The 59,280-nt window shown below is 38.0% G+C and overlaps 1 protein-coding gene across 4 annotated transcripts; it reads right to left on the bottom strand.

Annotated features, from left to right (window-relative positions):
* Nucleotides 1-18,104: 18,104 nt before the first annotated feature.
* Nucleotides 18,105-54,425, bottom strand: LOC133085034 (zinc finger protein 33B-like). 4 transcript variants are annotated; one of them, XM_061181911.1, is made up of 6 exons: nt 54,359-54,425; nt 53,161-53,313; nt 51,818-51,876; nt 39,352-39,478; nt 38,996-39,091; nt 18,105-20,389 (listed from the first exon to the last, which is right to left on the bottom strand). In XM_061181911.1, exons 3-6 carry the CDS (start codon nt 51,830-51,832, stop codon nt 18,177-18,179), a joined length of 2,451 nt encoding a protein of 816 aa, XP_061037894.1. In that variant the 5' UTR covers nt 51,833-51,876; nt 53,161-53,313; nt 54,359-54,425; the 3' UTR covers nt 18,105-18,176. The 4 variants fall into 4 exon arrangements, with proteins under 4 accessions (XP_061037894.1, XP_061037876.1, XP_061037885.1 ...); XM_061181893.1 differs by lacking the exon at nt 53,161-53,313 and having other exon boundaries at nt 54,323-54,413; XM_061181902.1 differs by lacking the exon at nt 53,161-53,313 and having other exon boundaries at nt 54,359-54,413.
* Between the last annotated feature and the right edge of the window lie 4,855 nt (nt 54,426-59,280).

Genomic DNA, 59,280 nt, shown 5'->3' with positions numbered 1-59,280 from the left:
GGGACTGAGAACTGGCTCATAAATAAAAACTGGATGAGGATAATACTTCTTCATCAGGGTCTGACATCAGCCTTTTCAACTCTTGACTTTTTTTCTGGTTATACATGTCAAGTAATATTCTAGTTCACTATCAATCTATCTCACCCCTAGAAACACCAATACCATGTTCTATTAGCCATTGCTATGTATCTGAAGGTCAAAGCACCATGGCATCACTCCTGTCTTACTACCCATTACAGTAATTACATCCATCTTGCCTAGGTGATACAGTCTGAACTCTCATATATAGAATTTTATCTCTCATTGATATTATGAAGCCAGATTCTTAGCTAGATATTCTATTGCTAACCTCTGACTACAAAAAACAGGTACCACTGAGATTTTCAGCAATGTTTGTGTTTCCATCACTACTGTATTTATTACCTTAGTAAATATAGCTCTCTTGGGTAACATGTTCAAAGGATTGGCTCTTCAGTCTCTTAATAAATCTATTCTACCATGTCCAGATTCCTGAGCCTCATGCCCTCTTCATCTAAGGCAGCTAGCTCTACAGTTTCTACCTCACTGTAGACTACTATTAAATCCAAGTTTCAAGAAGCCAACCCAGCAGTATATAAAGACCATTTTCAGATGTCCAGGTTAAAAAAAAAATTAAATTCTAAGTTAAAGGAGAGAATGCCCATATAAATATAATCCCTCATATCCAGTATTAGCTCTTACGCCCTTATTTTACACTCTTGTCCAAATACACTCAAGATACCCTCCTACTCAGATTTCCCTGGCGCTAATTAGTACTTATTGGCCATATCTAAAAACTCTTCTGGTAAGTAAGTTACGTTTATAGCAGACTGTATTTCCTCACTTTAGGCTATGCTGAGAACTAACCTTAGTTACCGGTCTGAAGGTAATTAAAAGAAGTCTGCTTGGAGTTCAGAGAAGTACACTCTTAACAATTTGACCCTGCACAGATAACTATAAACTCAGCAAAACAAAACAAAAACAAAAAAACCCCAGCAACAACAACAATGAAAACCATCTCCCACAAAAAACTCAGCATGGGGTGAGGTTCCCATTTTTGTGTTTTGGTCCACAGGGAAGCCACATTCACAGCCTGGCGTGGGCAGATAAAATTCCAATAGAAAATTCACCATCTGTCTGGCTGTATGAACCAGGTTGGAGCCCAGAGCAACAAGAACTGCTGGAGAATGAGAGGAGGATCCTAAAAAAGGGAAAGTCAGAGAAGAGAAACACCAAATTCTGTGTATAAACTCTTCCCAAGACTCTAAATCAGGGGTCCCCAACCCCCGGGCCGGTACTGGTCCATGGCCTGTTAGGAGCAGGGCCACACAGCAGGAGGTGAGCAGCGGATGAGCAAGTGAAGCTTCATCTGCTGCTCCCCATCGCTCCACATCGTTCGCATTACTGCCTGAACCATCGCTTGCATTACAGCCTGAACCATCCCCGCTCCATCCATGGAAAAATTGTCTTCCACGAAACCAGTCGCTGGTGCCAAAAAGGTTGGGGACCGCTGCTCTAAATGACCCCCGATCCACACATGCACAGGACAGACTGCAAACCGTCTGAACTTAGATTTGAGCTACTACATTTGCAAATGAGACAAGTTTTCAGTTTCAGTCTAAGTTAATCGCCTGCTAAAACAAAATCATCTAGAGGAGTATTACAGAATCCAGAGTCTCCACAAAGTAACATTTTAAATGTGCAGGATACAACATAAAATTACTCAACATATGAAGAACCAAGAAAATGTAACTCATTCTCAAGGAAAGAGATGACCAACACAGGCCAACACCAAGGTCACTCAGTGTTGGAACTGTCTGATAAGAACTTTAAAGCATCCATTATAACTACACTCAATGACATAAAGGAAAATACACTCATGATGAGTGAAAAAACAAGAAATCCTAGCATATAAATAGAAATTATGAAAAAGCACAAATTGGAAATTTTAGAACATTAAAATACAAAATCTGAAATTAAAAATTCACTGGATGGACTTAATAGCAGAAAAAAATGGAAAAGGAAAGCATCAGTAACGTTGGAGAAAAATCAATGAAAATGTGGTATTTAAAGAAAAGACAGAAAAAATACTGAAAAAAATCAATACCATACTAGACCTGTATGACATCAAGAGGTCTAACATATGTGGAACTGGAATCTAGAAGCAGAGTAGAGAGAGAACTGTACAAAAACAATATTTAATTCCATATGGGATAAATATGAAGAAAACCAAGTCTAGACATATGAGAGCCAAACTTCTAAAAAATGAATAAAAAGAAAATATTTAAAATATCCAAAGACATATTACACTCAGGGGAACAATAATTTGAAGAACCAAAGAACTCTCATCAGAAACCACAGGCAGAAAACGGAAGCAACATCTTTTTAAGTGTTAAAAAAAAAGGTCAATCCAGCAGAAGTATCCTTAAAGAACGAAGGCTAAAACCAGACATTTTCAGATAAAGGAAAACAAAGAGAATTCATATCTACCAGGCTTAAACTATAAGAAATGCTAAAGGAAGTTCTTATAGATGAAAGAAAATGGTACCAGAAATAAACTCAGATTTTTAAAAACAAATAGAGAACTAGAAACATAAATATTTGGATAAATATTAAAGGACATTTTTTTCTCTTAATTTCTTGAAGATACACATACTGTTTAAAGCAAAAAATATGACATCATATTGGGTTTATCCCACAAATTTTGATAGGTTATATTTTCATTTAGTTCAAAATATTTTAAAATTTCTCATGAGACTTAATCCATGTAATACTTAGAAGTATGTTGTTTAATCACAAACTGTTTTAGAATTTTATAGCTATCTTTCTGTTAATGATTTCTAGTTTAATTCCATGTTCTGGGAGCATACTTTGACATCTATTCCTTTAAATTTGTTAAAGTATATTTTATGGCCCAGAGTGTGATCTATCTTGGTGAATGTTCCATACAAGCTTGAGAAAAATGTATATTCTGCTGCTGTTAGACGAAGTATTCTACAAATGTCAATTAGATAGATAGATCAACAATAGCTCTACTGATTTTCTGCCTACTGAAACTGTTAATTACTGATAGAGGGGTGTTGAAGTCTACAACAATTAATATAGCTACTCCAGCTTACTTATGGTTAGTGTTAGCATGGTGTATTTTTCTCCACCCCTTGAAAATGGGCTGTCTGTAGAAAACATATAGCTGGGTCTTGTTTTCATTATCTACTCTGATAGTCTCTTTTAACTGGTGTATTTAGACCACTCACATTTAAACTTATTATTAATATAACTGAAGTAATATCCACCACATTTTTAACTGTTTTTTATTCTTTACCCTTTTTCTTTCATTTTTTGTCTTCCACTCTTTTCATGTCTTCTCTGGTCCTAATTGACCACTTTATATTATTCCATTTTCTCCCCTCTCTTCGTATATTGATTACACTTCTATTTTTTATTGATTTCCTAATTTTTTAAAATGTATTGACTTTTTAAGGGCAATTTTAGGTAAACAGCACAAATAAATAGAAAGTAGGGATTTCCTATATATGCCTGCCCCCACATATATACAGCCTCCCTCACCATCAACATTCCCAGCCCCCATCTGCACAGAGTGCTGTATTTGTTACAATTCTTACAACTGATGAACATACACTGACACATCATTATCACCCAAAGTCCAGTTTACATTATGGTTCACTCCTGGTGTTGCACCTTCTGTGGGTTTTGACAAATGTATAATGACATGTATCCACCAATACATTATATAGAATAGTTGAACTGCCCTAAAGGTCCTCTGTATAGTATTCTGTCCTTAGTAGTTGTGACACGTGGGCTCAGTAGTTGCAGCTCATGGGCTAAGAGTGCAGGCTCAGTAGTTGTGGCTCGCGGGCTTAGTTGCTCAGCAGTATGTAGGATCTTCCCAGACTAGGGCTCGAACCTGTGTCCCCTGCATTGGCAGGTAGATTCTTAACCACTGCGCCACCAGGGAAGTCCCAAGAGTAATTTTAAATGTGATATTACAGCATAACAAGGATCATCCTTATACCACATACCATTGGCAATGTGGTCTTGTTATCTGATTCATAAGTGATCTAGTTCTAGATTCCAAAACTGAAGCTCTCATTTCTGGGGTCAATTTTGGAACCAACAGTACTACTTTGGGTTCCCGTAAAAGCAGAGGCTGAGGCAAGGAATTAGGTGTGGTTTATTTTGGAGGTCATCTTGGGAAAGTAGAGGGAATGAAGAGAATTTGATGGGAAAAGAGGGAAAGTTAATAAAGTGCCACTGGGGACAAGAATCTAACACCTCTAAGGATCTCAGAGTAACTCTAAAGGTTGCACCTCAGAATAGATCGTGTTGAAAGCTGACCTTGGAAAAATTAACACTGAGTATATTTTTTGTACCATTTTCTTAGTGTTTGCTCATAGTCTATTGGCAGTGGTTTTTTCACTTCAAATCAAGTGTAGAAAATTATAGTTGGTCCTCTGTATCCATGTGTTTCACATTCGCAGATTCAACCAACATTCGGGGCTCCTGGAACCAACAACCCGTGGATACCAATGGACAATGTATTGTGTATGTTCTTTGCAGGCTCCACTTTTGAAATACAATTGCTCTTAGAATTTTCTCTATATATATTAGATGTATTTTTTTTTTTTTGCTTCCAATATGAAATATGATTTAAGAAACTTAGGAGGATACTGTTATATTTACTCATACTTTTATCCATTTCCTTCTTTCTTCTCTGAATTTCCAAGACTCCTTCTGTTATCATTTCCTTGAAGAACCTACTTTAGCCACTGTTTGAAGTAGGTCACCTTGTGACAAACTCTCACTTCTCCTTTATCAGAGAAAACATTTCCCTTCATTCCCAAAACATGTTTTCAAGAGATAAAGAATTTGCAGTTGACAATTATGTACTTTAATCACTTGAACAATTTCTTGCTACATACTCCTAGTCTCCAAGGTTTCAGATGAGAAATCTCTTGTCATCTGTATCGGTGTTTCCTATAGATAATAGTTTTCCTCTAACCTCTTTCAATAACTTTTTCTTCATTATTAGTTTTTAGAAGGTTGATTGAGATGTGTCTTTGCATGGATTTCTATTCATTTATCCTCTTATGGTTTACTTCCCTCTGTAGACTTATGTTTTCTGCCAAATTTGAGAAATTTTCAAATATTACTTCTTCAAATATTTTTTCAGGCATAAATTCATCTTCATATGAGACTCCAATTATACAAATGATAGATCTTTTTTGTCCCACAGGCCTCTGCATCATTTTATTTAGTCTATTTTCCCTCTGTTGTTCTGATTGGTTTTTTTTTTATTGTGGTAAAATATATGTAACCTAAAATTTTCCATTTTAACCATTTTTAATTGTACAGTTCAGTGACTTTAAGTACAGTGTTGTGCAACCATCACAAATATCAATTTTCAGAACTTTTCATCATCCCAAAACATAAACTGTGTATCAATTAAACAATAACTCCCAATTCCCCCATGCCCCCAACTCCTAGGAATATTTATTCTACTTTGTCTCTATGAATTTGCCTCTTGTAGGTACTTTGTACAGACAGAATCATAGAGTATTTGTCCTTTTGCGTCTGGTTTATTTCATTTAGCATGTTTTCAAGGTTTATCCGTGTTGTAGCATGTGTCAGATTTTCACTCCCTGAAAGTGTGAACAATATTCCCTTGTATGTATATACCTCATTTTGTTTATCCATTTATCTGTCAATGGATTGTATCCATTTGGCTGTTGTCAATAATGCTGCTATGAACAGTGATGTGCAAGTGTCTGAGTCCCTGCTTTCAGTTCTTTAGGTATATACCTAGAAGTGAGATAGGTGAATAATATGGTACCAATCATTAAATTTTTGAGGAAATAGCATATTGGTGTCCAAAACAGCTGCACCATTTTACATTCCTATCAGCAATGCACCAGCATTCCAATTCTCTACTTCCCCCAACACTTGCTAGTTTCACAGTTTGTTTTTTCCAAACAGTCATTTTTTTTTTTCTCTGAAATGTTTGGTAGAATTTACCAGTGAAGGCATCTGATCTTGGGTTTCATTTGTTGGGAGGCTTTTGATTATTGACTCTTTAGTAGTTATAGATCTACTCAGATTTTCTATTTATTCTTGAGTCAGTTTTGGTTATTGTGTGTGTCCATCAGTTTGTCCATTTGATCTAGGTCATCTAGATTGTTGTCATGCAACTGCTCATACTATTCTTGTATAATCCTTTCATTTCTGTAAAATCATTAGTAATATCCCCTTTCATTTCTGATATTAGTAATATGAATTCTTTTTTAAAAGTCAATCTAAATAAAGGTCTGCCAATTTTGTTAATCTTTTCAAAGAACTAACTTTTTAATTTTGTCTTGTTTTTCTATTTTCTATTTTATTTATCTCAGCTGTAATCTTCATTGTATCCTTCTGATCTATGAATGTGAGATGTTTTTCCCAGGTACTTAAAGGTCATTTCAAAGTTTCTTTCAACAATGTTTTGCATTTTTCAGATTATAAGTTTTGCAGTTCTTTTGTCAAATTTACTCCTAAGTATTTTATTCTTTTTGATGCTATGTAAATACAATGACTTTTAAAATTTCATTTCTGAGTTGTTATTTGCAAATGTGTAAAAATACAACTGAGTTTTCATATACTGATGTATCCTGCAAACTTGCTGAACTGGTTTATTAGTTCTGTTTTTTAGTGAATTAAGATTTTCTATATTAGATCATGTCACCTGTGAATAGAGATAATTTTACTTTAATTTTCTATTGGTGTGCTTGTAGAATGTTTTCCATACTTTTGTTTTCACTTATTCTATATCACTATGTTTTATATCTATTGTAAATAAAATGTAGATACTATTTTTAAATGGGGTCTGTCAAATTCTGTACCCTATTTAGTCAATTTACAATTACTGTAATTAATACTGATATATTTAAAATTCCATCTACTCTATCAGTACCTTCTCTTAATTTTACCTATCCTATCCATTCCCTTCCTTTTTCTCTTCTTTTATGAATTCATTTAGATTATTTTTTTCCAATTTTACATTTAACCCTCAATGTGGTTAGTCCACAATCCTGCTTTGTTGGGTTCTACTGGATCAGTCCATAGTTCCACTTTGAGAACTGCTGGTTTTGTTGGTGTACACCTAAGGCCTTCTCTTGGCCACTCCAAAGGACCATTTCTTTGATTACTGCTGGTGTCCACAGTTCTGTTTCTTCGATTACTGTTGGTTTCTGCTAATGTACACATGACGTAAAGGAATAACAGATCTGTTATTAATGGGAATCTCACTCAGAAACCAAACCTTCAAAATTGGTGAGCATGGGTTGAACGCTTAAATGGTGTGTTCACCACCTAACTCTTAAGACCCCTGTGCTAGAATAAGCTAGTCATAGAATGGGTTAGATTGACACTAGGTCAGCTGTCAACCTCGAGAAAATTTCCTTGCAATGAGGTACACTGTAAAGCACCGCAAAATCCCCAACCCAATGGCACATCCCTCTTAGGTATTAATATGGTTCTGAGAGATCCAAGATTAGTTAAAGAAATGGGATCTTCAAGTTTCAAAGAATTGAGTGTGCCACCTTCCAGCACACCTCAAGAACTGTGGTCCTAAAAGCTGTGGTCCCCAAAATTTTACTAAGATAACCTAGAATTACAATGGCCATTATAGGGAATGTTCCAATTAGATATGATCATTCATTTGAGAAGTACACTTGAAAGCAAGGGCTCCCAAATCAAACAAACAGAATGGGATACTTATTTTATATGCCGAAGCCTCCAAAAGACTTCAAGATTCCAAAATAGCATCACTGAAAGACTCATTACAAAGGCTAATGAAAAATTAAAGACACAAAAGGTACCTAAAACAAAAGACTAAATGACTGATGTGTCTCCAACCACTCCCCTTCTCCCCTCATTTACCTGAGTACTCAGTCTACTAACTCTCTATCTTAATTGCCTTTCCACTCTGAAGACATTGTAAGGCTATAAACAAAAGACTACCAAGTTAGTCGCCTTATAGCTGCAACAGCTCCAAGGCCAGAAACCTAGAAAACCTGACCCTCCCCTGTTGCACCCTCCTAGGGGTCCATCACCAAAACACTGGCCCAGAAACTAGTGTCTCATTTGTAATAAACTGGGATAGTGGAAAAAAGATTGTCCTTTGTCAAATCCTTCCACAAAAACTTGAATGCCCCCATTTTCACCCCCAAAGTAGACCCCATATGGGGCCCTCCCAGGGCTGACAGGACTCCGAGGAATCCTCCAGCAAACTTCTAGCAATTATTCCCTTAAACAGCTAAGAGAAACTGAGACAGGAACGAAGGGGGGCAGGGCACAACCACTAAAAGAATGAGAAGGGGGACACGGCCTTTAAGAAAAACAGAATATGACAGAAACTTATTAGAACCAACTAAGCACAAGATGGCAGAAGATCTGACTTCCAGTAGACCTTATGCCTCATTGTACGCTCACTGTAATACATAAGCATGCTAAATGACACCGACCAGTGCCACGACAGGCACCATGACAGTTCCGAGGCTGACCATAAAAGGCCAAAAAGTGGGCAGTGGCCCAATTCCTGTAAATTTCCATCCTTTCCCCCAAAATAGTTAAAACATTTTTCCCACTCATTATAGTATTAAATTACCCAGCTCATAAAAACTAACAACCCTATACCCCGGGGCCACTCTCTGAGCCCGTCTGCATTCTGCCTATGGAACATGTATCTCTCTAAATAAACTTGCTTTCACTTTACTTTGGCTCGCTCTTGAATTCTTTCCTGCTTGAAGCCAAGGACCCTCACTTGGTGGTCCATCCCAGGGATTCACTCACACGTTCCAGGACATGACATTTCTCTCTCCTGCAACAAAACTAAAAATTAGTGGAAAACTCTGCCAAAGTATGGTAGGTTCTGGGGCAACTCTCTCTCTACCCAACTTGCTCTAGAGCCTGTAGATGGGATCCTAGGAAAACTGGCAGAGCCAGCAAAGGGTGAGAATTCTTACCAGAGTCAACTGTCCTAGATCTATGTAGTGCCTGGTTGAGAAAGGAAGATAAATTTTCATATTGTCCCTTTCTTTCCAAATTCAGGTTCTTGTGAATTTGGTTTTGAGATACCCATTGGTTGTCATCCTTTCTCTCCCAAGGACAACTACTGCCTTCTTGTTTGTTTTGTATTGTGTTCTGAAACTGGCTTGGTTTTCTGCGTGCCTGGGACATGCAAATTGTTGGTTCTTACATATGCAGGCAGCTCAACTGTCAGGCTGGAGGCCAAAATGTGGCCTGACAGAAAAGGTGGGTTGCACCCCATTTGTGGCTAGGATCCTATCAACCATTGCTAGCTCCCAGAGAGACTGTCTTACTTTCTTTTGGCTATCTTTGGGACTGGTTCTGCACCTTGGGAGGGCAGTATCTTTTTGCACCCGCTTTTTGGGAGGCCTCTTGTGTCCAAGAGGTTATTCAATACTGACAGGTATATTTACTGTTTGTCTCAGCTGAAACCTGACAAGATATCGGGGAAAAAAAATTTTTTTTTAAGGGGCACTATGGTCAAAAGTTGGCCAAACTGGAAGCTGATATTCAGAGCCCCATAGGAACTTTTTAAAGGCCTTCTCCCCTAAGCTAAAATGAAACTGTGTACCCAGAGGAAAGAAAAGCATTCCAAAGGGAAACAGCTCTAAATCAAGACCAATGGAATCTTTTGATTTCCATCTTGGTTGAGGATCTCCTCTCTAACATAAAGGAGCAAGCTAAAGATAATACTGTCTGATGAGTGGGTTAGCTGCTTGATGTCATTCAGGTTGCAACCCAACTCTCTAAGGAATTAAGAACAATTGTCCTTGTCTTACAAATTTAGTCTTAGCAAGAACAAAAATGCAGCTGTAGAAGCAATTCAAAGCCCACCTAACCTTTTTACCAATCCCAAAAAATTCCCTATTCATCTCAAAAGTGTTATAGATATTGTAAAAAATCTGAACTCAGGGAACTACAGTCCTTCTTGGTAGAATTTGTATTCTTTTATATATATATACATATATATATATATATATATTTTTTTTTTTGAGAGTTGGCCCTCTTTTTTTTTAATATGTATTTATTTATTATTTATTTGGTTGCACTGGGTCTTAGTTGAAGCAGGTGGGCTCCTTAGTTGTGGCTCGTGGGCTCCTTAGTTGCAGCTCACCAGCTACTTAGTTGCAGCATGTGGGCTTCTTAGTTGCGGCATGCATGTGGGACCTAGTTCCCTGACCAAGGATTGAACGCGGGCCCCCTGCATTGGGAGCGCAGAGTCTTAACCACTGCACCACCAGAGAAGTCCCGGAACTTACACTCTTTCTCTGTGCCTTTAGAGTCATCTCTAGGAACCCAGGTCATTCTTATCAGAATTCAATGGAGAAAGGATAGTCTTGTCAACAAATGGGAGTGAACAACTGGAAATCCATATCCAAAAAAATGAACACAGACACAGACCTACAAGTTTAACAAAAAGTTAACTCAAAATAGATCACAGTGGTGTCAGCAAAAATGGTGGAGTAATAAACTCAAAATTATGCAACTCCATAAAAGCAACAAAAATATGGGCAAAAACTGTCAGAATCAACGTTATGAAATCTGGAATTTAATTGAAGCCTTGCATCCAAGTCAGAGAGTGCAAATTCAAGGAACATGGCTGATTTTTGGTAACAACAGTGAAACTGTGGGACATTCTAACTTGCCCCCATCACAGTCCTCACTCTCCAGCTTAGGAATAAAATGTCAAAATAATAGCCCACATTTCCAATATTAGAATAATCACAACAGACCCCACTCACAACCACTTACAATTTATTTATCTGACCTGTCTGATAGCACAGCTCAAAGGCCTTGTATTTCTTTCAGCTAATTCAAAACTGGCCCAGTGCTAAAGTTGCTTCCTGGGGGGCATCTGTCAAAAATATTTACAGACTGATGTTGCCTAAGGTGATGGATGGCATTAGAGGTGAAGCTACAAATAGAAAATCCCAATAAATTCACACAAAAAGGGATTAAATCCAAAACAATTCATCAAGTGGCACTATACAAGATTAACCCACAAAAATCACTGAGACTACAAAACATCACAGAAAGAATTAAAGACCTAAATAAATGAAATGACATCCCATGTTCCTGGACTGGAAGACTTAATATGGTTCAGATGACAATATTACCCAAGGCAATCTACAGATTTAATGTAATCCCTATCAAAATCCAAACAGCTTTTTTTTGCAGAAATGGAAGAGGTGATCCTCAAATTTACAAGGAATTGCAAGGGACCCCAAAAGCAGAAACAATAATGAAAAAGAAAAACAAAGTTGCAAGATTCACATATTCTGATGTCAAAACTCATTACAAAGCTACAGTAATCAAAACAGTGTGGTACTGGGACTTCCCTGGTGGTCCAGTGGATAAGACCCCGTGCTTCCAATTCATGGGGCATGGGTTCGATCCCTGGTTGGGGAACTAATATCCCACATGCCACGTGATGAGGCCACAAAAACAAAATAAAACAGTGTGGTACTAACAGAAGGACAGACAAAGAGACCAATAAAATAGAATTTAGAGTACAAAAATAAACCCATACATCTATGCTCAATTAATGTTCAGTGGGGGTAGGGGTACCAAATCATTCAATAGAAAAACAACAGTCTCTTCAGCAAATGGTCCTGGGACAACTGGTTATTGACATGCAAAAGAACGCAGTTAGACATTTACTTCAGAATATATACAAAAATTAACTCAAAACAGACAAAGGCCTAAGTGTGAGAGCTAAAAATATGAAACTATTAGAAGGAAACAGGTGAAAATAATAATCTTGAATTAGATAATTTCTTATATATGAAACCAAACACATACTCAAACAACAAAAGATAAATTGGAGTTGACTGAAATTTAAAACATTTCTGCATCAAAGGAAGGACAATATCAAGAGTAAAAAGACAACCATCAGTATGAGAGAAAATATTTGCATATTATATGCCCGATAAAGGTATACAACCCAGAATATATATAGAACACTTATATCTCAAAAACAAACAAAAAATCCAATTAAAAAATGGGAAAATTGGGCTTCCCTGGTGGCGCAGTGGTTGAGAATCTGCCTGCCAATGCAGGGGACACGGGTTCAAGCCCTGGTCTGGGAAGATCCCACATGCCACAGAGCAACTAGGCCCGTGAGCCACAACTACTGAGCCTGCGCATCTGGAGCCTGTGCTCCCAACAAGAGAGGCCGCGATAGTGAGAGGCCCGTGCACCGTGATGAAGAGTGGCCCCCACTTGCCGCAACTAGAGAAAGCCCTTGCACAGAAACGAAGACCCAACACAGCCAAAAATAAACAAATTAATTAAAAAAATAAATAAATAAGTTGAATAGTTTAAAAAAAAAAGGGAAAATAATCTACTGAATAGACATTTCACCAAAGAAGATATGCTAGTGGCCAAGAAGTTCATGAAAAATGCTCAATATCATTAGTTATTAGGGAAATGCAAATCAAAGCCACAATAAGATACCACTCACACCCATTAGGATGCCTAAAATTTTTTAAATACAAAATATCAAGTGCTGGTAAGTATTAGCAAAACTGGAACCGTCATACATTGCTGGTGGGAATGTAAAATGGTGCAGCTGCTGTGGAAAAGTTTGGCAAGTTCCTAGTAATTCCACTCCTAGTTATAAAAAAATTCCCACAAAAACATGTATATATGTGCTCATAGCAGCATTATTTATAGTAGTCAAAAAGCAGAAACAATCCAAATGTCCATGAACTGAGGGATGGATAAACAAAATATGGTAACTCTACAATGTAATATTATCCAGTCATAAAAAGGAATGAAGTATTCTTACATGCTATAACAAGGATGACCCTTGAAAACATCATGCTAAGTGAAAGAAACCAGACAAAAAAAGGCCACATAGTATATGACTCCATTTATATATAAAAAGTTCAGAATAGGCAACTCCATAGAGACAGAAAGAGGATTTAGTGGTTGTTAGGGATGAGGATGAGGGTATAATTGGGACTAAGTGCTGATAGGTATGGGATTCTGGAAAAGAAAAAGGACATTAGGGAAAAGTTAAGGATATCTAAATATTAAAGTACTGATATGAACTTCAGTTAACAATAAGGTGTCAATATTGGTTCACTAATTATAACAAATGTACCATATTAAGATATTAATAATGGAAAATATCTGTGGGGTATACAGCAACAGAAAAAACAAAACAAAATAAAATGAAATAAAATAAAAAGGCTTAGTGTCCATGACACAATACCTACTGGTCTAAAATATATGTAACTAAATATTAGAAGAAAAGAAAAGAGAGACAGGAAAATATTTTTCAAATAAATAGGCAAATGGGTTCCAATACTGACAAAAATTACAACCCTAAGATCAAAGAACCCTAAGCATGATAAATGCAAAAAACAAAAAAAACCCCAACCAAGGCACATCATAATCAATTTCCTGAAAAAGATATGAACAAAAAAGTTTAAAAAAAAAAGTTTAAATGAGTCTGAGGGGGGGAAAAAAAAACGTGTACAGAGGAACAAAGACAAAAATTTCCTCAGACTTCTCATCACAAACTACCTAAGGCAAAAGACAATGAAATGACATCTTTAAAGCCTTAGAAGAAAACAAACTACCAACATACAATTCTATATCCAGCTAAAATAACCTTCACAAAAAGGCAAAATAACTCCCCTCCAAATAAAGAAATGAAAACCTGTAAAAATTCATTACCAGAAGTACTGCATTACAAGAAATGTTAAATGAAGTTCTCTTAGGCAAATGCAAAATGATATCAGATGAAAATGTGAATACACACAAAGTAATAAGAAACATCAAAAATGGTAAAATAAGGAGACAAATATAAAAGTTTTCACTCAAATTTATTTAAAAAGAAATTTTAAAGTAAGCACAATAGTATATCGTGAGATTGATAATGAACAAAGAAATGGAAAATGTGATAAAAACAGTGCATAATAGGAGAAATTTAAGTACAGTCATGTATTTTAAATGTTAAATGACCTATTACTTAAAAATAGACTTGACAAATTAAAGCATACTGTAAATTTAAAAGAAACATCTACATGATAATTTTAAAAAGAGGTATAGTAAATAAGCCAATAGCACTGATAAAATGGAATATGGAAAATATACATTCAAATTCACAAAGGTGAGAGGAAAAGAGGCCAAAAGTATAGATGAGATAAATAAAAAACAAAAGCAAACTATTGGCTTATACAATATGGTGTAGAGCCATTTCTCCCTGCTCCTCTCTGTAAAACTCTTCCTATGAAATAATATGAGACAATCAACAATGAACTGTGTAAAGTGTTAAGAAAAAGGCAAACTGGTTTATGACCCCAGGACTGGAGGAACAACTGTAGCACGTCCCTCCACTCAACAGAAGGCCATCCAGACTCACTGTTTCCCAACCCTCAACCTAGCAACAGAAAGCAGGTAGTCTCATTCTTCTCCCCAGATTAAAAGGGAGTCCTTTTGACAGCTCCAGGCAAGCCAGAACCACTGGCAAAGGGTACTGATCTAGAAGATCCCATCCAACAGCAGGCAGCCTGGGGAGGCACTCCCCTCCCCTACCAAGAAACAGAGGTAGGTGGGCCAAAATGACAAGAGAGACCCAACCAGCACAAGCACCTTGTCAAGGAAGCCTCTTTGCCTCCACAGGCGAAGATTTCTCTTTTCACCGAGACACCAATTGAATGGTGAGATATATCATATTCGTGGATCAGAAGAGTCAATATTAAGAGGCCAATTTTCCCCAAACTGACTTATAGAGTCAGTGAAAGCATAAAACAATATTAAAGCAGTCTTTTTTTTTTTTTTTTAAAGAAATTGACAAGTTCATTCTAAAATGTATGTGAAAATGCAAAGGACTTAGAATAACCAAAACAATTTTGAAACAGGAGAACAAAGTTAGAGAAATTATACTATTTCCAAAAAGATTTACTATAAAGATAAGGGAACACAGACAGTGTAAAGAAGATATAAAGGTCAGAGGAACAAAATAAAGGGTCCATAGATAGACCCCACACACACACAAACAAATAATCAAGTGATTTTTTTAAAAGATGCCAAGTTAATTCGGTGGGGAAAGGGTAGTCTTTTCAACAAATGGAGCTGAAACAGTTGAATATTCAAATGAAGTAATATAAATCTAGACCCTAAACATAAACCACATACAAAATGTACTCAAAATAGATCATACACCTAAACATAGAGTTAAAACATTTAGAAAACATGGGAAAAAAATCTTCGATGCCATTGGATCTGCAAAGATTTCTTAGAAAAGAAAAAACTGATAAGCTGAACTTCATCAAAATGAAAAGCTTTTTGTGAAAAACCACAGACTGGGGAAAATATTCACAATTAACAAAGAACTCTTATAACTCAATAATAAGAAGACAAACAACCCAAACTAAGAAGAGGCAAATGATATGAACAGATGCTTCACAAAATAAGATACACAAATGGCCAGTAAGTAAGTGAAAGATGCCTAACGTCATTATTCATCAGGGATATAAATGAAAACCACAATGAAAAACCTATACACTCCTTAGAATGGCTACATCAAAAAGTGACAATACCAAGCATTGACAAAAACGTGGAACAACTGCAACTCTTGCACACTGCTGACGGAAATGTAAGATGGAACAACCACTTCAAAAAAGTTTGATATTGCACATAATAACACTACCAACCCAGAAATTTTACTCTTAAGTATTTAACCGAGAGATATAAAAACACCTGTCTACACAAAAATGCACATTAAGTTCATTACAGCTATGTTCTTAACAATCAAAAACTGCAAACAACAGGTGAATGGATAAAAAATCTGTAATATATGCATACAGTGGAATACCACTCAGCAATAAAAATGAAGGTATTTACTGATACATGCTAAAACATGGATGAATCTCAAAATCATGCTGAATGAAAGAAGACAAACAAGAGGACATCTTGTATAATTCCATTTATGTGAAATGTAATTTAAAAAATCAATCTAACCTAGTGCTAGAAAGCAGATCATTGGTTTGCCAGGGGCCAGAAGGGAGAGGGACATCCCAGGAGGGACTGGAAAAGGGAATGAGGAACCCTTCTGCATAATGGGTATGCTGTCTTTCTTAATTGCAGGAGTGATTACATATGGTTATACTCTTATTAAAACTCATTAAATCAGCTACTTAAATAGGGTATATTTTACATTTAAATTATACTCCAAAGTTGATTTAAAAAAAACTCAAACCTTATTACTTTATATTGAAACTGAAAAATTTTTGAATCATAAACACAAAAATGGACAATATTGTTAGAGTTACATAGTCATATATTATGCTTTTTTTTAAAGTTTCCTTGATATGGACCATTTTTAAAGTCTTTATTGAATTTGTTACAATATTGCTTCTGCTTTATGTTTTGGTTTTTTGGCCACAAGGCATGTGGGATCTTAGCTCCCCGACCGGGGATCGAACCCACACCCCCTGCATTGGAAAGTGAAGTCTTAACCACTGCACTGCCACGGAAGACCCCATATATTACGTTTTATTAAAATGAATCAACTAAAGCAAAATATATCAACATGTATAAATACCAAAACCATGCATCTGAAGACAAAAGTTGCAGAACACGTTCCCAGTGATACACCTGTAAAACGATGTTATATCACACACATACACGCAATAATATATGTGTATTATTGTAAAAGTAATGAGACATGTGAGATCAGTATTAACCAAATTTAGAATACTGTGGAAGGTGGTAACAGTTATAGGATGTAGAATGGGCTATGAAAAGCTTCCTGTAAATTTAAATGGGAGCACTGAGGTCTTATGTCCTAGAGTATTCTAGCCAGTACTCTAGCTTCATTCACACTCAATGTTTCCGGTTACTGAACCTAAGAAGAGGAAGCAGAAGCAGTCTCAATGCTGCCCCTGGCTGATCCTGGCAATTGTTCTGGGGATCTAGTCCATTCTGAGATCCCCTAGAGGTAGGCCCCTGGATGAACCAGACAATTAGGCAGTACAGTCATCCCTCAGTATCTGCTGGGGACTGGTTCCAGGACACCTCTTCAAATACCAAAATCAGCTGATGCTCAAGTTCTTTACAGTAGGCCTTCCATACTCTCGGGTTCTGCATATGTGGATTCAACCAACCACAGAACCGCAGATAGGAAAACACAGACATGAAGGACCAACTGTATTTGCATGGGTAATAGCATAGTTGGGGTGCAGACTCATCAAAAACATGTGATGGCTCATGATGTGGAAGGCCATGGGCTGATACGTGTTTCTCCAAAAGTAGAATCAGAGACTGAGAAGATTATTCTATTTATCTGTGCTTTTAAAAAAGCTTCATATTCCAGTTAATATTTTTATAAATGTCTTTTTTCAGTTTTATTTCTACTAAAAGATTTGAAATAAGTGCAAAACATAACTTTTAGAATAACATCATATCTAAAGGAAAATTTCTGTCCATATTTCCTAAGTTGACAGACTTCCTTCAATACAATCTTCAGATATAATAAAGTCTGAATTCTGTTAAAGCCTTCACATTCAAAAAACATCTTTAAGACTTCATCTCAACATCGTCTTGTTCAGTAAAATGGCATTTCTTGATATAGGCTCAACTATATTTGCTGTATTCTTCAGGTCTCTTCCCTATTATTTCCCTGACATACAGTAAGTACAACTTGTGTATGAAGTTTTCAAAAAAATACAAGATGTTGACAGCTTTCCCCAGGTGTGGTTTATCTGACTGTTAGAAATGGCCAAGTTCTGGAAGAACATTTTCCTACATACATTTGATTCACAGGATTATCTCCTACGTAAGTTATTTGTTTAACAAGCCCTAACTTATAATATTTCTCCACATTCCCTATATACATTAGTAGGGTTTCTTCTACATGTATTCATTTTTTAGTTGTCTTATTAATAGATATTCATTACATTCATAGTAATTTCCCCTATGGTTACTCTTTCATTTACTTTGGAATATGACTTAGGGTAAAAAATTTGCCACTTTACATTCATAGGGGTCATGTTCTGTGTGAATTCTCCATAGTATTTCAAGGTATGAAATGCTAGATACTAAGATTTCTCTCATTGCTAAATTTAAAAGATTTTTTCCCCTGTATGTAATTTTGAATGTACTGTGAGAACTGATTTCTTAGAGGTTTTCCCACACTCAATACATTCATAGAGTTTCTCCCTTACGTGTCTTCTCTGATGTACTCTGAGACCTGAGTTGCAACTGAAGGTTTTCCCACAATGACTGCATTCATAGGGTTTCTCCCCTGTGTGTGTTCTCTGATGTTTAGTGAGATCTGACTTACGATAGAAGGGCTTCCCGCATTCATTACACTTATAAGGTTTTTCCCCTGTGTGTATTCTCTGATGTACAGTGAGGACTGATTTCTCAGAGAAAGATTTCCCACACTCATTACATTCATAGGGTTTCTCCCCTGTGTGAGTTCTCTGATGTGATCTGAGGACTGAATTGCAAGTGAAGGTTTTCCCACACTGATCACAGTGAGAAGACTTCTCCCCTCTGTGTGTTCTCGTATGTACTGTATAGTCTGACTTATAGTAGAAGGTTTTCCCACATTTTTTACACACATGGGGTTTTTCCCCTGTGTGAGCTCTCTGGTGTACTGTAAGGTATGAATTTCTAGAGAAAAATTTCCCACATTCCTTACATTCATAGGGTTTCTCACCTGTGTGAGTTCTCTGGTGTTTAGTGAGATCTGACTTATTGTAAAAGGTTTTTCCACATTCATTACACTTATAAGGTTTTTCCCCTGTGTGTATTCTCTGATGTACCGTGAGGACTGATTTCTCAGAGAAGGATTTCCCACACTCATTACATTCATAGGGTTTCTCCTTTGTGTGTGTTCTCTGGTGTACTTTTAGGCCTGAATTGCGACTGAAGGTTTTCTCGCACTCATTACATTTATAGGGCTTCTTCCCTATGTGAGTTTTCTGGTGTTTAGTGACATCTGACTTATGACAGAAGGTTTTCCCACATACCTTACATTCATATGGTTTCTCACCTGAGTGAGTTCTCTGATGTACTGTAAGGTATGAATTCCTGGAGAAGAATTTCCCACATTGACTACACTCATAGGGTTTCTCACCTGTGTGTGTTTTCTGATGTACTGTGAGAACTGAGTTGCTTATGAAGGTTTTCCCACATTGATTACATTCATAGGGTTTCTCCCCTGTGTGAATTCTCTGGTGTACTGTGAGATATGACTTATGGTAGAAGCTTTTTCTACATTCCTTACATTCATAGGGTTTCTCTCCTGTGTGAGTTCTCTGATGAATTATGAGGTGTGAATTCCTAGAGAAGGATTTCCCACATTCATTACATTTATAGGGCTTCTCTCCAGTGTGGATTCTCTGATGTAAAGTGAGAAGTGATTTCCTAGAGAAGCATTTCCCACATTCGTTACATTCATAGGGTTTCTCTCCTGTATGTAGTCTCTGATGTTTGGTGAGTTTTGATTTTTCACAGAATGCTTTTTCACATTCATTACATTCATAGACATTGCCTCCTATGCCTGTTCTCTGAGTTACATTAAGAACTGACTTCTCCCAGAAAGGTTCCCCCAGGCTGTTACATTCAAATGTTCTCTCTCCTGTGTCAGGAAAGTTTGACCTGCTGAAATTATCCACTTTTTCCATATGTTCATAATCTTTCACCTTCAAATGAACTCTATGTTTCAAGAGAGATAATTTCTCAGAGGTTTTACCACATTCATTAAACTCATAAAGACTTTCTCTTTTTTGGGGGGTTGAATAATTACAGAATGTTTTATCACATTCCCTATGTTCACAAGGACTCTGTCTCTTGCGAGCTTGTTTATATGTGATGAAAAGTGCCTTCTCACAGAAATCTTTCCCACGTTGTTTGTAGTCAAAAGACTGCTCTACATTTTTAATTTTCTCATATGGAATAAAGTCTTCATTATGACTGAGGTACTTTCCATTTTGAATGAATTCATAAGGTATCTCTCCCACATGAGTTTTTTCATGGTTAATATGAAGGAATAATTTTCCATATGCGCTGAGATCATCAGACTTCTTTCTTAAATAGTTTTTCTCAATAATTAATTCTGAAATATATTTCAAACTCGTACCACTTGTGTCACATTTACAAGGTATTTTTACAGAAGAAACTGGGTATGTGCTGAAATTAAACATTTTTCCTAATACATTACCTCTCTCTATAGTCAGTGTTTTGTTGTTGATAAACGGAGCTTGCCCAAAATGTCTGTCCTGGATTTCCTGACTCTGCTCTAGCTGGTTATCAACTTTGCAGACTTCTGGAAAAGAGAAAAAAAACAATATAAGTTATTAATTTTATTACAATTATGATAAACTTACACTTACATACAAATGCCCTTTTATATGATTGACTCAGTTTCTTGAAATAAGAGTAATCCAAGATGTCCGTGTCCCTCATCCTTTTGGCTTAGAATAAAAATACCTGACAGAGCAGAAATGGGGGATAAAAACTTAGAATGCACCCATCTACATTTGACAATTTATAAATATGTACTTCAAGACTTAATATAGAGGTTAAAAATAAATACAAATCACAGTGAATAAAGGAAGACAGACTTTGAAAAAAAAAAGACTGATCCAGGTGTGGGAAATGCAGAGAACCAGAGAGGCAAGGATTAATAGGTAAGAGTACCCTGGAGAAATATCAGAGGACTGATTTGATCTTTTGAAGGATACAGATTAGACTTTACATGATTTCCTTATACTTAAAATACTGCAGCTAAATCTCTATGGTTTACATGTTTCTAGTTCAATTCTCCTCTTTTTAAAATTATTTTTATTTTCTCTTATATATTGCTAATTTATTATACTGTTAATACCAAATTAAATTTATGGAAAAGCACCAATTTGTTCCTGCTTAAGGAGACCTGTAGCCTACTTTCTTATTCATTCTCTACTCATGTGACTTACAAAGAATACAAATGCCTACCAGGAAATGTAAAATCAAAGAGACAAGAAAGACTGCCAGAGGGCCAGATCCATTTGTTTTTAGTTTTAGTATATTCAGGTTATTCTCTAAGAGTTTCTGCAAAAGTTAACCTATCCAACCATCAAATGCTAACTTTTCCTCATCTTAAATTTTCTGTGACAAATTTAATATGTTAATGTATTTTTTTGCTTTTAAACCCAGATCTCTACATTTCTGGGTTTTATTTATATTTAAAACCATGGAGGACCTGACCTAAAATATTCACTGATACTTACATTTATTTATCCTAAGAATTCTCAGCTAGACTTCATCTTGTTATCTTCCTGTTCAGTATTTGCAATATAACAATGATGACCCTGTTCAAAAACCTGTCCAGAGCCCACTGTCTCCAAGCATCATTAGACAAAATAGACTGTAGTTACCATTCTGGGGGAAAAAAATACTTTTTCCAACTATATTCATATTGGGTACCCACACTATCACTCCACAAGGCCATAATAAATGTATTCTTCCTAGAAATGACAGACTATTAATTTGCCAGAAATTGTTCAAGTTCAACCAAGACTGTCACTAAGCTGGTTTACATTCCCATTTTGGCTTTGCTTAGAACTTAAACATTAAACATCAGGGAAATGACACTGTCTCATATCTGCTTCCAAATATGTCTTTACAAACATCTCTACAATTTCAAGTTCTATTTACACTGAAATTTAAAATTCATTACATTCTGTACATCTCATTCTATCACAACACTGGACAATACTCCTTTGTAACATAAACATCCTCTATTAACTGCTGAAATTTAAAATACTCAGTTGTCTTTTTTTTTTTTTCCTTCTTTTCCCAACTATAACCCATGGTCTTACAAGTGTTTACCTCTGATTTCCTTTGAATACCTTGAGTGGATACGGAATTAATGGCCCTTAACAAGCAGTGTGCTTTTCAAAACACAAATCTCAAATTTTATTCAAACCTGTAATTTTTGAACAAGAATCTAAAGGTTTATAACTCAATATGTGCACTGAGAAGTTAATTCCTTGTAGTGTCTTCTGAATGAATCAATATAAACGCCCTCTCATCAAGAGTAACAATTAAGTAATGATCCAATATCCATTATAAGTTATATAACAAAATAAGATATGCTCTCTTTGGAGAAAGCATAATATACATAAGAAAACAGCCTCATTCAATATCCATACACTATCAAGAATTAGAATCTACAGCAGATAATGTATATCAAAACAAGCAAGAAACATTTCATAAAAGCTGGGGAACCTTGAGCTTAAATTTTAAAATTTATCAAAATATTTTTACTTCAAAGGATAAAAATAAAAAATAAAAATAAACTAAAGTGAATACATGTTGCAACATGTATACACATATATTATAAGCTAATGGGAAATACCAAGATATGTTGGAAATATCTCTTAAAAATAACTGCTTATTAAATCTACAATTTTTATTATGAAAATAATGTACAAATATCTCATTAATGGGTATCATCAATATTTAAAACAAATAATTCATTTCAAAGCACTGTTAAAAAGCACATAAATACAGAGACTTTCAAGCTTTCTCTTTTATATCAATAAATTCTAAACTGATTTTTAATGGATATAGTTTCTATTCTGTTTCATGAATGGTAAAGCCAGGATCTGAAGCACAAAGACAAAGGAAATAGAAAACCACAAGTATTTAAATAAAAATCAATGGATGGTCACCTTAAGGCAAGCACTAAGTATAAAAAAAAAAACTAATTAATAAATATAGCATTCTATACAGTAGAATAACAAACCATTTTGGATCACTAACCAAAAAGGGCTTAATTATTTAAAAACAAATATGCTAGTACTGAGTTTATACCAGCTAATAGACCAAATTCTTTGGGAGGGGCACGTCAATGAATAAACCTTAATCCTGACCTCAGGACCTTAGCACGTAGTAGAGGAAATGTGGAAAGTGGATGCACAAATACAGCTATACTATATTGAGGAATGTAATAAACACATAAAAGAGAAATGAAGGATTATGAGAGTGGGAACAGGTAGAGATTTTTTTTTTTGAGGGGATCTATGAAGGCTTTTTAGAGGAAAGGGTAGAGTTTTTTTTTTTTTTTTTGTTCTGGACTTACAAAGGATATAAAAATTTTAAAACAAATTTTTTTTAGTACTATATTTTGAAATGCATAAGAAAATCAAACAATGGCAAAATGTATAGCTCCCTCTGAATATTAATAATTTTTATGATGGTAAATGAAGCATTATATGAATCTGCTGTACAAATACTGAACTATGACTAATTTAGTCATTAATATGTAGAGGGGATAATTTCTAAATTCTAAATATGAGTTTGGGTATTTTTCATCTTATAAATATTACTTGTTTTGTGAAAATATAATTTTAAGCAGAGTGCTCTTTTTTGCTCAAAAAATTATTTATGGAAATATATTATTTTTCTCCTTTGGCTCAGATGTTCGACAAAATCAAGAAATAATCTAAAAAGAAGAGTAAAAAAACAAAAAAAAGAAAAATGCTTAAAAATATTAATAATGATAATAACAACAAGAAAAATAACAAACCATCTCCATGAGCCAGGCTCTGTTCCATGTACTTTTCACATATTAATTCATGAGACTCACTGAGTACATAGGAATCAAACATAGAGCTGTAGGGAAGGAAAGCATATATATGGGTGATATTCAGGAAGGATTAAATGGGAGTTTAGCACCCCCAGTTTTGTGCCAGCATTATTAAGGGACTTCCCTGGTGGTCCAGTGGGTAAGACTCCACGCTCCCAATGCAAGGGGCCCAGGTTTGATTCCTGGTCGGGGAACTAGATCCTGCATGCATGCTGCCACTAAGAGTCTGCATGCTGCAACTAAGAGTCTGCATGCTGCAACTAAGAAGTCCACATGCTGCAATTATGAGCCCGCATGCCGCAACTAAAAAAAAAGATCCCGCATGTCTCAACTAAGACCCGGCACAGCCTAAATAAATAAATATTTTTTAAAAACATCATTAAAAGAGAAAAACTTAAATTTCATATATTACACATTGGGAAAAATGTAACTCAGGTTACCAACATGATAAATTAGATGCTTTGGGGAGAAAAGTATAATTTCATTTAGAAACTAAAACAAACTAAAACAATATGGTTAGTGCTTTGGGTGGTGTCTGTGGAAAATGAGAAAATAAAAATATTTTTTAAACACTTTTACAAAAGTATAACAATAATAGTGATCTAGGGACTTCCCTCGTGGTCCAGTGGTTAGGAATTCACCTTCCAGTGCATGGGATGCAGGTTCAATCCCTGGTCGGGGAACTAAGATCCCACATACCACAGGGCAACTAAGCTCGCGTGCTGCAACTAGTGAGCCCACGTGCTCTGGAGCCCATGCATCACAACTAGAGAAGCCCAAGCCGCAACAAAGATCCCACGCATGGCAACAAAGAGCCCGTGCGTCACAACGAAAGACCCCACATGTTGCAATCCCGCGTGCCTCAATACTGTGTGCTGCAACTAAGACCTGATGCATCAAAATAAATATTAAAAAAAAAACAATAATAGTGATCTAATATCAGTAAGAAAGGATGATAGAGAGATAAATAAAATGCTGTTATGTCAGTGTTAAGAGTAGAAGGTTTGGGCTTCCCTGGTGGCGCAGTGGTTGGGAATCCGCCTGCTAGTGCAGGGGACACGGGTTCGAGCCCTGGTCTGGAAGGATCCCACATGCCGCGGAGCAAGTAGGCCCGTGAGCCACAACTGCTGAGCCTGCGCGTCTGGAGCCTGTGCTCCGCAACAAGAGAGAGGCCACGATAGTGAGAAGCCCGCGCACCACGATGAAGAGTGGCCCCCGCTTGCCGCAGCTAGAGGAAGCCCTCGCACAGAAACGAAGACCCAACACAGCCAAAAAGAAAAAAAAAAAAGAGTAGAAGGTTCACAGAACCTAATAAATGAAGATAAGTAGGGAAGATTGTGATTTGTGAATGATGATTTTAATAGTAGCTCTTGCCACATTAGAGGAATTGGAGTATCCTGTTAGAGATGTTCTGCAGACATATAAAACACAGAACGCTGAGTGAACAAAAGATGCTGAAGATATAAAGTTACTAAAACCTGATGTCTTAGATATAGGTTATTTTATTATTTGAAGATCCAATTTGACAATTTGACTGCTAAATTTAGTCCTTTTATATACAATTATGGTGATTATTAAAATGTCACATCTCCATTTTACTTGCTACTTTATATTTGTCACAGTTTTACTACTACTTTTATTGTACCTTTCTTCCTTTGTTTTAGACTGTTTTTTTTGTTTGTTTAATCTTTTCCATTTTTTTCTCTTTACAACTTTGGAGGTTATACATACCTGTTTCTCCACTTTAGGTGGCTGTCCATTAAATTTAGTCATTAATATTTAACTGAAAATCTAAAGTGATTCTATAACCTGAACCTCTTTTTCTGAATAAGAATCAAATGCCATTTGAACACCTCCCAACTCAATTATGCAACTATTTTTTAGTTTATCATAGTGTCTTTTTTAGCCTTACAAATTAGATATCATAATGATTCTATCCACATGTTGTTTAGATTTAGCTATAAGTTTCCTAATTTCTTATGACTTACCACTCCTCTCATCTCAAGCACTCCTCTGGGTTTCATTTTCTCTCTTCCTGTAGTATTTCTATTTTAATTTTACTAACAAAATTATACAATAAAAGATATTGTTCCTATAATTTATTTCAGGACCAATCCAAATTTAATCATACACTCTAACAAAGACTCTCTCCTTGACTAAATTTTAGTTAAGCTCCTCTGAGACTTATTCTTGACTAGGTCTTGACCTTGGCCTTTCATGTCTGTCTCTGCTGAGCAGTCTTAGCAAGAATGCTTGTCAGTCTAGTGACAATCTCCTCACCCACCCTTGATATCTCCTCACCCATAAGTTCCTCATGCTCCAACCATGATTTATAAACCCTTGGCCTACATTTAGCTAGAATTCTGTTACGCCAGTTTAGCAAGAATCTCCCTACCCTTGAGGTATCCTCTTAGTAATTTTCTATTCACTTACCCCTTCACTCTGCTTGTTGGCGACAAATCCCCAGCTGCCTTTGCTGTATTTGGAGTTGAGCTCAGTTTTACTGAAACTTTATCCCTCTATTGCAATAGTTACTGAATAAAATCTATATTGCCTTTAATTAGTATCTGGCTTTATTTCTCTTTGACAACTCTCATCCTTTAAAAAATAGCTTCCTGAGTTCATTATTCTAGATTGATAAATATTTTTTGCTTCAATTTAGATGTCTCTGGCAATGTCTCATTCCTTAGGAGGTAACCTGATTTTCTCTCTGGCTGCTATTAAGATCCAGTGTTCTCCAGTTATACTAATAGTACTTAAATATATATTACTTTTTATTTATCCTGCTTGGTGTGCATTTTGTGTCCACATATGTGGTCTTACTGAATGATTTCTGGAAAATTCTAAGCTATTATTCCTACAAATATTGCTTCTCTATTCTTCTCTCTGCTTCTTGTGATCCAATGATTCATGTTATATCTGTATTCTCATCCCTATCCTATACATCTTTGAATGTATTGACCTATTTTCCGTCTCCTGTCACCCTATACTTGGACTGTGTCATTTATTTAGTGGTATTTTCTAGTAAAGTCTCTTCAGCTGCATCTAATCTGGTACTTAAACCATTTTTTAGAATTTCAACAACTTATTTTTAGTTCTAAAAATTCTAATGGGTTATTCAACAATCTGCCTAGCCATTTAGACATTCTTTCTTCCTTACTGATTTTATTTCATCTTTTATTTCTTTGAATGGATGCTTTACACTTAACTATCTAAAAAAGCCATTATCTTAATTAACAGGTGTTGGAAAATATATTTTGTTATTTCTGCTTAATCTCACAAACAATATATTTCTTTAAGTTTTTTTTTAAGCTCATATTTAATAAGTGAGAATCCTAATGTCCTGTATTGAGGGTGCCTGTCCTTAAGAGAGAACTCATTTTCTTTTGCTTAAAGCAAGCTACCAATCTGAGACGAATTTAGCCAACAATCTGGATCCCCTAGTATGGGAGTATAGGGGGACAGGAGTAGAAGATAAATACTCTATCCCCAGAGAAGGAGCAGAGAACCCATCTTGGGCCCAAAATCCGTAACTGATACAAAAGTAGAAGTCTCTTACCACTGAAGAAAAGGGAGGTAGGCTGAGGAAACCCCACTGCTGAGGCCCAGGCCCACACCTAAAACTGAAGCTGGATCAGAACAACAAAGAACACCCTTGCCCCCACCAGAAGTGTAGCATGAAGTAACAAGCAGTAGCAGCCCACTGCTGGAGGAAGAGCAAGAGCAGAAAGATAAACCTCTGTAATACAGCTTTGGGAGGACAGCTAAAAGCTGAAAATGGAGCACAAATACTGAGAAAGTTCTCCTGACATGAAAGATCCAAGAACCATGGAATAATATCAAACACAGCCACATATAAGTAACTGGAGTCGCAGAAAAAAAGGTAGAAAAGATGAAAGACATCAAACCATGTATTTGAGAAGCTGAGAAAACAACAAAAAAGAAAAATACAGACAAAACAAAACAAAGCTAAACCTAGAAACATCAGAGCCAAACAGCTGAAAACCAAAGGTAAAAAAAATCTTGGAGGCAGCTAGAAAAAACAGAACATTAAATACAGAAGAACAAAGGAGGAAGTAAGAGTGTAAGCCAGAAGACAGTGGATCAGCTCTGTAAAGTAAGGACAGAAAAAAAAGTGCCAATCCAGAAATCTGCACTCAGAGAAATTCTATACTTCTCAAATGAAGATTAAACAAAGGCCTTTTTAGACAAATAAAAGCTGAGAAAATTAACTGCCAACAGGGCTTCCCTGGTGGCGCAGTGGTTAAGAATCTGCCTGCCAATGCAGGGGACACAGGTTCGAACACGGGTCCCACATGCCATGGAGCAACTAAGCCCGTGCACCACAACTACTGAGCCTGCACTCCAGAGCCCATGAGCCACAACTACTGAGCCCGCATGTCACAACTGCTGAAGCCCGCGTGCCTAGAGCCCATGCTCCACAACAAGAGAAGCCACCGCAGTGAGAAGCCTGTGCACTGCAGTGAAGAGTAGCCCCCACTTGCCGCAACTAGAGAAAGCCTGCACGCAGCTACGAAGACCCAACACAGCCAAAAATAAAATAAATAAAATAAATTTATTAAAAAAAAATTAAATGCCAACAGACCTGTGTTACAAGTAGTACTAAAGGAAGTACTGGAGAGAGTAAGACAAACAAAGAAATAGAGTGCTGAACATGGTTTTAAAAAAGGTAAATAAAAGACCTTTTAATCACTTTCAAAGATGACTGACTATCTCAAGCAAAAATATTAATTATACATTGTGGGGTTTCTAAGTAAAAATGTATGGCCACCACATCACATAAAATGGGAGAAGGTGACAGGAGTATATTGTTATAAGACTGTAAGACCACATGTTGCATAGTATACTTAGACTGTGATAAACTGAAGATGTATACTGTGTACCACAGGGCAACCACTTAAAAGATAAATTAAGACAGAGGTATTACTAATAAGTAAATAGTAGAGATAAAACAAACAAAAAACTCAATCCAAAAGAGATTTTTTTTTTTTTTTGCTGCACCAGGCGGCTCATGGAATCTTAGCTCCCCGACCAGGGATCAAACCTGGACCCTCAGCAGTGAAAGTGCAGAATCCTAACCACTGGACTGCCAAGGAATTCTCCAAAAGAGATTTTAAAAAGGAAAAAAGGGGGAGAAAAGAACAGATGAGACAAATAGGAAACAATCACGAAATAAATTTGAATCCAAACATACAAAAATTATGTTAAATTTAAGTGGTCAAAATATTCCAATTAAAAAGTAGAGGTTTTGGGGCTTCCCTGGTGGCGCAGTGGTTGAGAATCTGCCTGCCAATGCAGGGGACGCGGGTTTGAGCCCTGGTCTGGGAAGATCCCTCATGCCGCGGAGCAACTCGGCCCGTGAGCCACAATTACTGAGCCTGCGCGTCTGGAGCCTGTGCTCGGCAACGAGAGGCCGCGATAGTGAGAGGCCCACACACCGCGATGAAGAGTGGCCCCCGCACCGCGATGAAGAGTGGCCCCTGCTTGCCACAACTAGAGAAAGCCCTCGCACAGAAACGAAGACCCAACACAGCCATACATACATACATACATAAAAAGAATGTAAGCAGACAAGAATAGCATTAAAAAAAAAAAAAAAAATTTAAAAAGAAAAAAAAAAAAGTAGAGGTTTTCACATTAGATAAAAAAGACCCAAACATATGCTATCTGTAAGAAATCCACTTTAAATATAAAAGAATGGGAAAAGGTATACCATGGAAACATTAACTAAAAGAAAGCCGGAGTAGCTATAATAATATCAAAGTAAACTTTAAAACAGAGAGTTTTCTCAGGGATAGAGAGACATTACATAATCATAAAGGGATCAATCCATCAAGACGACATAAAGATCCTAATATGTATGCATCTATTAATTCTTCAAAATTCATAAACCAAAAACCAATAGAATTGAAAAGGAGAAATAAACAAATGCAAAATTATAGCTAGAGACTTCAATACTGCTCTCTCAATGTGTCACTGACAGAGCTTTTAAGTGTTATACCCCAACCCCATTTTCCCACCGCCATGTGATTTTTAATATACTATTTTGCATAAAACAATGATTTTTTAGGAATGCACACGTCCTGTTTTAACAGAATTCACTGTATTACTATATTCCTTTCCATGTTTTTAGCCTTCCCTTATCAAGAGATACAGCCTTTCTGTGTTGCTCAGATTTGTAACTGTTAAGGTCTGCACATCCTAACGAACTGTTATCAAGTAAGTTTTTGCTTTAAATTCTGTGTTCTAGGATCACCCACTAAGATAACATGTATGTTTATTTCCCCACAAATAGGTGTCTGTGAGGGTTTTTTTTTCCATAGATGGAAAGTCTCTCTTTTCTTACTTGTCAGAGAAACAATAGTGCTACTGAAAAACATGGCTTATGTGTCTGTTTCCACACTTAGCCCTACTATGTCTGATTTGCAGAACCAAATTGTATCCAAAAAGGCTCCAGCTATCCTGTGCCCAACATTGTGGTTAATCTAAACATTTAGGTTTCACACCTGAGAGCGTTTACTTTGTCCCTGCTAAGTACTTTGCCAATTCCTTTTAGTGTCCGAAATGCTTTTGTTTTTTATCCATCTGCTGATACATACACTCCTGCTTGATTTTTTCAGTGATTTTGCAGCTTCTATATTTGTATTGATTTGGGACTTTAGATGTTCTCTAGTGTTATTAAATGGAGTTTATATTGCTCATTTACTTTAATGTTTCTGGATGATTTGCAGGCAGGGACAGAGACAATGCTGACTTCACACATCCTTCTTTGAAGAAGTTCACTCTGTCCTTTAGACACTGTTTTCTCTTGGCTACAGGACACCACATTCTCTGTTCCCTCCTAATCTCAAAATTGCTGCTTCTCTTTTTTCTGCTGAGTCATCTCATTCTCATGGCTTCTGAAAGGTAGTGTCCCAGGGTACAGCCTTCAGACCTCTCAAAACTGTGCATTCCTTCTCCTAAGGAGAGATGTTATCTAATCCCTTAGCTTTAAATACTGCATTTTAAAACTTTAAATATTGCCCTGGCTGACAATTTCCAAATAAATATCTCCAACCTGGACTCTCCCCTAATCAACCTCTGCTTATATACCCATATGTTTATTCACAAGTAAACTTGGATATTTTATAATCACCCGAAATTTGGTATGAGCAATTTAAACTCCTAATAACTCCTCCCAAGTTGTTTCTCTCCAATTTTCCCAATCTTGGCAATTGGTGCCCATTCATCCAATTTTTCTGGATGAAATCCCTGGAGTCTTTCTTGACTCGTCTCTTTCTCTCACATTCCTTGCCCAATTCAACAGCAAATCTTATAGGTCCCACCTTCAAAATAAATCCAGAAGTCAATCACTTTTTTTCTTCCTCACTACTTCCAACCAAGGGTAAGCTACCATCACATTTACAGAGATTAAAATACTATTCTGACTGATGTTCCTGCTTTCAGCCCTCTGCCCTCAATAGTATTTTCTTTGCTCAGCAGCCAGAGAAATCAATTTAAAAAAACCTATCAGCATATGTTGCTTACTGGGTTAAATTATACCAACGGCTTCTCATCTCACTCAGAATAAAATCAAAGTCCTTATCGTGGTCCAAATGGTGCCACATAATTTCAGCTCCCATTACCTCTACAATGTCAACTCTTTCTACTCTTCGCTCACTCATTTCCCCCAATCCATAGTCATATTTATGTGTCCTCAAAAACACCAAGTACATCCCTGCCTTGGTGGACTGACATTTGATGTCACCTCTGCCACCAAGACTCATGATTCTCATCATTTTATTCAAGTTGATAATATTAGAAAGGCCTTCTTAATCTCCTTTCTAAAATAAAACACTCCATCATTCTTAACCTTCTCTAATTTCCTAGTTATTTACTGGCATATTTTAAGTGTATATATGTGTAATTGTTTGTTTCTTACCCTTCTCTCCCTATCAGAATGCAAGCTCCATGAGGTCAGGGGCAAAATTTAGTTCACTGGTATATTTCCAACACCTAAAACCAGAGTAATGAACGTAGGTACTCAATATCTGTTGAATGAAAAATGGGGGCGGGGCGGGGGAGTCAAGATGGCATACTAGGAGGATGCGGAATTCGCGTCTCCTCACAACTAGGGCACCTACCAGGCACCAGTGGGGGACCACGGACACCTAAGAGGACGGGAGTAACCCCCAGCGACTGGGTAGGACATGGGGCTTGGGGGGAGTACAGGGAGAGGAGAAGTGGAGGCAGCAGGGGACTGGCGCTCCTGAGGGGTGGCTGGGGGAGGGGAAGGGATCCCACGCCAGAAGGGGAATTTGGGGAACCACTGGGAAGGCAGAGGATCAAAAGAGAGCGTGGCCAGGTTTCCCCTGCCCACTTGGACCCCCAGGAACCTGCTGAGATCCCGGGCCTGACCCTCTGCCCACCAAGGCCTCCTCCAGCTGCCCAGGTCCTGAGGGAGTGGGGGGCGGGGGAAGGAGGAGCAAAAGTAAAGGCTGCACCTCCGGGACCGGCACCCCTGAAGGGTGGCTGGGGGAAGGAAGGAGTTCCTACACCCAGTGGGATCCACCCACACTTAGGGGTCCAATGGCTACAGGGGAGACCCTGGGGGAGACGGTGGGGGAGGGGCACGAAGGAACGGAGGGGAATGGGGCCAGCGCTCTCCCTGTCCACTTAGGCACGGCGGAGCCTGTTGGGCTCCAGGGCCTAATCCTCTGCCCTCGGAGCCTCCCTCCTGCCGTGCAGAGCCCAAGCCCCGCTCCTGCACCCCAACCCGGGGCCCCACCTCTGCCCTCAGAGACCCCCTCTGAGACCCCCTCCAACAGGCTGGGCCTAAACCGCACCCACACACCCTCACTCAGGGCCCTGCCTCCAAACTCCGGAACTCTACACTCCGGAGACCCTCCTTTCCACATGCTGCCTCTCCCCTTCTGCACAGGTCCTAAGCAGAGGCCCCGCCCCACACTCAAATGTCACCCCACCTACGCCCCGCCCCACACTTGAACGTCGCCTGCCTAGGCCCCACCCCATGCTCAAACGTCACCCCCCCACCCGCCTACGTCCTGCTCCACCCAAAATCCCACCCCTGCCTAAGTTACAACCCCTGCCTAAACTCTGCCCCCAGAGCCAAGGTTTTTTTTTTTCTTTTCCTTTTTCCTCTTTTAGATTGGGGTTCTGTTTTACCTTGTTGATTCATTGTTGTTGATTCTTTTATATTTTTATTTTTCCTAATAAATCTTTTATTTTTCTAATTTTATTTTATTTTTTATACTTTGTTAGTGATCTCTCCTTCTGGCTTGCTCCCCGCCACCCCTTTTTTTTTCTTTTTTCTGTTGTGGTTTTATTTTACCTTGTTGCAGATGTTTCAATTACAGTTTTATTTTTCCTAATATATTTTTTACCTTTCTAATTTTATTTTGTTTTTTATTCTTTGATATTATACTGCTTCTTTTTTTCTTTCTTTCTTCTTTTTTGTTTTTTTTAACCACGCCATGAAGCTTGCAGGATCTTGGTTCCCAGTCCGGAGGTCGGGTCCGAGCTCCTGTGGTGGGAGCTCCAAGTCCAAACTGCTGGACTAACAGCGAACCTCAGACCCCAGAGAATATCAATCAGAGTGAGGCCTCCCGGAGGTCCTCATCTCAGCACCAAGACCCAGCTCTATCCAACTGCCTGCAAATTCCATTGCTGGGCGTCTCAGGCCGAACAACCAGTAAGACAGGAATACAGCACCACCCATCAAAAAAAAAAAAGAAAAATGAAACAACACAAAAATGTGTTACAGACGAAGGAGCAAGGTAAAAACCTTCAAGACCAAATAAATGAAGATGAAATAGGCAACCTACCTGAAAAAGAATTCAGAGTAATGATAGTAAAGATGATCCAGAATCTCAGAAACAGAATGGAGAAAACAGAAGAAACATTTCACAAGGATCTAGAAGAACTAAAGAGCAAACAAACAGTAACGAACAACACAATTACTGAAGTTAAAAATACTCTAGAAGGAATCAATAACAGAATACCTGAGGCAGAAGAATGGATAAGTGAGCTAGAAGATAAAATGGTGGAAATAACTGCCAGGGAGCAGAATAAAGAAAAAAGAATGAAAAGAATTGAGGACAGACTCAAAGACCTCTGGGACAACACTAAACGCACCAACGTTCGAATTTTGCGGGTCCCAGAAGAAGAAGAGAAAAAGAAAGGGTCTGAGAAAATATTTGAAGAGATTATAGTCGAAAACTTCCTTAACATGGGAAAGGAAACAGTCCATCAAGTCCAGGAAGCACAGAGAGTACCATACAGGATAAACCCAAAGAGAAACACGCCAAGACACACATTAATCAAACTATCAAAAATTAAATACAAAGAAAAAATATTAAAGCAGCAAGTGAAAAGCAACAAATAACATACAAGAGAATCTCCATAAGGTTAACAGCTGATTTTTCAGCAGAAACTCTCCAAGCCAGAAGGGAGTGGCAGAACATATTTAAAGTGATGAAAGGGAAAAACCAACAACCAAGATTACTCTACCCAGCAAGGATCTCATTCAGATTTGATGGAGAAATTAAAACCTTTACAGATGAGCAAAATTTAAGAGAATTCAGCACCACCAAACCAGCTTTACAACAAATGCTAAAGAAACTTCTCTAGGCAGGAAACACAAGAGAAGGAAAAGACCTACAATAACAAACCCAAAACAATTAAGAAAATGGTAATAGGAACATGCATATCGATAATTACCTTAAATATAAATGGATTAAATGCTCCAACCAAAAGACACAGATTGGCTGAATGGATACAAAAACAAGACCAGTATATATGCTGTCTACAAGAGACCCATTTCAGACCTACAGACACATACAGACTGAAAGTGAGGGGATGGAAAGACATTCCATGCAAATGGAAATCAAAAGAAAGCTGGAGTAGCAATTCTCTTATCAGACAAAATAGACTTCAAAATAAAGACTATTACAAGAGACAAGGACACTACATAATGATCAAGGGATCAATCCAAGAAGAAGATATAACAGTTGTAAATATTTATGCACCCAACATAGGCGCACCTCAATACATAAGGCAAATGCAAACAGCCATAAAAGGGGAAATGGACAGTAACACAATAATACTAGGGGACTTTAACACCCCACTTTCCCCAATGGACAGATCATCTAAAAGGAAAATAAATAAGGACACACAAGCCTTAAATGACACATTAAAAGATGGACTTAATTGATACTTATAGGACATTCCATCCAAAAACAACAGAATACACTTTCTTCTCAAGTGCTCACGGAATATTCTCCAGGATAGACCATATCTTGGGTCACAAATCAAGCCTTGGTAAATTTAAGAAAATTGAAATCATATCAAGCATCTTTTCCGACCACAATGCTATGAGACTAAATATCAATTACAGGAAAAAAACTGTAAAAAATACAAACATATGGGGTTCCCTGGTGGTGCAGTGGTCTGCCTGCCAATGCAGGGGACACGGGTTCGAGCCCTGGTCCAGAGAGATCCCACATGCCACGGAACGCCTAAGCCTGTGCACCACAACTACTGAGCTGGCACTCTACAGCCCACAAGCCACAATTACTGAAGCCCATGCGCCTAGAGCCTGTGCTCTGCAGCAAGAGAAGCCACCGCAATAAGAAGCCCGTGAACTGCAACGAAGAGTAGCCCCCTCTCGCCGCAACAAGAGAAAGCCCGTGCAGCAACGAAGACCCAATGCAGCCAAAAATAAATAAATAGATTAATTAATTAAAAAATACAAACACATGGAGGCTAAACAATATGCTACTAAATAACCAAGAGATCACTGAAGAAATCAAAGAGGAAATCAAAAAATACATAAAAACAAATGACAATGAAAACACGATGACCCAAAACCTATGGGATACAGCAAAAGCAGTTCTATGAAGGAAGTTTATAGCAATACAATCCTACCCCAAGAAGAAAGAAAAATCTCAAATAAACAACCTAACCTTACACCTATAGCAATTAGAGAAAGAAGAAGAAAAAAAACCCAAAGTTAGCAGAAGGAAGTACTCATAAAGATCAGACCAGAAATAAATGAAAAAGAAATGAAGGAAACGATAGCAAAGATCAATAAAACTAAAAGTGGTTCTTTGAGAAGATAAACAAAATTGATAAACCATTAGCCAGACTCATCAAGAAAAAAAGGGAGAAGACTCAAATCAACAGAATTCGAAATGAAAAAGGAGAAGTAACAATTGACACTGCAGAAATACAAAGGATCATGAGAGATTAGTACAAGCAACTATATGCTAATAAAATGGGCAACCTGGAAGAAATGGACAAATTCTTAGAAAAGCACAACATTCTGAGACTGAACCAGGAAGAAATAGAAAATATAAACCAATCACAAGCACTGAAATTGAAACTTTTAAAAAAAATCTTCCAACAAACAAAAGCCCAGGAACAGATGCCTTCACAGGCGAACTCTATCAAACATTTAGAAAAGAGCTAATACCTATCCTTCTCAAACTCTTCCAAAATATAGCAGAGGGAGGAACACTCCCAAACTCATTCTATGAGGCCACCATCACCCTGATACCAAAACCAGAAAAAGATGTCACAAAAAAAGAAAACTATAGGCCAATACCTCTGATGAACACAGATGCAAAAATCCTCAACAAAATACTAGCAAACAGAATCCAACAGCACATTCAAAGGATCATACACCATGATCAAGTGGGGTTTGTCCCAGGAATGCAAGGATTTTTCAATATACGCAAATCAATCAATGTGATACACCATATTAACAAATTGAAGGAGAAAAACCATATGATCATCTCAATAGATGCAGAAAAAGCTTTCGACAAAATTCAACTCCCATTTATGATAAAAACCCTCCAGAAAGTAGGCATAGAGGGAACCTACCTCAACATAATAAAGGCCATATATGACAAATACACAGCCAACATTGTTCTCAATGGTGAAAAACTGAAATAATTTCCGCTAATATCAGGAACAAGACAAGGTTGCCCACTCTCACCACTATTATTCAACATAGTTTTGGAAGTTATAGCCACAGCAATCAGAGAAGAAAAAGAAATAAAAGGAATCCAAATAGGAAAAGAAAAAGTAAAACTGTCACTGTTTGCAGATGACATGATACTATACATAAAGAACCCTAAAGATGCTACCAGAAAACTACTAGAGCTAATCAATGAATTTGGTAAAGTAGCAGAATACAAAATTAATGCACAGAAATCTGTTGCATTCCTATACACTAATGATGAAAAATCTGAAAGTGAAATTAAGGAAACACTCCCATTTACCACTGCAACAAAAAGAATAACATACCTAGGAATAAACCTACCGAAGGAGACAAAAGACCTGTATGCAGAAAACTGTAAGATACTGATGAAAGAAATTAAAGATGATACAAACAGATGGAAAGATATACTTTGTTCTTGGATTGGAAGAATCAACATTGTGAAAATGACTATACTACCCAAAGCAATCTACAGATTCAATGCAATCCCTATCAAACTACCACTGGCATTTTTCACAGAACTAGAACAAAAAATTTCACAATGTGTATGGAAACACAAAAGACCCCATGTAGCCAAAACAATCTTGAGAAGAAAACTGGAGCTGGAGGAATCAGGCTCCTGGACTTCAGACTATACTACAAAGCTACAGTCATCAAGACAGTATGGTACTGGCACAAAAACAGAAATATAGATCAATGGAACAGGATAGAAAGCCCAGAGATAAACCCATGCACATATGGTCACCTTATCTTTGATAAAAAGCCAGAGTATACAATGGAGAAATGACAGCCCTTCAGTAAGTGGTGCTGGGAAAAATGGACAGCTACAGGTAAAAGAATGAAATTAGAACACTTCCTAACACTATACACAAAAATACACTCAAAATGGATTAAAGACCTAAATGTAAGGCCAGACACTATAAAACTCTTAGAGGAAAACATAGGCAGAACACTCTATGACATAAATCACAGCAAGATCCTTTTTGACCCACCTCCTAGAGAAATGGAAATAAAAACAAAAATAAACAAATGGGACCTAATGAAACTTAAAAGCTTTGGCACAGCAAAGGAAACCATAAAAAAGACGAAAAGACAACCCTCAGAATGGGAGAAAATATTTGCAAACGAAGCAACTGACAGAGGATTAATCTCCAAAATATACAAGCAGCTCATGCAGCTCAGTATCAAAAAAACAAACAACTCAATCCAAAAATGGGCAGAAGACCTAAATAGACATTTCTCCAAAGAAGATATACAGATTGCCAAGAAACACATGAAAAGATGCTCAACATCACTAATCATTAGAGAAATGCAAATCAAAACTACAATGAGGTATCACCTCACACTGGTCAGAATGGCCATCATCAAAAAATCTACAAACAATAAATGCTGGAGAGGGTGTAGAGAAAAGGGAACCCTCTTGCATTGTTGGTGGGAATGTAAATTGGTACAGCCACTATGGAGAACAGTATGGAGGCTCCTTAAAAAATTAAAAATAGAACTACCATATGACCCAGCAATCCCACTACTGGGCATATACCCTGAGAAAACCATAATTCAAAAAGAGTCTTGTACCACAATATTCATTGCAGCACTATTTACAATAGCCAGGACATGGAAGCAACCTAAACGCCCATCGACAGACGAATGGATAAAGAATATGTGGTACATATATACAATGGAGTATTACTCAGCCATAAAAAAGAAACAAAATTGAGTTATTTGTAGTGAGGTGGATGGACCTACAGTCTGTCATACAGAGTGAAGTAAGTCAGAAAGAGAAAAATAAATACCATGTACTAACACATATATATGGAATCTAAAAGAAAAAAAAAAAGGTTCTGATGAACGTAGGGGCAGGACAGGAATAAAGACACAGCCGTAGAGAATGGACTTGAGGACCCAGGGAGGGTGAAGGGTAAGCTGGGACGAAGTAAGAGAGTAGCATTGACATATATACACTACCAAATGTAAAATAGATAGCTAGTGGGAAGCAGCTGCATGGCACAGGGAGATCAGCTCGGTGCTTTGCAACCACCTAGAGGGGTGGGATAAGGAACGTGGGAGGGCGATGCAAGAGGGAGGGAATATGGGGATATACGTATGCATATAGCTGATTCACTTTGTCACACAGCAGAAACTAACACAACACTGTAAAGCAATTATACTCCAATAAAGATGTTAAAAGAAAAAATGAACACATGAGCAACACGTAAGATTAAAAAGAATTCGTACCTATCACCAGGTGTCCTTCTGTTTAATACACCCTAACTCACCTGGGTAGCTCTGGCTTGGGGACTCTTCCTCTAATACCCATGGTTGCTCTCCTTGTTCCAACCTGAAGATCAGTTCCGGTTTAGGGATGCAATACCCTGTGAATGGGAAATGAAATGGGAATTGTGCTAGGCTCATGGGCTTTAGGGCTCCTGAAGAAAGCAGAAAATGAAGCTTCAGGGACCAATTTCAATCTATTATTGGGAAAAAAAAAATTCTTTATGGTGTTTCAACAGTCCTTCTTGTTATCACCCTGGATCTCAAGCCTAAATATCTTCAAACTCAAAAAATTTCCACATATGTCAGCAACCAAGAAAGGACATGCATACTAGGAATCTACATGGAAAACAATCCCTACCCACTGAGACGAGGTGACTATAGTTTTCCAGCATCACATCCCTGTACAGTGTCCTTTGAGCAGGGTCCAGCTGCTGCCACTCCTCCTGGGTGAAGCCCACAGTCACATCCTCAAATGATAAGGATTCCTGAAATAGGACATTTGTGTTCAAATTTAAGTAATCAGAATTGGAAGACATGAGAATGGCTACACTGTTCACTATTCAGAGTCAATCAAAATATGTTTTGGGATGTCTACTTCTGCACTGTACTTGGTTGGAGTGGGAGAAATCATAACAGATATTCCCTACTACTGGTGTAAGTTATTGATGCCTGCATGCCATAAAAACTATCCTACTTTGGGGGAATCTGAAGACAAAGCAATGTTACTGTTATCAAGAAGCATACAATCTGAAAAACAGACAAACATACAAGCATATAACTACAATAAGATGTTACTATTGTGAAAAGATGAGCAAAGCTGATTGCGGTTACAAAGGGGACAAAAGTTCTATTCCTGCTATTAGGGTGGGTTTCACTAGGAGGTAAAATTCTGAGTGGTTAAACAACATTAGAGTAACATTCATGAACCTGGGGCAACAGCATAACCATGGATACCTCTAAAAAACGTAGTTAAAGGAAAAACAATTAGCACATAAGAGAGTACCATTTGGGACTATGATAAGATAAAGAGCTATGGAGTTATTCAGGGAGTGAGTTATTGAATAATTTTGGATATAACTCCTGTAGAATAGGGGTGTCCAAAATATCTGCTTATTCTTTCCTTCTGGGAAACCTTTTTATTTATTTATAAACTGTAAACTTATATTGTCAATCTATATATAAAATTTCATTCTTATTTTTTTAGATTAAAAAAAATGTAGGTAGGCACCTGAGTATTTTCTTCCCATAACTGAACAGTCTCATACAGTCGTCACCAAGAGTAGATTCTATCTCAAGAAACCACTTTCTTTGCTCATCTAGAAGAAGCAACTCCTCAACCGTTAAAGTTTTATCAAGAGATTGGAGTAATTCAGTAATATCTTCAGGCTCCACTTCTAGTTCTAGTTCTCTTGTTATTTCTACCATACCTGCAATTACTTCCTCCACTGAAGTCTCAAACTCCTCAAAGTCATCCATGAGGGCTGAAATCAACTTCTTCCAAATGCCTGTTAATGTTGATACGTAGACCTCTTCCGATGAATCACAAACATTCCTAATGGTTTCTAGAATGGTGAATCCTTTCCAGAAGGTTTTTAATTTACTTTGCCAGATCCATCCGAGAAATCCCTGTCTATGACAGCTATAGCGTTATGAAATGTATTTTTTAAATAACAAGACTTGAACATCAAAATCACTCCTTGATCCATGGGCTGCAGATGCTGTGTTAGCAGGCATGAAAACAATATTAATCTCATCGTACATCTCCATCAGAGCTCTTGGGTGACCAGGTGCACTGTCAACGAACATTAGTATTTTGAAAGGAATCTTTTTTTCTGAGCAGTAAGTCTCAATAGTAGGCTTAGAATATTCATCAAACCATGTTATAAACTGATGTGCTGTCATCCAGGCTCTGTTGTTCCATTTATAGAGCACAGGCAGAGTAGATTTAGCATAATTCTTAAGGGTCCTAGGACTTTCCAAATGGTAAATGAGCACTGGTTTCAACTTAAAGTCAACAGCTGCATTAGCCCCTAACAAGAGAATCAGCCTGTCCTTTGAAGCCAGGCACTGACTTCTCCTCTCTAGCCATCCAAGTCCTAGATGGCATCTTCTTCCAATTTAAGGCTGTTCTGTCTACATTGAAAACGTGTTGTTTAGTGTAGCCACCTCACTAATTATCTTAGCTAGATCTTCTGGACAACTTGCTATAGTTTCTACATCAGCACTTGCCGCTTCACCTTGCACTTTGATGTTATGGAGACGTCTTCTTTCCTTAAACCTCATGAACCAGTCTCTGCTAGCTTCAGATGTTTCTTCTGCAGCTTTCCTCACCTCTCTCAGCCTTACATGGAATTGAAGAAAAGAAAATTAGGTCCTTGCTCTGGATTAGGCTTTGGTTAAGGGAATGTTGTAGCTGCTTTCATCTTCTATCCAGACCACTAAAACTTTCTCCATGTCAGCAATAAGGCTGTTTCACCTTCTTATCATTTGTGTGTTTAGTGGAGTAGCACTTTTAATTTCCTTCAAGAACTTTTCCTTTGCATTCACAACTTGACTAACAGTTCGGTGCAAGAGGCCTAGCTTTTGGTCTATCTAGGCTTTCGGCATGCTTTCCTCACTAAGTTTAATCTAGCTTTTGATTTAAAGTGAGAGATGTGCGATTCTTCCTTTCACTTGAACACTTAAAGGCCATTGTAGAGTTATTAGTTTGCCTAATTTCAATACTGTTGTGTCTCAGGGAATACAGAGGCCCAAGGAGAGGGAAAGAGACTGGGGAACAGCTGGTTGGTGGAGCCGTCAGAACACATACAACATTTAAGTTCACTGTCTTATATGGGTGTGGTTTGTGGTGCCCCAAAACAATTACAATAGTAACATCAAAGATCACTGATCACAGATCACCATAACAAGTATAATAATAATGAAAAAGTTTGAAATATTGTGAAAATTACCAAAATATGACAACAGACATAAAGTGAGCAAATGCTTTTGGAACAATGTGCCAAAAGACTCGATGCAGAGTTACCAAAAACCTTCAATTTGTAAAAAAAAAAAATACAGTATCTGTGAAGTGCAGTAAAGCAAAGCACAATAAAACAAGGTATGCCTGTATTATACACGACAATGAAAAATGGAAATGACAAGCGTCTTTCAGTAAAGAAATGGAAAACTAAAATGTGGTATGGTCTCATAATAAAATATTATATGACATTAAAAAGAATAAAGTATTAGCCAATTTGGACCAATCTTAAGTACAATACTAAAATTTTTAAAAAGGAGGTACAGTAACCTACATATCAAATGAGATAACTGACATAATTCTAAGAAGCATATAAAACAAAATATATATTCTTCCATGATACATGCATTTCTGTCTACTTACCCAAATAGAATGAGAAATTAATTTATATATATAAATATATAAACACGTATATGAACAGTGAGTCAAGGATGAAAACCCAGCTGCGGTAGGCTGAATAATGGCCTAAGGATATTCATGTCCTAATCCCTGGAACATGTGAATATTACTGTATATGGCAAGAGGGCCTTTGTAGATATGATTAGCTAAGAATCCTGAAAAGAGAGCATCCTGGATTATCCAGGTGGACCCTAAGGATAATCACAAGTGTCCTAATAAATAAGAAGGAGCCAGAAAGAGATGTGACTACAGAAGAGGAGAAGGCAATGTAAAGAAAGAGTAGAGACTGATGTGATATGCCTTGAAAATGGACGAAGGTGCCACAACAGCTGAAAAAAGCAAGGAAACAGATTCTCCCATCAGAGCCCAGAAGGTACAAGTCCTGTCATCACCTTGTAAGATTAATTTGGACTTCCCTCTAACTTTGTGTTGGTTTAAACCATTAAATCTCTGGCAATTTGTTACAGTTGTAACAGGAAACTAATATACAGGGATACATTCATTGCCAGGAGTCAAAGTCCTTAATTGTTCTGAAGGAGACTTCACTAGAGGGGTAGAAAGAGGGTTGTATGAAGTTATAGGAGCTGCTAGTAGAGGCTTTGCAGAAGAGTAGGCAGGGGGGTCAAATGCCTCAGAGAGGTCAAGTAACTCCAAAACTGCAACATGTCATTGGTAACAGACTCTGACCAGGGAAAACAGCAGAGCATAGAACTCTCAGGGCCACATCCCTCCAAAGGAACACCTAAAAACCTGGCAAAAACTATCAGAATCAACATTAGCAGAACTCTGGAAACATTAGCAGAACTCAAGTAACTCCAAAACTGCAACATGTCATTGGTAACAGACTCTGACCAGGGAAAACAGCAGAGCATAGAACTCTCAGGGCCACATCCCTCCAAAGGAACACCTAAAAACCTGGCAAAAACTATCAGAATCAACATTAGCAGAACTCTGGAAAATAGACAAAGGTTACAACAATCAAGAGAATGATTAATCAAGAAAAATGCAACTGAAACCTGCTAGGAGGGATCTTGTGTTGTTTTAACTTACCCTTGCTCCATCTCACCCTCTCAGGCTGTATTAGCTTGCTATGGTTGCCATAACAAAGTATACAGATTGAGTGGCTTAAACAACATAAATTTATTATCTCATAGATCTGGAGGCTAGAAGTCCAAGATTAAGGTGTCAGCAGGGCTGGTTCCTTCTGAGGGCTGTGAGATAAGAATCTATTCAAAGCCTTTCTCCTTGGCTTTCAGATGGCTGTCTTCTCCCTGTAACTCTACAACATCTTCCTGCTATATGTAGCTCTGTGTCCAAATTTCCCTTTTATAAGGACACTAGTATTGGATTAGGGCCCACTCTAATGACCTCACTTTAACTTGATTACCTCTGTAAAGACCCTTTCTCCCAATAAGGTCATATTCTGAGATACCCATGATTAGGACCTTAACAAATAAATTTTCAGGAGACAATTCAACTAGTAACATTGGCTCAGCAGTGGTCTTGAAGATGGACTCCAATATGCTTGGTGTAGATTCCTCGTGCCAGAGAGAGCAGAATGGAGCTGTTTCTCAAACAATTGGGGTTGTTTGTTTTGACCTGTCTGGTGGAGACCTGAAAAGACTACAGCAGAATGCTCAGAACCTCTCACATCAGAGAAATGACTACGTGAAAGGCATTTACTGAAAACATTTAAAGGCAAATGAAACAGCTGCTGCCACTGGGGCAAAGGACGTCAGCTGGAGCAAACAAAAGATATGTCAAAAAAGTCTGTGAAGAAAAGCTGGGGAGTGAAATGCTTTGGGGCTCTGAAAAGTTTCCATATATTCCTGGAAATCTAGAGGACCCACACATATCTAGGATGAGGCACATGTTCAAAAAAGACGTGACAAGATCCTAAGCTCTCAACTCTGGGTGATTATCAAGCTCTGTACAAATAAGAAGTGAGGGTGAGGGCTTCCCTGGTGGCGCAGTGGTTGAGAATCTGCCTGCCAATGCAGGGGACACGGGTTCGAGCCCTGGTCTGGGAAGATCCCACATGCCACGGAGCAGCTAGGCCCGTGAGCCACAATTACTGAGCCTGCGCGTCTGGAGCCTGTGCTCCGCAACAAGAGAGGCCACGATAGTGAAAGGCCCGCACACCGCGATGAAGAGTGGCCCCCGCTTGCTGCAACTAGAGAAAGCCCTCGCACAGAAACGAAGACCCAACACAAGCCATAAATAAAAAATAAACAAATAAATAAAAATTAAAAAAAAAAAAAAAAAAAGAAGTGAGGGTGAGGGAAGAGTTGTAAACTGCCCAGTGTGGTGTTGAGGATATGCTCCAATACACACAAACCCCACAGTTAGGACTGGGGAGATTTTCGGTTTTGTTGACTCCAGGCACTTAAGGAAATCTCTGTTAAATCACTAGTTGAGCACTATGTAAATGGGACAGAGATTTCAGTAGTGACATGCAACAAAGAAGACAGTCTTTACAAAAATAGTTTAGAAATTTACCAAACAAAAAACTATGCCTCACACAACAGGAACAACTCTGAGGGTTGGGGAGGAGATCTGATCTCTGAATTAACACATTATAATATTCAAAATGTCCAGTTTCACCAAAAAATTATAAGGCATTTAAATGAGAAAGTATAGCCCTTTCACAAGAAAAAAATTCACAGACACCTTCCCTGAGGAGGCCTAATCTTTGGATTTACTAGGCAAAGATTATAAATCAATTGTCTTAAATAAGGTTAAAGAAGTAAAGGAAACCATGGGGTGGAAATTAAAGGAAACCAGAAGAATGATGTTCCACCAAAGAGAATATCAACAAATAGAAATCCTGAAGTTGAAAAGTACAAAAATTGAAATAAAAAATTCACTAGAGGTTTCAACAGCAGATGTGAACAGATGGAAAAAAGAATCAGCAAACTAGAAGATAGGTAAACTGAAATTATACAGTTTGAGATGCAGAAAGAAAAAAGAATAAAGAAAGATAAACAGAGCCTAAGAGACCTAGGGGACACCATCAAGCACACCAACCTTTGCATATTGGGAGTACCAGAAGGAAAGTAAAAGACAGAAAAAATATTTGAAAAAATAAAAGCCGAAAACCTCTCCAATTTGATGAAAGACATGAACCTACACATCCAAAAAGATCAAGGAACTTCAAGTAAGATATGCACAAAGAGACCCACTAAAACACAGTATAATCAATTGTCAAAGATAAGAGAATCTTGAAAGAAATAAGAGAGAAGTGACTCATCATGTACAGGAGATCCTGAAAAGGAATATCCAATTTCTCATCAGAAACCATGGAGGACAAGAGGCAGTGGCATGACATATTAAAGTGCTGAAAGAAAAAACTTTCAATGAAGAATTCTATATTCAAAAATACTGTTCTTCCCAACAAAGAGAAATTAAGCCATTCTCAGATAAACAAAAGCCGAGGGAGTTTGTTGCTAATAGACTTGTCCTTCAAGAAAACCTAAAGAGTCCTTCAGGCTAAAATGAATGGAAGACACTAACTCAAAGCTAGTTAAAGAAACAAAGAACACCATTAAACTATAAAGGTAGGGACTTCCCTGGTGGTCCAGTGGGTAAGACTCCGTGCTCCCAATGCAGGGGGCCCAGGTTTGATCCTTGGTTGGGGAACTAGATCCCACATACATGCTGCAACTAAGAGTCCACATGCTGCAACTAAGAAGCCTGCATGCCACAACTAAGAAGTCCACATGCCACCACTAAAGGTCCCGCATGCCCACATGCTGCAACTAAGACCCAGCACAGCCAAAATAAATAAATAAATAATTTTTAAAACTATAAAGATATATATGAAAGCCAATATTATTATATTTTGGGTTAATAACTCCTTTTTTTTCCCTATCTGACTTAAAAGACAAAAGCATAAAACAATAATTACAAATCTATGGCACATGGATTAGATTCCTAGGGCTGCTATGACAAATTCCCACAAACTGGTGGTTTGTAATGAGAAATTTATCCTCTCATAGTTCTAGAGTCTAGATGTCCAAAAGCAAGGTGTTAGCAAGGCCATGCTCCCTCTGGGACTCTAGACAGAAACTTTCCTTGCCTCCCCCTCATTTCCGATGGTGGCCAGCAATACTTGACATTCTCTGGATTGAAGGTGCATTACTCCAATCTCTGCTTCTGTCATCACATGCTGTTCTCCCTGTTTGTCTCTATCCTTCTGATACTGTGATACAGTAAGGAATATATATATATTTTGGTCTTTGTCTCTGGCAGGAGGAAGGAAAAAATAAAGATTAGAGGAGAGACAAATAAGTGGAATAAAAAAATAGAATGAACAAAACCAAAAGTGCTTCTCTAAAAAACAATCAACAAAACTGACAAACCTCTAGCTAGACTGACAAAGAAAAAAAGACTCAAAATATTAAAATCAGAAATGGAGACATTACTACCAACCTAACAGAAATAAAAAGGGTTATAAGACAATACTAAAAACAATTTACGTCAAAAAATTAGAAACTTAGATTAAAAGAATAAATTCCTAGAAACACACAAATAACCAACTGACTCAGGAAGAAATACAAAATGTGAATAGCAAGCAAAGAGATCAAACCAGTAATCAAAAACTTCTCAACAAAGAAAAGTCCAGAACCAGATGACTTCACTGATGAATTTTAACACACATTTAAAGAAGAATTAACACTAATCCTTCCCAAACTCTTCCAAAAAAGAGGAAGAAAAACCCTGAAAAATGTTTTTCATACCCCTGAAAAACGCAGGGGTTAGGGGTGATGACGTCAGTGCAGTTGAAAATCCGAGTATAACTTCAGAGCTATCCCTCCTTATCTGCCGTTCTGCACCTGCAGATTCAACCATCCGTGGATTGTGTAGTACTGTAATATCTAGTATTGAAAAAACTCTGCATATAAGAGGACCCATGTGGTTTAAACCTTTGTAGTTCAAGGGTAAACTGTACTTCTTAACTAATTCAATGAGGCCAGCATTAATTACCCTAATATCTAAGTTAGATAAAGGCATCACAATAAAATGAAATTACAGGCCAATATGCCTTATGAATATAAATGTAATATGCTCAACAAAATACTACAAAATTGAGTCCAAACAACATATTAAAAGGATCATGGGTAGTTCCCTGGTGGTCCAGTAGTTAGGACTCCACACTCCCACTGCTGGGGGCAAGGGTTCCATCCCTGGTCGGGGAACTAAGATCCCGCAAGCTGCGTGGTGCAGCATGAATGAATGAATGAATAAACAAACAAATAAACAGATCATGAATCATGACAAAGTAGAATTTATACCAGGAATGCAAGAGCAGTTCAACATGAGAAAATCAATTTAATATACCAAATGAAGATGAAAAACCCCCATGTGATGCTCAAGTGAAGCAGAAAAAGCACTTGACTACATCCAAAACCTTTTCAGGATAAAATCACTCAATAAACTAGGAATAGAAGTGAACTTCCCAACATGATAAAAAGGCTTTTACAAAAAACCCACAGCTAACATATTTAATGGTAAAAGACTGAAAGCTTTCCCACTAAAATGCAGAACAAGACAAGAATACCCACCTTGGTCACTTCTATTCAACACTGTAAAAGAAGTCCCAGCCAGAGAAACCAGGCAATAAAAAGAAATAAAGGCATCCAAATTAGAAACAATGAAGTAAAACTATCTTTATCTTTAGATGACATGATCTTATATACAGAAAATCCTAAAATATCCATCAAAAAACTATTAGAGCTAATAAATTCAATAAAATTGTAGAACACAAGATTAACACACAAAATCTCAGTTTAATGAACAATCCAAAAGTAAATTAAGAAAACAACTCTACTTATAATACCATCAAAAAGAATAAAATACTTTGGAACAGAGTTAACCAAGGAGGTCCAAGACTTGTATACACTGAAAACTACAAAACTTTGCTGAAAGAAATTAAAGACCTAAATAATGGAAGGACACTCCTTGTTCATGGAATAAAATACTTAATATAGTCAAGATAAGAATACTCCCCAGTGTTCCACAAATTCGATGAAAAATCCAACAGCCTTTTTTGCAGAAATGGACATGATCTTTAAATTCACGTGCAATTGCAAGGAACCTCGAATAGCCAAAACAACCTTAACAAAGAAGAACAAATCAGAGGACTCACGTGTTCTGACTTCAAAACTTGCCACAAAGCTAGAGAATCAAAACAGTATGGAACTGGCATAAGGATACACATGTAGATCAAGTGAACAGAACTGAAAGTCTGGAAATAAACCTACACATCTCTGGTGAACTATTTCTCATCAAGAGTACCAAGACCACTCAATGTGAAAAAAACAGTCTCTTCAACAAACGGTGTTGGGACAACTGGATATCCACATACAAATATATGAAATTGGACGCCTTCCTCATGTTATATATGCAAAAATTAACTCAAAATAGATCAAAGACCTAAATGTAAGAGCTAAAACTGTAACACTCTTAGGAGAAAACATAGTAAATCTTCATGATCTTGGTTTGGCAATGAGTTCTTAGATATGACATCAAAAGCACATACAACAGAAGAAAAATAGATAAACCAAACTTCATCAAAATTAAAACCCTTGGGCTTCCCTGGTGGTGCAGTGGTTAAGAATCCTCCTGCCAATACAGGGGACATGGGTTTGAGCCCTGGTCTGGGAAGATCTCACATGCCACGGAGCAACTAAGCCCGTGCGCCACAACTACTGAGCCTGCGTTCTAGATCCCACGAGCCGCAACTACTGAGCCCACGAGCCGCAACTACTGAAGCCTGCGTGCCTAGAGCCTGTGCTCCACAACAAGAGAAGCCACCGCAATGAGAAGCCCACACACCGCAACGAAGAGTAGCCCCCCCTCGCTGCAACTAGAGAAAGCCTGCACGCAGCAACAAAGACCCAACGCAGCCAAATATAAAATAAATAAAATAAATTTATAAAAAAAAAAGAAGCACCACTAAACTACTTTATTAAAAAAAAATTAAAACCCTTTTTGATTCAAAGTATATACTATCAAAAGAATGAAAAGACAACTCAAAGAACGGGAGGAAATATTTGAAAATCATATATCTGATAGAAGCCTAGTACCCGAAATACTCTTATAATAAACAACCCAATTTAAAAATGGACAAAGGACATGAATAGATTTGTCTGCAAAGTAGATACAGAAATGTCCAAGAAGCACACAAAAGGGTGCTCATTTGTCATTAGGGAAAAACAAATCAAAACCATAATGAGGTACGACTTCGCACACACTAGGATGGCTATAATAAAAAAAATATAGACTTTAACAAGTGTTGCTGAGGATGAGGAAAACCCGGAACTCTCATATATTGCTGGTGAAAATGTAAAATTGTGCAGTCATTGTGAAAAAGTTTGGTGGTTCCTCACTAAGTTAAAAATAATTAACATAGGACCCAGCATTTCCACTTCTAGGTATATACTCATAATTGAAAACAGGTTTTCTTTTTTTTTAAATGAAATACAATTATTTAATGAGACTATTCAAGACTGGAAAAGATGCAGTGATACAGGCAGAAAACAGGTTTTCAAACAAAAATGTGCACAAATGTTGACAGTGGCACTATTCACAATAGCTGTAAGGTGGAAACAACAAAGATGTCCATCAATTGATAACTCCATAAACAAAATGTGGTACATCCATACAGTGGAATATTGAGGCATGAAAAGAAATGAAATCTCGGTAAAAGGGTACAAACTTTCAGCTATAAAATGAAAAAGGTCTGAGGACCTAATGTATAACATGGTGACTACACTGATAACACTGTATTGATTGTATAATTGAAATCTGCGGCGAACTTAAATGTCTCACAAAAAAAGAGAAAAATATGTGAGGTGGTGGATGTGTTAATTTACTAGATGGGAGGAATCCTTTCATAACATATATGTATATCAAATTGTCATGATATGTACTTTAAATATCTTACAATTTTGTCAATTACACCTTAATAAAGGTGGGGGGTGGGGAAGGAATGAAGTCTGATACATGCTGCAATATGGATGAAATTTGAAAACATACTAAGTGAAAGACACAAAAAAACACATACTGTATAATTACATTTATGTAAAATATCTACAAGAAGCAAGTTCTTAGAGTCAAAAAGTAAATTAGTAATTGCCAGGGACTGGGGTAAAAGGGGAATAGAGGATGACTTTAAAGGGTATTAGATTTTATTTTGGGATGATGGAAGTGTTCTGGAACTAGATAGCGATGATGGTTGCACAATACTGTGAATGTATTAAATGCCACTGAAATGTACACTTTAAAATGGTTAATTGTTTACGTGTAAACAATATATATTATTGGTGACTTTCACTGACCAAATTCCAGCAAATGATGAGGCAGAATCCATTCTGCATGAAGTAGATTGAAATTTGATTAGGTGCAGAAACATCTGCCAGAAAATCTTCTCTTAACTGAACACTCTACATACTGAGCAAGACAAAGAATTTTAGAAATTTATTTTAAGGACATGCAGTCAATTTATTCTGTAGATGTTCTAGTTTTATCCAGGGGTGGGACCAAAAAAAAAAAAAAAAAACGAAGACCATCAGAAAGCAGTCTACATGAGCATCAGTGATATGGCCTCCTGAAAAATCTCTTTAACTGGGTTTTGCTTGGTACCATCTTTTGCATCCACTGAAGAATAATTACAGGCATTTATTTCATGGTTGCCACCAAAAGGTTTTCATCATTTACCGGAAAAGAAACAAAAGGTTTTTTGTTTTTTCTTCTTTCAGCTTTCAATGCCAGAAAATCTTTTGGCTCCAAAAGGAATCAGGCAGCTTTATTCACATGATCAATGAAAGCCATGTAACATAGAGTCTTTTTTTTGGCCATGACTACCAGAATGGTCAGAAATATTTGCAGCTCTAATGAGAACCTACTCTATAGCTCAGGGAACTCTACTCAATGCTCTGTGGTGACCTAAATGGGAAGGAAATCCAAAAAAAAAGAGGGGATATAGGTATACATATAGCTGATTCACTTTGCTGTACTGTAGAAATGAACACATCATAAAGCAACTATACTCCAATAAAAATTAATTTTTAAATAAATAAATATTTGCAGCTTGACTCTGATAACCACATAATTTCTTATGATCTGTACGTGTCTCCTTGCCAACTCTGCTCTAGTGACCTGCTATTCCAATGCTACTGGCCTGTAGACCTTAATATCACCATCACCTGCAATCTCAGGCCCCATTCCATGTTTTGCAAACTTTCCAGGTGATTTTAATGCACATTAAAGTTTGAGAACCATTATGCTATGCTGTTTCCCTCAGGTTCATTTTATCTATTTCTACTTTTCCATTTCAAGTATAGGAGTCATTAACCTCATAAAATACATTGTTAAATAGTGTAGAAAGACTTTAACAACTCACATAAGATTTCTTCATATTTTGTTGGTCTTGGAAAAATGTTGAAATCTCTGAAGGTATAGCTGGGATAGAAAGAGAGGAATAAAGTCGTTAGAGATACAGACAGCCTGAAACTCCTGGATTTGCCTATTTAAATGGCTACAAAAATAGCCTGGGTAAAATGCTTCTCTGCGGGAGAATATCCTTTTCATCCTGGAGAAGGGGCAGGAAGGGACATATGAAAAAAAGTACTCACACGTCTATGTGTGACTGTGATATGGTCATGCAGAGCTTGGGTATGCAATTTTTCATTAGGTGAATGTAATTATTTTCTACTTTTTTTTTTAACAATATATGTACCCCTTTATTTCAAAGAAATTTAAAAATTACAAGGAAATTGGTCAAATAACAATACCCTAAATGAAGGAACACTAAGCTTTCATTAAGTTATACAGCAAATGTTGTAATGTACATGTATATTTTATTTACTGCTTGAGGTAGAGAATTCACCCAAAGCTACGGAAAAAGGGAAGGAGGCACTTTAAGGTTACTTTTTAAGTGTTTTCCTAAAGTATATGTATAGATAAACAACAAGGACCTACTGTATAGCACAGGGAACTATAAAATATAGTTATATATATAAAGCTATTCAATATCTTGTAATAATCTATAACGGAAAAGAAACTGAAAAAGAATATATATGTGTAACCGAATCACTTTGCTGTACACCTGAAACACTGTAAATCAATGATACTTCAATTTTAAAAATCAACTAATTAAAAAAAATTTGTTTAATATGGATAAAAGTTAAAAAAAAAAGTATATATAGATCCTCAAAAGACTGCCTTTTAAGAAACATTTTACCAATGATGATGCAGCAGCAACTGGCCTGGGTATCAGGAGACTCAACATCTACTCTTGGCTCTGCCACTAACACAAAGCCAGGGAAATTGATTTACACCCTCAGGACCAATTTTTCCCAACTTTTAACAAGACAAATAGAAAGTTCTTCTTACACTGTTGTGTATAAGAAAATCATCAGCATATTTTTAGATGCCAGATTCACTGTGCTAAGAGCTCAGAATCTGGGATGAGCGAGTGAAAAATAGAGTGGGGGTCAAACCGGGATTGCTAAAACAGAATTCATTCCAATCTAGCTGTAAAGCTCCTTTCCTCACACCATGTCCTCAGAAGATCTCCAATGAAGTTATATTTCCTGAGTACCCTAACCCTCCTTCATTCTCGCAGCCCAGTTCCCCTGCCTTCTGAAAACTGGTCCAGACTTTCCTCCATTAGGCAGCCTGTGACGACTTCTGAATGTGGCAGCATCATCCAAATCTCACTCATTCTGAGCAGGCGGTGCAAACCTGGGATCTGCTCCTTTCTAGGAACTACTGCCTCTGCTAAGACACTCGCTCAAATGGGGGAGTGCTTCTCTCCCACGTCGGATTCTGTTCCTAGAGACTCCTCCTTCTTACTTCACAAAAGGTGCTTTATTCCAAGGTAGATGAGAAATGCACCTAAGGAACAAATTCATTTTAATTGGAACCTTCACCCTGGCCCGCAGTTCAACTCTTAGTATCCATTATTCCATAGAATCTCAGGTCGGACCTTCAATAAACTCAAACCAAGGCTGCTCAGAACACAAAACTAGACTGTTACAGAACTAACTCAGAAACAGTTATGCTGTCTGTCCCAAGGACTCCGAAGACATCTAAAAATCCCAGAAACAGAGCTGCTACATGGTAATACTCAACCGTTCAAATTATTTCTTCACACGTCAAATTATTTTTGCTAAGTTCTGGGGAGGATGCAGTGCTGGCTTTTATAACCAAGATAGTAAATGCGAAAGACCATGACATGTGGAGAAAATGCGAGTTTGTCTTCCAGTTTGTTATCTGATAGTTTTGTGGCTTTGTCTATATAACTGTCCTCTCCGTCTCAGTGTTCTAATCTGCTACAGTGGGGAGAGTTAGTTATACTGACCTAAGTGAGAGGTCGTGAGCCATTAAGTTAGGAGTAAGAAGAAGAATTATTTCTATGAACCACGGTAGCTAACATTTACTGCCAGGCACTGTGCTATGGTATTTAATCCTCTGAACAACCCCACGAGGCACCTGTTATTAATATCTTGAGTTTTACAGACGAGAAAATGAAGTCTCACGTAGGTAACTTTCCCAGATAATTCCTTTATACCTAGTTCTGCCCTGCACCCAAGCCCCCCTCAAACCCGCCCCCCACTCGCGGGCAGGGCGCACCCATCACGCATGTGCACGTGCCCCACTCCCGTGGCCGCAGAGACCAGGCGGCCTGCGTCGCGGAATCTGCAGCCTCACCGAGGTCTGGCATCCCCACGCCCGACGCCGGCGACTTCTCCAGCCAGAAACTCCGCCAAGGCCGCCACCACCTGCCCTCTCAGGTTCTTATGCCGCGGGTCCTGCCCCTCCCCACCGTCCGGCACCGCAACCCCCCGCCTACTTCCTGGAGCCGCGCAGGGCCGCCCCCCCTCCCCCCGGCCCGCGCCCAAACCTTCTGCCTCGCCCGCCACTCCCACTAGGGCCGCACCAGCTCCCTGAGCGGCGCGCAGACCCGGACGCTCCGTGACCGTCTGTCACAGTCGCCTCGAAGCTTTCTAGAGGCAGAGCCTCCAAGCTATTACACATGCGCAGGAAGAGCTGCAAAAAAAAGAGACCGGTTCCCATGACCATGCGCGGTGAGCTCACGAACTTCCAGACTCCATTTCCCAGAAGCCTGCTCGCCCAGTACCTTGAAAGAATTTCGGTAACATTTTTGTTCCTTAGCAATTCAGAGGTTGTGGGTTAGGGTTATCACTTCTATTGTATGCAGCCCTGAGTTCTTTTAGTACCTCAGAAAAACAGTCTCACAGCCAGTGTGCCTTTTAAACACCAGGCTACCCAAGGAAGCAAAGTTGTAAATCAATGTGAATTATGAATATGAACAGGAAAGTTACTTTAAATACTAAGAAATTAAATGAATTAAATACTAGGAAATACTAGCAACAAGATGATACTGTTTAAAAGTAAACAGTAAATGGTAGCATTTCTCTCAGCAGTGAAAAAGCAAGATGGCGCGTTGGATATCAAAAATAAATCCAGGCTTCGGGTAAAGAGAAGCTTCTAAACAAGACTATTGCAATAGAAATAATGCCCTGACTTAAGGATCGGAAAGTGTCTCAAAATTAAATAGAAAAAGGCTTTTCTTTTCTAGGGAGGAATAAGAAGGGTTAGCGGGAACTCGAGAGGAAATTGAGTGAGTGGAGGAGGTGAACAAACAGCGTGATGGGGTAGTCTGACTGGAAATTTGTCTTTCTCTGTTAAGCCCTTTTTGGAATGAGCTGTTAAGGGATGGGAGGATATATTCTGTATTTCTGTGCTTGGTCACACTGGGGGACAGCCAAAGTTCAGGGGCTTGTGAGGACGAGAGAAGCCTGATTAAAGTTTGGTCCAAGCTAAGTCAGTGTAGACCTACCCTACAAGAAATTCTAAACTAAGTCTGTTAGCCTGAAAAGGCAGGATACTCAACACTAGACAGTAACTTAAAGACATATTAACAAATAAAGAATACCAGTAAAGATAACTACATAGGCAAATATAAGAACAAGTCCTGTTGTGTTTGTTAGTAACTCCTTTTTTTTTTTTTTTTTTTTAATGAGTGGGATTGCGTTCCCGTCTCACTGATTGTTTGGCCTGAGGCTTCCAACACTGGAGATTGTAGGCTGTTGGGTAGAGCTGGGTCTTGGTACTGAGATGAGGACCTCCGTGACACCTAACTCTGATGAATATTCTCTGGGGTCTGAGGTTCTCTGTTGTTAGTCCAGTGGTTCGGACTCGGAGCTCCCATCGCAGGAGCTTCAGCCTGACCCGGCTCGTGAACCAAGATCCTGCAAGCTGCGTGGGGTGGCAAAAAAAAAAGAGAGAACAATAACGAGCTAAAAAATAAAATTAGACTAGAAAACTAACAAATATGTTAGAAAGACTATAAAAATAAAAATATAGATGAATCAACAACCAGAAGGTGCAACAGTACCACAATAGTTAAAAAGAGGAGGGAAAAGAAAAAAAAAAAGTAACTCCTCTTTTTGTTTCTCATGTAATTTAAAAGACAAATGCACCAACAGTAATCATAAGACAATGTTAATTCTAAGAATCACACAAATTACCAAAACTGACTCAAGAAGAAAAAGAAATCTGAACAGATCCATAACAAGAGATTGAATTAGTAATCAACCCCTACCCCCAACAAAGAAAAGTCTAGAATCAGATGGCTTCATCGGTGCATTCTACCAAATATTTAAAGAATTTCCCAAACTTTCATAAAATAGCAAAGGAGAGATCACTACTTAATTCATTCTATGATGCTAGCATTATCCTTGTTTAAAAAAAAAGACGTCACAAAAAAACTTCAGATGTAAATTCCTTATCACTATAGATCGAAAAATCCTCAACAAAATACTAGCAAACTAAATTAAACAGCATTTTTTTTTTAAAGTATTTGTTTATTTATTTATTTATGGCTGTGTTGGGTCTTCGTTTCTGTGCGAGGGCTTTCTCTAGTTGTGGCAAGTGGGGGCCACTCTTCATCGCGGTGCGCGGGCCTCTCACTATCGCGGCCTCTCTTGTTGCGGAGCACAGGCTCCAGACGCGCAGGCTCAGTAATTGTGGCTCACGGGCCCAGCTGCTCCGCCGCACGTGAGATCTTCCCAGACCAGGGCTCCAGCCCGTGTCCCCTGCATTGGCAGGCAGACTCTCAACCACTGCGCCACCAGGGAAGCCCTAAACAGCATATTTTAAAAAAAGATTATACACCATGACCAAGTGGCATTTATTCCAGGAATGCGAGAGTGGTTTAACATACAAAAAGAGTTGCTATCACATAAAATTAGCCATCACATGTGCTCTGCAAATTAGTTCACAATAAACAGTTGAAAGCAACTTAAAAATAAACTGTGGTAATGCATAACAAGGAACAGCAGGTAGTAAATGAAAATAATAATGTATTTATACTAACTCTCAAGTGGGAGTGGTTTACATGGCATGTTTTTTAATAAAAATTGTAGTTCACAAGAATATGTAAAGCATAGTTCCAATATTTTTTACAATTATTACAGGCAAATCCTATTCTTTAGAGTTCTCATTATTTCTTACTAGTGAATCCTTCAATACTGCAATCTGCTGTTATAATTAATAATTCCTTATATTAAAATTTCCCAGCTCAAATTACTAATTACTAAGTACTGTGACTTGGCTCTGATCAATACAGAATTGGTACCAGGAGTGATCTCAGGAGATACCCGTGCAAAGATGGCATTTTAGTACCGGTTTGGCTGTGCCTTTCTGTTTGAGTGCAATGCTGCTCTCCTTGCCAGTGGTAAATGGGATGTTTGTAATCCATGACATGCAGAAACATCACAATTAATCAAACTATCATGTATGAAGCACTAACTGAAACATGTGCCTTGTGGGCCCAAGAGGCTACTGCACTTGACTATTATAGCAGTGATGATGACTACAAGGATTGCGCTGTGGGAGAAATTCTTCTGAGTGCCCTTGAGAACTTACAAAGAGAAAATGACAATCTCCAGGTCCGTCATTTCTCAGCAAAAATCATGGTGTGAGAACCAGACAACTTCCATGGCAGCCCTAAGAGAAGCTCTTATTCTGTTGCTGTTACGCCTGACATTGCTGAAATTCAAACACAAAATTTAATTGTGTGGGACTTCTGGTTCTGACCAAAGTGGAATAGTCCCATTCCTTACAATTATTCTCTCTCACAACGAAAATACCCTGGACATAACACACCAAGCAACCACAGAAAGACTCTGAAAAGTGGAAAGAAGGCAAACTGCCTATGGGCCTACCAAGGCATCTAGTACCGCTAGAGCAATGGTGGTGATTTCCATTGGTTTTCTTATTACCTCCCATATATCTCAGACAGGGTACTGCAGAAGCCCACAAAAGACCATAAACAAAACAAAACAAAAACCAAGCCTTTTCCCTCTAGCCAAAGGACCCAGAAAAGAGTGGTCTAACAGAATCCACTCACCCACCCCCTGCTGTGTGGTAGCAGATGGTGGTGCTCTGATTCCCCACTAATCCCCCATTCCCTTCCTGGTGGAAGCAGGCAGTGTTTCAAATTCCCCTGCTCAGTGATATTGACAACACAAGCAGGGAGTTGGTCTTCCATCCCCCCCCCCAACAAGAAGCAGAAGGTGCTCTGATTAACCTACCACAGTAGTGTCAATGGGACTGAGCCAGGAGCTGATTTTTTCATCTCTCACCTAGTGAAAGCAAGTGGTGCTTTGATTCCCCTGCCAGAGTAATGACAGAGGACTCCAGTGGTGAGCTAAGCCTCCACCCGTAACTGCCATCCATGAGACTGAACAAGGCAATTCAACTCAGCACTCCACTTTCTTTCCATCGTTGGTGTCAGTGAGGCCCAGTGGGTAGCTGAACCTACTTAGCTACCTGGCAGCAATGAGATTAAATAAGGCAATATAAAGAAGGGCTGGTCAGCAATTTGGTGCCTCCAACTGCCTAATGTCAGGGGAGCTCAGTGAGCAGCTAAGGTTCTACCCCCACGGGCAACAATGAGGCAGAGCAAGGTTATGCAAGGGACAACTAGTCAACACTCCACTTCCCACCTCTTTAGCGTCAGGTGGCACAGTAGGAGCTGAGCCTCCACAGCTCAGCATCAGAGAAGCAGAACTATGTGTGGAAGGCAGGTACTGAGCTTCCTTGCTCCCCTGGTATCAGCAAGGCCCAGCAGGGAGCTGAGCTTACATGCTCAACTGGAGACAATGAGATTGTGTGAGTCAGTGCCCCACTTTTACAAGGAGGATGTCAGTGAGACTGAGGCAGGGGCTGACCATGTACCCCACCCATCTACAACAAGGCAATGGGCGTCAGAACTCCACTTTTTCCAGGGTAGTATCAGCAAAGCCCAGCAAGAAGTACAACAGACACTCCCAACCCACATTTCATGCTACAACTAAACAAGGGGACTGCCTGTTAAAAAAGGAAATTAAATAGGTTCCAGAGTCCTGAAATATAATATCCAGATTTTCCAGGATACAATTACAAAACACTCATCATAACAAAATCTAGGACAATAACAACTTGAATGAAAAATGACAGAAACCAACATTGAGATGAATTAAATGTTGGAATGGTCTGATTGGGATTTTAAAACAACTATCATCAAAATTACAAATATGCCTGAAACCCAATGAAAAAATAGAAAAATCTCAGCAAACAGATATGTTAGAGAGAGGGGAGGGAGGGTGAGAGAGAGAGAGAGAGGGAACAAAATGGAAAGTAGAGAACTGAAAAAACTCAATAACGATGTTTTTCAAATGGCTGGGTGGGATCAATAGTAGAGTGGAAATGAAAAAGACAGAATCAGTGAATTCGAGAGCAGATCAATAAAATTTACTCAATTCAAACAACAGAGAGGAAATTGACTTTTAA

The sequence above is a fragment of the Eubalaena glacialis genome, chromosome 1 (assembly GCF_028564815.1).
Source record: "Eubalaena glacialis isolate mEubGla1 chromosome 1, mEubGla1.1.hap2.+ XY, whole genome shotgun sequence".
NCBI classification, from domain to species: domain Eukaryota; kingdom Metazoa; phylum Chordata; class Mammalia; order Artiodactyla; family Balaenidae; genus Eubalaena; species Eubalaena glacialis.
The sequence above is the reverse complement of the archived record's forward strand: the minus strand, read 5'-3'. Positions and strand labels throughout refer to the sequence as shown.

Excerpts from the sequence above, each read along its gene's own strand:
- LOC133085034 (XM_061181887.1), bottom strand. Across the intron at positions 39,092-39,351 it reads TAGTCACCTCGTCTCAGTGG|GGTATTGCATCCCTAAACCG; the intron begins GTAGGGATTGTT and ends TCCCATTCACAG. Across the intron at positions 20,390-38,995 it reads CCCAAGCCAGAGCTACCCAG|AAGTCTGCAAAGTTGATAAC; the intron begins GTGAGTTAGGGT and ends TCTCTTTTCCAG.